The following is a 72,089-nucleotide window of genomic DNA, read 5'->3' as shown; positions in this document are numbered from 1 at the left end:
AAGACAAAATAAGAGGAGTGTAGGGAGGGAGTAAATCGTTACTCCTAGTCAGAGCTGTGTGAGTGGGTGGTGGGCACTACCCAGTGGATTTCTTCTCCAAAATCAAGGAAAGAATTTGCAAGGTTTGGGGATGCTTTGTCATCCCTCCTGCACTCCTCCACACACATTCTTCACTGACCTGGAGACTGGTCATCAGTGGTCATCTTTTGGGGATTGGAGAATGAGGTAAGGAGATGGCACAGCGAGGTGGTGAGGAGGACGGTGACCAGGTCAGGACTGCCCCCAAGTTGCAATTCTCAAGACGTACAGGAGGGGGATCCCCAGGGAATTTTGAGCCCTGGAGTTGAAGAGCTTGGGAAAGCAAGTATTTTTGGAGCAATGGCCTCCCTAGGAACCCATACAGCAGAAGGGGAAGGAGGTCCGTACAAGGCCCACAGAGGAATACACATGGTGCCTCCTGCTGGGGGACCCCAGCCAGAGTCTGCTCCTGGTGAGGGAGGCACCCCAGAGTCTGCTCCTGATGAGGGAGGCTCCCCAGCCCTCATGAAGCTCAGTGGACAGGAACAGCAGTCATGGGCACCCAAGGGGAGGACGGCAACTATACCATGGATATCCACGTGAGGGAGCATCTGTCTTGCTTTCTTTCCTCCTCTGGGGGAGTAGAGACAAGTACAGACTGGGCCCCCTCTGCCACTTGAACTTCCCATGCCACAAGTTCCACCTGTCCTGACAGGAATGGAGAGGGTCAAAATATTAAAATTGACAGAGGAACTAGAGTCTACTGTTCCCTTGACCAAAAACAACAGAAAATTTATGGAATTGAAACCAAGGTTGCTACGGAGAACAAGAGTAGTAGCAATTATTGGAAAAACAAAACCATTTTATGTTTATACCCCCAATTAGTTAATACTCCTCACTAAACCAGGGAAAGTGTTTCATTGCCTTTGCTAAATTTAAAATCGGCTCTTAGAAGAGTTACTGATGAAAAGCACTTAGAACCGTACCTGGAACATAAGACCTCAAAAAATTATGAGCTAATATAGGAAGTAGTAGCAGTAGTAATAGTAGTATGGTATTTTCATCATATAACCGGTGTCTTAGTCAGTTCAGGCTACCATAATAAAATACCATTAACTGGGCACCTAGTGAACAGTAATTTGTCACTAGTTTGGAGACTGGGAAGTCTGAGATCAAGGTGCTGGCAGATTCCATGTCTGGTGAGGACCTGTTTCCTGATTCTTACGTGGCTTCTTCTCACCATGTCCTCACATGGTGAAACAGACAAGCTAGCTCTCTTTGGGGCTTCTCTTATGAGGGATTTGTGCCAATCACCTTCTAACAGCCTTACCTCCAAACACCGTCACGTCAGTGATGAGGTTTCAACATATAAATTTTGAAGAACACAAACATTCAGCCCACAGCAACTGGATAGAATTTTCAAAACATATATAAAGGATTTCCATAGCCTCTCTTTCATTTGATCTACAAGACAACCCAGCAGAATAGGTAAAGAGGGTGTTATTATCCCCACTTGAGGATGAGGGAACTGAGGCTCCTTGAGAGTATGTGAGTTTTTTCTAAAAAATCTCACACATGTGAACCTAGAATCGAAAACTTCTGACTCCTATCCTATGTTTTTTTTTTTTTTTTTTTTTTTGCATGACCAGCTTTGTAAATCACAGAGAGAAGAAGGAGAATGAGAAGAAGGAGAATGAAAACGAAAGATTGGAGAGGGAAAGATGAAGAAAGAGAGCCATTCATTTCATTGACTATGCACCATGAGCCCCGAGTTCCTGGGATTTTCAGATATTCTTTTTTTTTTAAGAGGCTAAGACCACATACATTTCCATGTATACATGGAAACTTGTTGTATTAGTCAGTTTGGGCTGAGTTGTGTTGCAATAATATCCCCCAAATCTTCAGGGCTTAAAACAACGGCTTCTTCTTGGCTTATGTTCATGCCCTTTGAAGATCAGCTGCAGCCCTGCTTGTTCTCTTTTTAGTTAAAAAAAAAAAAAAAAAAAAAAAACAGCTTTATTGAGATACAATTCACATACCATACAATTCACCCATCTGAAGTTTACAATGTAATGGTTTTTGCTATAGTCACAGATACACGTAACAATCACCGCAGTCGAATGTAGAACATTTGCATCAGCTCAAAAAGAAACCTTTTGACCTCCCCATTTCCTCCAGCTCTAATAAACCACTGTCAGCCTTCTGTCTCAATAGATTTCCTTATTCTAGACTTTTCATAAGTGATATAATATGTAGTCTTTTGTGAGTGACTTCTTTCACTCAGCATAATGTTTTCAATGTTCATCTGTATTGATTGCAGTATATATCAGAACTTCACTTACTTGATGACAGAATAATATTCCATTGTATTGACATATCACATTTGTTTATCCATTCTTCAGTTCACATCTATTTGAACTTTTCACATTTGGACATTAATAATGGGGTTATAAACATTCATGCACAAGTTTCTATGGACATGCTTTCATTATATGTATGTGTGTGTGTATATATATATGTACGTGTGTATATACATAATCATTGGGTATATACCTAGGATGCTTTGTTATCCCTCCTGCACTCCTCCACATACGTTCTCCACTGACATGCAGACTGGTCATCAGTGGTCATCTTTTGAGGATTGGAGAATGAGGTGAGGAGATGGCACAGCGAGGTGGTGAGGAGGAAGATGACCAGTTCAGGACTGCTCCCTGCCCCCAAGCTGCAATTCTCAAGACCTACAGGAAGGGGATCCCTAGGGGATTTTGAGTCCCGGAGTTGAAGAGCTTTATTCCAGGAGTGGAACCACTGGGCTATATGGTAACTCTATGTTTAATTTTTTGTGGAACTATTAAAAGCAGTTGCACCATTTTACATCCCCACCAGCAGAATATGAGGATCTCAATTTCTTTACATTCTTGCCAATACTTGTTACTGTCTGGCTTTCTTACACTAGCCCTCCTAGTGGATGTGAAATGGTGTTTCATGACGGTTTTGATTTGCATTTCCCTGATGACAAATGATGCCAAGCACGCTTTTATTTAGCTTTCCCAACAGAAGGACATAAGCTTGCAGCGAAGCAGAACTGGGTTGGACCTTGGTTCTGCCACTTACTCCCTGTTAAGTAACTTCTATCCAATTGCTCCACACCACAAAGCCTCACTTTTCTCATCTGTAAAATGAAGATGAAAATACTTGCATCATTACATGTCATGAGACTTCAAGAAAATAATATATGCGGAGCACCTAAGTACCTTGGCAAACAGTAGAGGCTTTGTAAACAGAGGCATTATCATTTTATTATCCATTACAGATAAGAAAACTGAGGTTCAAAAAGGTTAAGAAACTTGTCAGAGATCATAAAGTAATGATGTAGTTGGGTCAGGATTGTTGCCCAGGTCTGTTTGGCTCCAAACTATAGTGTTCCTGAAACTCTACTGAGTCAGAATGCCGGGCACCTATTGGGGGTTACATTTTCCTATCCTTCACACATCTACAAGCATGTTGAATAGTGAATGAATAAAAGTAATTTGAATCTATAAATAAACAATGGTACGTATTATAATCAGTGGCACAGAGAAAAGAAAACACATCACTTTCTTTTGGCACTAACCTTAATTAAGTTCTAGGTGCATTTTTGTTTATTTGCTTCCAATATAAAAATTATCCATTTCAAATACTACTGTAAGAAAACTTTTATTAAGATATAAAATGTTTATTTTAATAAAAACATATTGTATCCCCACCCTAAATTCATCCTTTTTTAAAAACAGCACTTCAAACATTTAAATCTTTCATGTGATTTTTATTGTCTTTGTGTTTGTACTTTTTTTCAATTAGGATGTAATTTAGTTTTATGATGAAAACCACCTGGAGGCTAAGACCACATACATTTCCATGTATACATAGAAACTTGTTGTATTAGTCAGTTTGGGCTGACTTGTGTTGCAGTAATATCCCCCAAATCTTCAGGGCTTACAACAACAACGGTTTCTGTCTGGCTTGTGTTTCTGCTCTTTGAAGATCAGCTGCAGCCCTGCTCCATGTTCTCTTTATTCTAGAATCAAGACCAAAGGAACAACCGTGAGCTGTGGCACACCACCATCGTGGTAGAGGCCCATGAGAAATGTCAGAATCAGAGGATGGCACTTAAAGTTTTTATCTGGAAGCAGCAATTATCATTTTCACTCATATAACATGGACCAAATCCAGAAACATGGCTAATAAGCCTGATGTCAACGGAGCAGGAAGAATACCTTCTTACAGGGAGGGCCACCAGGCAGGCCCTAAAAGAAAAAGAGAAGCAAAGTTTTGGATAAATAGTGCAATCTATTAGAATTCTGGGTCATGAGTCTTCACTTTCCTCTATTTGTAAGCAAAATACATCTATTCTTTCCAATAGGGATGCCAGATTAAATACAGGATGCCCAGCTAAATTTAAATTCCAGATCAACAATGGGTAATTTTTTAGGATAAGTATGCCCAAAACATTGCACAGTGAGATAGACTAAAAAATTATTCATTGTTTATCTGAAATTCCATTTTAACTAGGCATCCTATATTTTAATTTACAAAATCTGGCAGCCCTACTCAAGAAAAATAACCTAAAGATTCCATTCGGTTACAGCATCAGACTTGAATTCCATGATCTCATGGAATTCTCCACATCAGGCCCAGATGTTCATTCTCTTGAGAGCAAAACCTATGGATCAAAAAGACAAGTTATCTACCCCTCATATGCCCAGTGTATCATGGTGAAACAGGATACCTGAAACAAACACTGCCATTCAGAAAGTGAGAGGAGAGGAAGAACGCAGAAGCCACTTGTCCACGGCAATCCTGAAAGGCCCTCGGGCAGAAGTTGCAGACTACCTTCCATGGAGACTGGAAATGTTCTTTGATTAGGACTTGATTCTGGACCTAGAACAGTAACACCTGATCTATTGTTCGGCATGGTGTTTGGCACTGTCCTCCGGGAGATCTTTCCTTTTCAATTGTTCTCCTAAAGCATTTTTTGTAAAGGACAATATGTCCTCTTTGGAAGCTGGCCAGGCTTCTCTGTCTTCTTCCCACAGAAAGTTGGAAATCCAAAGGTCATTTCAAGTCTCAGTTATAATCTATTTTAGCATGAGCCGGTGACTCTTTTGGCAATATAACTTTCTCACATTCTTATCTATTTGATTCCAAACAGCCTCATGTGCCAATGGCCACATCCATAATTCTTTTCTAGTTGCGACTTTCCTTCTAGACTTAATTGCAGGTAACTTAAATTTATCTGGCTCCAGTGAAAGAACTACACTTAGAATCTCTCTTCCCTAAGCTATTTTGTCCAACTGGAAGGATGTAATTGGTGCCACTGTAATCAGTTGAGAGGTTTTAATTGAGGAACAATACCTTTGACTGGTCCTTGCTACAAGGCTGAATTTTAGTCAGTCTTTGTCACTTAAGACATTTCCGGTTTTATCTTTTGTTGTTTGGAAATCAAAACCAACTACACCCTCTAGCCCTCGGAGTTCTCAAATTTCTGGACCCTTTCTACTCCGTTTGATCTCCCCAAAATGGACAATTCCTACCTAAGTTCAACTTTCATATCATTTCACTATGTGCAGCCCACAGCAATTTAGGCATGAGAGTAACATTCCGTTTCACAACTTTGCCTAAAGCCATAAGCTCATTTAGTGCATTATCTGTCTTCCTAGGGATTAAAGGTGACAGTTTTACCCAATACCTTGCCACTAGATAACATAGGTTGCCATTCTTCCATCCTTCAACAACGTTATTTTTTGCTTCGCACTCCCAAGCCTCAGAATTAATGCAACATAATTTAGGTTTCCTGCTATGGTAGCAACTCAGTGATAAGTCTTAATTGCTGTATCAATTAGCTTAGCCTATGTTGTGATGGAGTAACAACAAACACATCCAAAATCTTATAATAAGAAAGATTTACTCCTTGCATATGTCCATGTCCTTCACAGGTTGGCTGTCATTTTGTAACATGTCATCTTTTTCCAGGACTTAGACTGAAGAAGCAGACATTATCTGGGACTTGTTGGCTTGGGGCAAAGTAAAAAGTTAAAAAAAAAAAAAAAAAAGGCACATATCCCTCTATTTGGAAATGGCATATGTTCCGGCTACATTCCATTGACCAAAGCAAGTCACGTGGTCAGGATGAACTTCTTTTTTTTCTTTTTGCCTTCTATGCAGTTTATTTATTTATTTTTTAATTTTCTCATAGGTTATTGGGGTACAGGTGGTGCTTGGTTACGTGAGTAAGTTGTTTAGCAGTGATTTGGGAGATTTTGGTGCACCCATCACATAAGCAGTATACACTGCACCCTATTTGTAGTCTTTCATCCCTCGAAGATGGACTTCTGATGGGTGCAAAATATATTAGTCTCACAGGGAAGAGCAGTGGGGAGTAGACCCACAGTGAAGGACAGCAGATACTTGCACAGCAGATACTTTTGAGCAAATAATAGAATCTACCCAGTAATGTGCTGGTAAATATTTAACAACTACCTCTCTGGAGGAACAGAAGCCCTGATTTGTATATTTGTCAATTTTCCATGGTATAAATACTCTCATCGTGGCCAATTTCAAGTCACCAGTGTCACGTCACCAAATGTGAAATTAGGAAGAGATGTACAATTAGCTCTTGTGAGCCACTATGAGCTTGCCACAGCGCACCACTGAATCAACCTCAGTTTAAATCAACTATTTGCTAAACATAAGTTGACTTATGCCTGTTCCACAATATGAAGAACCCCTGCAGTCTTGCTGTGGATTATAACAAGGGAGGAGACTATTATGTGACTCAGCATAAACCTCCCTCAAGCTTAAGCTGAGGATTTGCGGTAGGGCTGAGGAGGACTAGACAACTCAAAATTAAGTCTTCATATCATTTGCTATTTCAGCATTAATTGGAAAATTCAAGTGGAGAGTAAGAATGTGAGATTGAAATAAAAATAGTATTTTGCCTCTATAAATAAGATTCAGCCCCAGGCTCCTCTTTTGCAGAAATTCTTATTAAGGACTTGGCTCTCCTCCAAGAAAAATAAGGTAGAAATCATTCAAAACCCTTTACTTCCAAATTATTCCTGATATGAGCTGCTTGATGAGTATAGCTCTCTAGTTTTGTATGTTTACAATTTTCCAATAAAAGGCTTGTTTAAAATATCCCTGAGCTAGGAAGTAGCTCTTACATACTTAAGTCTTATGCCATTTTTTTCGAAGACTATTTCTTTTTTCTTTTTTTTTTCTTTTGAGACTGAATCTCTCTGTAGCACAAGCTGGAGGGCAGTGGTGCAAACACAGCTCACCGCAGCCTCCACCTCCCAGGCTCAAGTGATTGTCCTGCCTCAGCCTCCCATGTAGTGGGAACTACAGGTGCCCACCACCATGCCCACGCATTTTTGTATTTTTTTGTAGAGACAGGGTTTTGCATTGCCCAGGCTGGTCTCAAATTCCTGGGCTTAAGCAATCCTCCTGCCTTGGCCTCCCAAAGTGCTGGGATTACAGGCGTGAGCTAGTATGCCTATCCCATGTATTCTTCAAGTACGCTGACAACATCTCTGTGGTAACACTGGGCAAGTTGCTTATGTACTCTGAATTTGTTTCTCCAGCGATAGGACGGGATAATAACATCTACCTTACAAAGCAATTATGAAGCTTAAATATCTGGCATACATAAAGTATCTAGCAAAGCAGTTGCACATGGTGGTCACTCAATAAATAATCACCAGCATTCACTAATGAGGATACTGATTAGAATTATCATGATTTTATTACTGACCCATGAAACTAGAGATTTTACGTTACTATTTAAAATAGTCCAAGACTTTATTCAATAGCCTCAGAGCATTTGGCAGGAATAATTTGGCTTTCGATTTTGAGTGCATCTGACAGGAATGACTTTTGCAGCTCCCCTGGATGCATGGATGTTATTGTAATTTAACAAAACTCACCTCTCTAGTTGCTACCGCATTTTGTCTGTTGGCCTCGAGCTTGGTTCAAATTGTCAGGCCAATGGAAAGACTGAATGCTTTGCCTCCAGGCAAAACTGTGGCCTGCAGGGGGTGGAGCCTGCATCGCATCCTCAGCGAGAATGGAAAGCTCACTCAGCATGCTGTAGTCTTTCATACGGATTCTGACATAAAACATCAGGCGGAAATTCCACTTCTGACTCTGCAGTAATTGTGGAGGAGCCAGAGGTCCATCCAAACACAGATGTCTGGCATGACGCTCCATGCCTCATGAGGTTACAGGACAGACATAGCAGAGAGATAGTGATGATCATGCATAAAGGAGAGCCCACCATCTTCAGGGGACAACTCATTCATTCTTCCTCCTTCATTGTTCCTGAGTTACTGAGAATAGTCAAGATTACTGTTTCAGACTTTTTCCAATGTCTTGACTTATAACGGAGAGAAAGATGTTGATGCTGGTAATGATAATAGTAAAAATGGTGGAAGTTTTTCCAGAGTTTCAAATGATGGAACTCTGCATCCTACTATTTTGTAGTATGTGTGAGTAGGGGTGTGTGTATGTGTATACTGATTCCTCCTGAGTAGCCCCCAATTTTTTTTTTTTTTACTAAGTATATCAGCTTCTGGAACTGCAAATAATCGTTTTCCAGCAGTGACACTCAGGCACAGGACAGCCATCAAAGACCTGGAAGCCATGTAATAGAGCTGACCTTTGAACTAGGGGAACAACCCTTGCGTGTGCAGTCAAAACTCCAAGCATAACTTCTGACTTTCCAAAAACATAACCATTAATAGTCTACTGTTAACCAGAAGCCCTACTGATAACATAGTCAATTAACACCTATTTTGTTTGTTATATATATTGTATTCTGTGTTCTTATAATAAAGTAAGCTAGAGAAAATAATGTTATTGAAAAAATCATAAGAGAAAATGTATATCCTCTTCATTAAGTAGAAGTGGATCATCATAAAGCTCTCCAACCTCATCGTCTTCATGTTGAGTAGGATGAGGAGGAGGAGAAAGAGGAGAGGTTGGTCGTACTGTGTCAGCAACGGCAGAGGCAGAAGAAAAGTCAAGCATAGCAGCCCAACGAAGTTCAAACCAGGTTGTTCAAGGGTCAACTGTAAAGACTACTAGAGGCAGAGGCTCACTTAATTGCATGTTCAGAAATTAAGAGTTTAACATTATTAGACTATGCAAAGGCATACAGAGTGATATAATGGACTTTATATCACTTTATATCATTTATCTATAATGGACTCAGAAGCAGGAGGGTGGGAGGGGGGAGCCAGGGATAAAAAAAAACTACACATTAGGTACAATGTACACTAATTGAGTGACAGGAGCACTAAAATCTCAGAATTCACCACTATATAATTCATCCATGTAGCCAAAAACCACTTGTACCCTAAAAGCTATTGAAAAAAAAGAATTTAATATTGTTAGTATAAGCAGCTCCACACATTTGGGGTGCAAATATGGTCATATTATTTACTTTTCCAATTAATTCATTGAGTAAAGCTTGCTGCTATAACAACAACAACAAACAAACCAACAAATTTTCAGTTATTTCTTGCTCATATAACAATCTAAATTAGATGTTTCTGGTTGGAGGGCAGCTTTCCTCTACAGAATGATCCAGAGCACAAAGCATAATTATACTCTCTTCTGGCCAGTGGGGTCTTGCACCCACTCTACTCAGGGTAGATTTCCCTAGGGCTCTCAGGAGACTCCTAAAGAAGCCAACTTGACTTTCTGTTACCTCTTCTGATAATGCCAGGAGGAAAAAAATTATATAAAAGCTTTATATTCACTGAGGCATCCTACTATATTGAATTGTCTGAAATGAAAGAACCAAATGTCATCTTCAGATTTTAATAGATGATTGTCTATGAAATAAAGAGGATTTAGAGGTCAGGTACGGTGGGCCATACCTGTAATACCAGCACTTTGGGAGGCTGAGACAGGCACATCACTTGAGATCAAGAGCTTGAGAACAGCCTGGCCAACATGGTGAAACCTCATCTCTACTAAAAATCCAAAATTAACCAGACATGGTGGCAGGCGCCTGTAATCCCAGCTACTCAGGAGGGTGAGACAGGAGATTGCTTGAACCCTGGAGGTGGAGGTGGCAGTGAGCCGAGATCATGCCACTACACTCCAGCCTGGGCAACAGAGCCAGGCTCCATCTCAAAAAAAAGAGGATATAGAGGACATCTTCATATTATAAAATGGCATAAACCGAAAAAATATAAACACAACCTGATAGTTTAAAGAAATCAGTTAATGGTATTTTTTTTTCTTTTTTTTTTTGAGACGGAGTCTCGCTCTGTCACTCAGGCTAGAGTGTATTGGTGTGATCTCGGCTCACTGCCAGCTCCACCTCCCGGGTTCCCACCATTCTCCTGCCTCAGCCTCCCGAGTAGCTTGGACTACAGGTGCCCGCCACCGCGCCCGGCTAATTTTTTGTATTTTTAGTAGAGACAGGATTTAACTGTCTCATTAGCCAGGATGGTCTCGATCTCCTGACCATCCCAAAGTGCTGGGATTATAGGCGTGAGCCACCGTGCCCGGCCAGTTAATGGTATTTCTAAGATTTGTAGTTGGTGCTCAATACATTTATAGAACCAGGCTTTTGAATCATGCCTGGAATTTAGCAGCTCAATTGTTATTTTTTAGAACAAATAAATGAATGGCAGTGACAGAAGTCTAACAAGCATTTTGAAATATGCACAAATCTTTAGATATAAAATTTGTATGTTAAAATAAGTTTTTGAGATAATTGGTGGATATCCCATAAATGTTTATTTCTATTATTGAAGATATCATCAGGATAATTTAGATTGCCAAAGTAGACAGAGATGTGCCATGTACTTGTCACTCAGGACTGCTACATATATTCATAGAGGTTTAGCACTGCACAGTCCCAGAGAATGCCGTTCACACAGACTCCCATGCAAATAGCTTCCCTGGGTTTGTGCAGTGCATACTGTGTACGCAGCTGCCTAATTTGAATACATCAGTCCTAACAGGCCATAAGAGTAGAAGAGCTGATTCACCTTATTCATCACCAGGACTGATTGAGCTGGTCTGGCTGAGTAGTGCGTTTTCACTTCATGTCCCCACTGCTTCCTCGTTTACCACCTCCTCCCACAAGCTTACGTTCTTGTAAAGGTACTGGCCTTCCCTGACAGAAATGCCCTCCTGTCAACGGTGTGCTTATAACATCACCTGAGCCCATGCAAACTCCAGAGGACTCTCAGTAATCCTGGAGCAGGAGATCCCCTGAAATGGGAACGGAATGTTCTTTCTCTCTTAGTAATGAGGTACTTAAACACACGCACACGGTGGCATTTTTTTAACCCAACTTTTTGAGGATTGCCTATTAAATACCAAGAGACATCTTAGCTCTCTGTTAATTAACAATGTCACTAATTCAAAAATGTTCTCATTGTTTAGTCTCCAAAAAAGCCTTAGATGGGTCCTTCAGATCCCAAACACAAATTTTAAACATCTTATCCTTATATGTTCAATATTTATATTCTAAAACATAAAATGTAAGTTCTAGGTCTCTCTCGAGTCTGGGGTGTGTTGGAAGTTGGGATAGATGGGCCTTAGATGAGGCAAAAAGACCAGTTAGGAAGGAGGTTTTGCTAAGAGTCCAGATGAGAGATACAAGGACTCACCCTAAGGTAGTGGTGACCAAGGGCATGGAGGACAGTTAATCGCTCTCACTACCATTTAAGAGGAAGACTTGGTGAGGCACAGTGGCTCATGCCTGTAATCCCAGCCCTTTTGAAGGCCAACGCGGGCGGATCACGAGGTCAGGAGATTGAGACCATCCTGGCTAACATGGTGAAACCTCGTCTCTACTAAAAATACAAAAAGTTAGCCGGGCGTGGTGGCAGGCACCTGTAGTTCCAGCTACTCGGGAGGCTGAGGCAGGAGAATGGCGTGAACCCGGGAGGCAGAGCTTGCAGCAAGCGGATATCGCGCCACTGCACTCCAGCCTGGGCAACACAGCGAGGCTCAGTCTCAAAAAAAGAAAAAAAAAAAAAAAAAAGTAAAAGAGGAAGACTTTATGGGACTTGAAGACTGACAAATAAAGATAAGGATAAACTGCAAATAACTTCAAGATCATGCTATTGGGCATTTGCTGGTGCCATAGCATGATGAGGGATAAAAGGACTAGGTATGGTGAGGACTTACACATGTTGAGAGTTAAACAGCATATCAAGAGGAGAACAATACTGGATATAAGAATACTACCAGGCTTTCAATTTTTGTGCCAAATGAGACAAAGGGACAAATAGTACAAGTTCAAAGTAAGCAAATGCTGTTTGATTTCAAAATTCCTCTTTGCATGTTTTTTCCCCTTTCCTGGGAGCAACATTACTTATATACCTTGGAGTAATCTCTCTCTTATTCTTAACACATGGAGAGCTCTCATCCTAGATCCATAGTGGCAGCTGTTGAAAACATTATGACTTCTTCCTCACTGCATTTCCTACTTCTGCTTGATGTCTTGTGCTACTGCCAAAGCCTTCTTTCATTGCACAAGTGTGACCATGTAATTTCTGGTGCATTTTAGAGTAGTCCAAAATTTATTGGAAATTCTTAACTTCCCAGAAAATCCCTGGTTTTGAGATATAAATATAAAAATAAAGTATGCCCCTAATAATTTTACAAGATAGGCAGGGAGCTCACTCAGCCATTCAACAGTTAGTTGTTGAGTGGTGTTGTTACTGAGGAAGAGGCTGGAAATTCGATGTGGAATGAGACATGGTTCCTGCCATTCAAGAGTTTTACAATCTGAAGGGAAAGGAAAATAAATCAAGCCTTAAAGGAATGGATAAGTGATCCATATGAACAGCCAACTCATACATGAATGTTAGAGAAACTTTTTGTAGGTGATAATGTGCATAAATAGTAGAACACGAAACTAGAAAGTGTCTAAAGCAAGGTGGCTGCCACATGCTGTAGAAAAGATACTAATTTATTCCAACTAAGTAGACGACCAAGTTTTTTGGAAGAGATTGCATTTAACTTGGGAGGGTCAAGTGAATAATTCCTGGGACATGGAAAACTTCAGGGCTTATTTAAGGTACTGGGTGATATCCTTTACCAAGATCAGATATAGGTTTGGGGCTACAAGAAAGGGAGACAGACACATACTTTTTAAAAAACTTAACAGCATAGCTAAAATTACATAGTACTACAACATTCAAGAAATACTGCTTGGCAGTAAGTGATTAAGACCTGTTAGAGGAATGGGCTGGAAGCCTAAGTGTGTCTGAATCCCAAGGTGCCTGCCTGCACGGCCCAGAGGTCACAGGCTCCTTGCCGGCTGGGAAAATCTTACTAGTTGGTGGATGCTGGGTAAATACTGGTTAATTGAGTTAATCTTTCTTCAACTAGTTAGAGACGTGGAGGACCTGGAGCTCCTTGCTGTTTACACTTTAACCAAAACTTTAGAAGACAGGTAGGGGCCCCAAGGGAATCCAGGAAAGCACCACCTTGTTGCTCGTTCAGATGCAAATTCAAAAGCTAAACAACCGCCCTCCAAAAGTTGCACCGAGGCTCTACAGCCCTCCTATCCAGTTCTAAACCTTTGTGGGGATGGGAGGGAGCCGGGGACTACCAAGTGATCCACAGATCCCAAGCGATGCTCTTTAAGGTGGTTTTTCTGAAATGTTTTATTACGCGTGCTTAAGGGAAGGCTTTGCAGGACAAACAGTATTGAACTTGAAGCCTGGGTCTCCACCACTACCTGACCTTGAGCGAGTCATTTAATTTTTTAATCTCTTTGAGTCCCGTGTTCCCAGTTGTAAAATATGGAGGTTATGGGCTCCATAATAATAGCCAGGCAGTTAGGCTCTATCACGTGCCAGGTGAGGCGTTTTCCGCGTTTATCTCTTTTGATTCTCATCACCACCTTGGTAGACTTTACTAATCCCATTTTACCCGAGACGTTCGGTTGAGAGGGCTTTGATGTCATGCCCAAGGTCACGCAGCCAGAGTGGCGGATCCAGATTCCACTTCAAGGCTGCCTGACCCTAACACTACGCAGCCCTAGTTTGATCGCAGGTGACCTCCTCCGAGATTTCCCTCAACTACCCGCTCGGCTTCTTCTCCTCTCCTCGCTTCACTCGCGTCCAAAGCGCCCCTTCGGTAACCGGACATGCTCAGTAGCTCAGGAATACTTATCGCTCTGCCTCGGGAAATTTTTCACGCCGCTTCGGGAGCCGAACCCGCCCCGCCCACGGCTCGTCCTCACGGGATTGGTCAAATTCCGGGAGGCAGCAAGGGGAGGGAAGGGAAGGAGGCGGAAGCCCAAATTACCTCCCAACCCCCAGCGCAATGGGCGCGCGCGCCCCGAGAGTGCGTGCGTGCGTGCGTGCGTGTGAGTGAGCACGTGAGGGCCCCAGAACGTGCACAGTGGGCGGGGACAGGAAATGGGAAGCGAGGGGCGGGGGTTGCCGTTGCCATGGCAGTGACGTCAGGCGTCGGGGAGCGAACCCGGCCCCTTCCCCACGCGCGCGCGCGCGCACACACACACAGAGACATGCACACGCGCGCGCACAGCCGCTCTCCCTCAGACACACTGGAGGGAAAGGTCAAACTAAAGGCGAGGGAGCAGAGAGACCGGAGGGAGCCGCTGCCGCCGCCGCGCGCCATGACGGACGCGGCGGAGGCTGCTTTCTCAGTGCGGACACCGCCGAACCCCAGCTCTCGCCGCGCCCCCTGCCCCCCGCCCCTCGCGCGCCCCTCACCCCAGCGCTGGCGCGTCCCCGCGCCTTCTCCCCCGGCCGCTCCAGGCGCGCGTCGGGCCCGGGGCGCGGGGCGCCGGGAGCGGGAGGGTGGGGGCCGCGGCGGGCGGGCGGCCTCCTCGCCCGACCCCCGACCCCGGGCTAGGTGAGTGCCTTGGGGCGGGAGAGGGCGTCCGGAGCGGAGAGGACACCGGGCACTCAGCCCCCCTCCTGACCCCCTTCCGGGGGCGCTGACAGGCTCTCGGGACACGGTCTCTGGGGGGTGTCGTGGGGTCACTAGTGTCGGGGGGTGCTTTTTGGGAGCCCCCGTCCCTCAGGGTCGGGCGCCCTAGTCGTCGGGGGCTCGGGGCCGGGGAGTGGGCGCTGCGGTGCGGCCCCGGAGTGCAGCTGCGGCGACTGGGCATGGGGCGGGCGGCGGGAGGCAGGTGGGCCCCTCCCCGGGGCTCGTGAAGTGCAGGGACCGGGCGAGGGGGCCGCGAGAAGCTTTCGGGATATGTTTGTCCGGCAGTTGCAAGAAACTCTGCCCTCGGGACGAGGCGCCTTGCTTTCTGCCGGGGCCAGCGAAAGTGGCGGATTTCAAAAACTCGGGTGAAGCCAGGCTGGACCGGCCCGGAGGGAGAGGGGCCGGGAGCACCCGTCTGGATGGGGACCGGAGATGAACGAATCCGCCTGTGTGTAGCACCAGGGCATGATGTGTGCACGTTGCCATGCCAGTGTTTAATGTTTGTTGCTTATGGTTATTTTAGGACTAAATGATAAAAAAGTTACTTTGGCGAGAGGGAACTGCTTGATTTGACATGAGTTCTTCCCTTGTGCATGCAGGAAATAAATTCTTGTACACACACAACTGAATTTATGTCCGGTGGACTTTACAAATAATGTACACAAAACTCCAAAGCCCCGAAGCAAGGTGATGTGTGTCTGAAGAGTTTCAGGTGTCAGGCTCCGTGTTCCGTGGGAACAAAATAGGAGGACACCGAAGTACTTGATATGCCCAAGCAGTCATCTTTTTGTAATAAGCTTTGGATCCCATCAAAGTGGAGTTTAGTTGTAACTGCCAGGGTTAAGTAATCGCATTGACCCAGTGCCACCCACCAGTTTGGAGCTTCTCTGAAAGTAATTTACGAGACAGTCTTGTGCTGATTGTGAATAACCAGTGCTTTTGCTGATTTTTTTCCTTTTTAATTTTACACTATCATAGTGTATGTGTATACTACCTGTTTACCAAACGTTAGAATGAATTATTCATAAACTCTCCACTAAATCACTAAATCAGGTACTAGCTGTGGCATGTCTTTAAAAAAAAATTTGAATGTTACCTGGAAATTACCGATATAATGGTTTCAAGCTGATAGGGATTTTTTGAGCTTAAGTCTAGCATAAACACTATCCCAAGTGGATGTGTTTTAAAATTTAAATCTCATCTAAGAAAACTTCGTAGTTTGTGAAGATGCAGGATTGTGATGATAGGTGAGGAAATGGCAGAGAGAATTTTTGGTGGAGAATAAGAGTGTGAATTTGGTGTTAACCAGCAGTCTCAGCGTATACACACTTGCTCCTTACCTAAGCATTTCTGATATGTGGGTGCTTTTTCTGTTAATTATGTATCTTTGGTTGTTTGTCATTTTCGAAAGTTTCCTCAACAGAGTACCCTCACTTTGAAATTGAGTCCTTGGGGCATGTAGCCGGGATACCAGAAGTTTTCAATGCCAGATGCAGAGAAAGATCAGTCCATTTGGGATCTTGTTATTTCTGTGCAGCTACTTTTGTGCTATGAGGTCTCTTTTACATCATGCTCCTATTGGCCATAGCTGACATATGTCTGTATACGGTCCTGTAATGGGGTACTTAATTGTTACAGCCTGAAAGTATTATTTCTTGTAATATATAAATAAATTTTTATGTTTTTCTCTCTTCTCTCTTTTTCAAGGCAACTGTAGAATTGGACAAATCAACAATTAGCATATCCCCCTTCTGTAGGTCTTATTGACCTTGGTGGCATCGTGGAGGTTATATGTTCATGGAGATAAACAGTTCTTGAACGGTTTACTCCAGGTGGTAAAAACAACATGCGAAAGTGATTTGGGCTATGCGTATCTTGGTTTTTTAAAAATCATTTTTATCGAGCTTTTATTGTGATCATGGCCAAAAATAAAATCATTCTTTGACTTTTTTTTGAACTACTATACACACATTTCTGTATTGCATTTTTAAGAATTGCTTATTTTTCAATTTTTCTAGTATTACTTGTATATTCTACCACAGGTGAATAGCTCGTTTTTGGGGTGACATTTTTAGAGCTTGCTGGATGGTCACTAGAAAGAAGGGCAGTAATGTGGTGTGAATGTTTCAGCTTATGAAAACAGCTGTGCTCTACTTTAAGAAATTTGACATTTGAAAGTTTAAGATTACAAAACAAATTAATTACTAGTTGGTTTTATTACGTGAGAATTTTACAAAAGGAATTCACTAAAAGTTGCTTTCAAGTACTTAATCCCTTTATATGGTATTCATCAAATGTGATTTGATTTGTGAATAATCAGTCAGCATACAACAATTTAGGAACAGGTTTTTGGCATATGTTAGGGTTATCGGTGTGTTCTTTGAGTTATCTCTTTACCAAAAGTGTTTGGGGACAAAGTTAAATTCAGTATTGTTCCACTTATATGCCACCTATAATGGTTTAACTGAGTGGGAATATTGTCCTCTGATTTATCCCACATCCTTTAAGGCAGGGGTGTCCAATCTTTTGGCCTCCCTGGGCCACACTGGAACAAGAAGAATTGTCTTGGGCCACACATCAAATACATTAACAATAACTAATGAGCTTAAAAAATTGCAACAAAAATCTCATAATGTTTTCAGAAAGTTTACACATTTGTGTTGGGCCTCTATCAAAGCTGTCCTGGGCCACGGTTTGGACAAGCCTGATTTAAGGAATATATTGAAGCCTAATTAAAATGCTTTTCACCATTGAGTAAAATTTTATGATCAGGTTTGTCAGGAACCTCATCCAAGGTAGTTCAGTTAGTGGAGTATCAAAAGCACCTTGTTGTCAGACACTCTCACTAGGACAGTGGTCCCACAGCAGAGGCCAACAAGCAGTTATACCCAAACTTCAGCAAAATCAAAATAAATGGATTTGGTCTAAAGTCCACGAGCAGTAAAAACCGTTACCTTGAAATTTTCTGTAGGTGCAAATTATTCTGCACAATTAAAGGCTTGTTTTTCCCAAGCTGTAATTCTGTTTGAGTCACTTGTGAAAAATGCTATTTTGGTAAAAGAACAACTATATATTCTTTCAAAGGAGTTTTTTTTCCCTTTGTGTTAATGCATTTGCGTTTATTTGGAATTGCAGGAGATGATGAATGAAGTATTTGGAAAGTTTAATTCAGAAATTATTTTGCTTTGGTCATGTAGAAAAAAAAGGAATGTGAGTTAATAGGAGAACTTATTTGTGAGTTAGTTCATACTTCATGTGGGGATGAGGAGGAAAGGAAGGAAGTAGCCGCAAACTTTATTAAGGATAACTAATCAAGTTTCGTTTGATTTATACTGTTCATGCCTGGCTTGGGTAACAATGACACCTTCACCTTTTCCTAGTTTTCAAGAAATTTTATTCTTAAAGAAGGGGTTTGAAGGATAAGAGCTAATAAGCATCAGGGCATATAAGAAGTAAAAAAAATACCTTCAGAATGCTTAATAGTATTTTGTTTTGTTTTTATACATTAGACAGAATGCAAGAAATTAATTTAATACTGAATATGGGTCAAAAGCCCAATTTTGGGATACTGGGCACAGTTTCATTCCTCTTAGCATAATTGAATATTGTAAAAATGGAAGGAACAGCTTGAATGGTGCCATTGATTTTTTTAGTGCAGGCTCTTAGTTCCTCAATTGAACAAATGAGTAAAAATGAAGATTAAACAAGAGATATTAAAGGAAGCGTTTTCCATTTTTTTAAAAAATCCCAAGGGACTGTCTCAAATGATTGCTAATTTCAGAACATAGTGAGATTAAAAAGTATATTACATTGGATTTATGATTAATGAGGACACAATTACAATTTTTAAAAAATCCATGTAAAAAAGGTAAGTGTACTACTGCAGTTTACAAATATTTATGCCAAGATATGTGAGGCTAGCGGTAATGATTAGAAATTATAATTGGAAGTTAGACTGATTTATGTTCTCAATTTCATTATTTAAGACAATGTCACTTTTAAAATGTCACTTAATTTTTCTGTTCCCAATGTTCTTTTCAATAAAATGCAATCATTATGCACCATACTTTATGTAAACTAGGGTTTCAAAATAATGTTAACTAGACTGTTTTTTTTTTTTTTTTTTTTGAGACAGAGTCTCACTCTGTCGCCCGGGCTGGAGTGCAGTGGTGCGATTTTGGCTCACTGCACCCTCCGCCTCCCAGATTCAAGTGATTCTCCTGCCTCAGCCTCCCAAGTAGCTGAGATTACAGGCAGCCACCACCACGCCTGTCTAATTTTTGTATTTTTAGTAGAGACAGGATTTCAGCATGTTGGGCAGTCTGGTCTCAAACTCCTGACCTCAGGTGATCCACCCGCCTGGGCCTTTTGCCCAAAGTGCTGGGATTACAGGTGTGAGCCACTGTGCCCAGCCAATTTACTAGACTTCTTAAGCATAAAATATTATCTAATAATATGTATATGTATGTCCACTGCATGGGATTTTTTAAAAGTTTAGATTTTGTGATCTGCAGAAATGTAGGCAACAGTTTTTAAAAATAAGAAAGGCTGAGTTCAGGTCGAGCGTGGTGGCTCATGCCTGTAATCCCAGCACTTTCGGAGGCCGAGGTGGGCAGATTGCCTGAGCTCAGGAATTCACGACCTGCTGGGCAGCATGGTGAAATCCTGTCTCTACAAAAAATACAAAACGATTAGCTGGATGTGGTGGCACATGTCTGTAGTCCCAGCTACTTTGGGGGCTAAGGTGGGAATATCGCTTGAGCCCAGGAGGTTGAGGCTGCAGTGAGCTGGGATCACGCCACTGCACTCCAGTCTGGGGTGACAGAGCAAGACCCTGTCTCCCTCCCCGGACACCCCTAAAAAAGAAAGGCTGAGTTCGGAGTTTTAATCATGGGTGACTCTAAATTGCATTTTCTTTTTCTCCCTAAAGGATTTTCTTTCACTGTTACATGTTTGTATTTTCCTGATTCCACTCATCTTAGTATTAGGTGTTGGATCATCTTACCTGTGGCGTCAATACAAAGTTCATTTGTAAAAACTGTTCCATTTATTTTCTCCCAGCTGTTTCATCTGAGAAATTGTTTGAACTTCAGTTGTCCAATGTAGTTTAATCAGTTACTCTAAATAGAAAGATTATTGCAATTTTCACAAATTAGGGGAAATATAAATTTATCTTAAGTTTATGAACATTTTTATATTCCTGTGGGGACAATTAAGCACAGTATATGTAATTTAATAACTCTCTTGGCATTTGTTCTAAGTTAAATTTATTTGCTGTATTGTTAAAATCAATGTAGTAGGTGTACAGTCTTTTAAAAACTAACCTATTTGTCTGGAATATTTTTTAAAAAGATCTAAAAAACATGCCCTTAAATAGATGGAGTGGAAATTTTACTATTAAATTGAATATATAGTTAAATGTGTGATACTGGTATTGTTTTGATTGTTTTTATTTTACATGTGAGGATTTTTTATATGTTTCTGTCTAACTACTTTTAAGTAGGTTTTAGTTTTGATTTACAAACAGAAGCTTCTCTAAAAGAAAAAAGTTGTTTTGTTCTTTGTGATTATATGCTAGTCCTCAGACTTTTGTAGCTGAAAGAAGTAGAAATGAGTGATTTATTAAGCTGTTTATCTAAAATGACTAGTTGCAGCATGTGATGTAATTTATTTTTACTATAATGTACAGAGATGTCTTTATCCCAAACAAATTTATAGCAGAATCATTTGCTATTTTTTGCAAATTTAGGGAATCTGGAATGTGCCCAGAAATGAACTGTTGATTACCACGTGTTCGATTGAGTAAATATCCATATGGAAATGGTATTTTGCTTGTAATGATGTACTGTTTCTGATTAAGGACCATCTCTTAAGCATGCCTGTAAGTAAATATACTACACATATTGGTCAAATGATGTATTGACAGCTTTAATTTGTAGCGTATGCTTCTCTCACTCCTTTCTCCTTTTAGTAATTGTCAATAGTCTTCAGCAGTATTGAGAGTGAACTTTTAATGCACGAACTTTTAATGCACGATAGAGTGCTCCAGGGTAGCTGTTTTCTAATGTTTTATCTGATGGAGTAAAGAAATAACTATCTGAGATCATTGTGTAACTCTTATTGTGTGTTAAACATTGTTTTGAACATTTCAATCTGTTAATTATAAAGCAGATGATTCTTTAAAAATTCTTAAGACTGAGTGATTGTGTTCCCCACAAATGTTAGTACTGGGAGGGAAGGGGGTAAAGGTAAAGAGAAAGATAGTAGGATTAGTTTAGATTGTATAAAGTAAGTGTAATTGTTTCGTTCTAAAACATGTTGAATTAATCATTGTATGCCTTTTCCCTGGGATTATAACCTTGATTTTTAATTCACCCTTCTCACTGTGAAGAGTCAGGAGTAGTTAATTGCAAGAGAGGCATATGTACCTCTTTAACCAGTTTTACATATATTGCTGGGAATATTAAATGGCCATAAGGAAGATAAGCAGTTTCACACTGATGATCATTTTTAGTAAGCACATTTAGATTTCCAAATTTTATAAGGTGGAAGAATAGACACCTTATTCTTAGATGAAGAAGGGCTTTTAGACAGAAGGTCATTGTTAGGAAAATTCAAGTTTACCAATCTTGGAAAAAAATTACAGTTATGCCAGTTACATTCTATATGTTTCAGCACTGCACTGTACCAGTTTTGAATATTCTGTGGCCATAAATACACTAGTATTTGTCCAACTATGAATTCTGACTTTTAGGTTAGAAAATGTGTTCATTTAAATTATAATTTTAACTTGAGTGAAAAAGCTGATAATTTTTATCTTCCTTTTTTTGTCATTAATTTTGAAGATCTCATGCTATATGATTAGTTCTGTATATGACTATTTCTGTAATTGATGAACAACTACTAGAATGAATTATTGTACTTGAGCAGTTAGAATCATGTCAGGAGAGGCATGAAGTAAGTAGAACATATTTGTGTAGAGATAGTAATTTTACTTTCTAAAGCAGTGGTTTTGAAACTTTTCTGCTGAGAGTGTGCTAGAGGAAGTAAAGCAGTTCATCCCGGTTTCAACCAGTGCTATTTTATTTTGATTAATTTTAAGCGTGGAAGTTTGCATAGTATTTTAGTTGAGCAAGGTTCTGTTGTTTAAAAATACGATAGCCTCTATTGTTACCATATTGATCTTATCACTCGCCTGCTTAAATCCTTGCTGTGTTTTTTATTGTTATTGTGACTGATAAGACTTTTCTTTTCCTACCTCCAGCTTCATTCTTTATCTCTGATCACTTTCTTTTGCTCTCTGTGTAAACCCTGCATTCTAGTTCTACTTAAATTGTTTGATGTTCCCTGAGAGGAAAATGTTATTTTGACATCTACATGCCTTTGCACATGGAACTGCCACCATTCTCACTTGAGCTAGGCAGCACGCAGTTCCCTTGGAAGCTTGGTCATCTTTCCATAAAAGCAATTATTACATTGTTTTGTAACCGTGGCCTCCCTTGAGAGCAGAGACCATCTAATTTATCTTATATTCATACTACTTGGTGTTTATTCAGTATTCAAATGTCTGTTGAATTATTGCATTTAGAATTTGAGAAGTAGTAAAATTACTTTAATAAATACTAATGTGAATAAAATATCCCAGATCTAGTTCTGTGCAAAAGAGTCTTAGTGACAGTGTCAGACATTATGCTAAATATATAAAAGGCACCCAGTTGTTGCACTTATGATGAAGTATAATAAAGCCAAAATGTTTTTAAAAATTATGTTAGATTCCGGTGGCTTAAGTGATGTCTTAGATTCAGTCATCTGGTCTTAAAGTTGATTGTGGGCCAGGCGCGGTGGCTCACGCCTGTAATCCCAGCACTTTGGGAGGCTGAGGAGGGCGAATCACAAGGTCAGAAGATCGGGACCATCCTGGCTAACACGTTGAAACCCCATCTCTACTAAAAATACAAAAAAAAAAAAAAAATTAGCCATTAGCCAGGCGTGGTAGCGGGTGCCTGTGGTCCCAGCTACTCCGGAGGCTGAGGCAGGAGAATCGCTTGAACCTGGGAGGCAGAGCTTGCAGTGAGCCGAGCTCACACCACTGCACTCCAGCCTGGGCAACACAGCAAGACTGTCTTGGGAAAAAAAAAAAAAAAGTTGATTGTGAAAGCATTTTAATAATAATTCTATACAGCCTTGGCTGCCTGTGATAATATTTCATATGTGATTAAAGCTAATAGACTTAAAGGGACCTTCAAGTGTCAAGATATATAATCCAGCAATACAAACTCTAAAGGTAGAATGGAACCTGGAGCTATCCTCCCTGAATTCCTATCACTGTCCTGTCTCTCGGTAGCTGTGTTGTCTTAGGGAAGTTGCTTAACCATTCTGTACCTCCTTTTTCTCATCTGTAAAATGAAGACAATGATAATATTACTTTATATGGCTGTGGTAAAGAGTACCCAGGAATTAATGTTTTAAAAGCACTTAAAAGAATGCCTGACATACAGAAAATACTCAATACATGTTAACTGTAATTAATTTGAAGTGGCTTCTTAAACAAATCAATATTTATTGTGCATCATTTTCATCTTTTAAAGATAATTGCTTTAATACTTGAGCATCTGATTTTTTTTAAACTTAAGATTTTTCGTTAGTTACTGTGCTTTAGACTGACAACTATTTGAGTACTTTCCAAAAGTACTATCTCTAGTGAGGTATTGTCCTATCTCCCAGTGGAATGTAGGCTGTTCCCATTGGATGGATTGATATGGGAGATTTGAGACTAGTTCTGATTTCTGAGCTTAGCATTCAGTTCCCATGACCTGCACAGGTATTGGTAGTGTCCACAACAGAGCAGGGAGAGAAATAGTACAGGATTCCAGTGGCAAGTTCTTAATCCTTAACCTGTACTGAATGAGTCCTAAACTTTCATATTCCTTAGAAGAGAACAGGTGTTCCCCTTTTTTTCCCCCACATTTTCCTTTTTTTTTTTTGGCTTGGGAGAATAGATTTTTTAAAAATCTGAATTTATATTCCAAAAAGGCATGTGTAAGTTAATTTTCCTAAGTCAATGAAGCTGCTTTTTAATCTTACTTTGTAAGATGCATACCAGCAGTAAGAGAAGTAGGTAGGGCTTTAGTAATTTGTGTCAGGAACCATGTCCTATTAAATCCTATTACATATGCACATTTCGTACACAAAGAAAAATTTAAGGGAAGAAGAGTTTTTTCCAAGTTATTTTATTAAGTACTCTTTATAAAAGTATATTTCTTGTAATAATCTCCTATCTGTCCCTCTAGCCCACCTTTACTTTCTCACACTTATGCTATCATAACAATTAAAATATATTCAAAGTTATTTGGGTAACTTAAAAAAATTTCATTATAGGAAGGAAATGTGGTTTGAAAATCAGAAATTTTTCAAATTTTAATAAATTTTAGTGTTTATTATGCCAGCTGTGAATGAGTTGAAGATGAGGGGCTGGGATATAAAGCTAAACCAGGTACTTATCTTTACTACTTATGACCTACTAGGGTGTCCAGAGTATGCAGAGAACATAAGGGAATTTGGAAGCTGGGAATGGAGACTGGAAAAGTGCTGGATTTTGAATAGTGCCAGGAAATAAAGGAAGACTTAGCAAGGGATCATTTTTCAATGCCAGTGCCATGCTGTGTAATAGTCTACCATGGGAAATTTGAATGCTTATACAATTGGTCGATACACTAATATTGTCTTGTAATTTGAACACTAACTCTTAATATTAAGAAATTTTTTCTCAACAGCTGTCGTAGGAACTTTTAAAATAGTTTGTGCTTTTCTTCTGAAAATGGTGAGTTAGGTCATATTAGGACAAATAAATTTTAGATTAAATACAATTTTGATTAAACCTGTTTTCTCTGTAAAAATCCAAGACACTGTATCTATCTTTAATGTTACCTAGTGTTAAAATTTCATTTCCCTCAACAGCATGCATTTCCAAATGTTTGTTAGACCAAACAACTTGTTTTACTTCTTACCTTGGTTCTCATTCTTTGTTGTTGTTATTTAATTAGAAAAGAGAAATACTGTTTGGGCCTTTTCATATGCCTCAAAAATGTTTGGTTATACAGAAGAGTGAGTTAGATTTATAGGACTCACACCCATTTTGATCTCCTCAAGTGCATTTCTAACCATGTTTTCATCCACTTTTCCTTGTTTTAGGTTTCTCATAGAAATAGCTTTTCATTGAGCTAAACGTATTTCCTCTCTTACTCGTTCTTGGAAATCTAAGACTATGTATGTGAAACTTCTTATTCTTGTACACAATAACTCTTAAGTATTTGAAAATGACTATTCTACTTGAGTCTTCTTTTTTGCCAAACTAAGGGAAAAAAATCTTCTTTTTTTTTTTTTCAGACCACATGCATGTGATGTGGCTTACAGACCTTTCCCCATCCATATCGCTCAACTCATGACAAAGTCTTTGTCAGTTTACCTCTGAAAATACAGTGGCCAGAACTGAACTGACTACTTCCGATGTGGTCTGACCATTGCTGAATACAGTGAAGCGATTATCTAGGATACTGTGCTTCTATTAATGTAGTCTGAAATTTGCAGTGCGTTTTTTGGCAGCCACATTACCCTTTGATCACATTGAGCTTTTATGATCAACTGAAACCGTGTCTTTTTTTCATGTGAATTGCCTTAAGTCTGATCTTTGTCTCTCTTTACTAGCCAATTGACGCTTAGGGTATTATCTATTGCATTACTATAAAACTTTAAATGAATTTATCTATCTGAAGATATCAACTAACATTTGTATAAAATAGCAGTTTTCATAGTGTTTTCACATCTATTTAATCTTCACAACAACCATCTGAGAATCAGAAAAAAATGACTTTCCACTAAGTCTAGAATTGGCACATGTAGAACTTCGTTGCAAGCTTTTTGATTCCAGATCTCATGCTCATCTCATTGTTATTCATTCACTTAATATGCGCGTGTCCATTCCTGTGTGGTAGGTACCATGTGGTACTGGTGTGTCAGGTGCGAGACACATTGCAGGCTCTGTCCTTGTGTTTATGATCTGGTGTATAAATAATTACTACCAATTACTAGGCACTTTTCATAAGGAAGGCACTGTGGTAGACTATTATTTCAAAAATATTTATTGCTTCTCTCTATCAGGATTCTTTCTGTAGTCAGATTATACTTCTCATTCTGTTGACATCAGGTTTGACCATTTGGCTTTCCTTGACCAATAAAATGTTAAGAGGAAGTGACGTGTCCCACGTTTGAGCAGGTATTTTTCATCTTGTGGTTCTGCCAGTGGCCCTTGGCCCTGTGTCATGAAACCAGCATGCCTTAGCTATGGCTGGTCCCAGAATAATGGAGCAGAGCTGAAGCTGTGATAGGTGTATAAGTGGGAGATAAATACTGTGCTGTAAGGCACCATGATTTTGGACATTTGTTACCAAAGCAGAATATAGTTCACGTAATGATACTGGCATCACTGAAGGTGCTGTATGATGATAATAAGACTTGAGCATTGTCCTAAAGGAGCTTGCAGTCTTGGTAAATGTATTGCATTTCCACAGGTTATTGGGAGCTGAGGAAAAGGAGAGTAATATTACATAAGGATCTTTGAGGTTGAGGATCTTTCCTGACCTTCATCTCATCCCTAGACTGAATCAGTCAGTATGTTTTAAACCTTGGGTTTGTGATCCACTGCTCACTGTCACAACCTCTTATTGTCCAAAATTTGATAGGCATATTTTCTATGCCCTCGTTCAAATCACCTTTTTAAAACAAACGTTAAAGAGGATGAACTTCTACAGAATTGTGGTTATGAGCTTCCTTCATAAATCTATTAATCAGCATTTAAGCTAAGAATCTACCCAGTTGAACTGTTTCTCTAGTATCCAGAAAGATATCATGATGTCCTAGATTCTATGTGAATTTTACTTGTGAGCATTTAAATTTCCTATTACCATGTCTATGTGTGCTCCTCACTCTGCATGGGATTTTAAAGAAACAAAGCCTTGACCGGAATTCCAAAAGGAATTCCCCCCCCCCGCCCTCCCCCGAGGGGATACATTTATGTATCCCCTAAGGAATACATACATGGCCAGGGTTCAGAAGGGTTTTGAAGCCTTTTAAATAATTACATGTAAAATTTTATGTAAATATACATTGTTCTGGTCCCTAGCTTTCATCAGATTATCAAAGGAAATCAAAAACTCCCCTGGAAGGTTGTAAACCCTGTTGTAGAGTGAGACTAGAAGTAGAACAAGGATCTGGAGAGCACCAGTGTTTAAGGGACAGGTGGAATAGGAGCCCAGAGAGAAGTCAGAGAAGGTATAGTTAATTAGAATATTTGAGGACCGGGAGCAAAGGTAATGTCAGAGAAGCCAGTTCCTTATTAATCAGAGCTTTTGTGGCATGTTGGGGGAAGGGGGCGTAAATTGGGCAGTTCTCATGGCATTTCACTCTGATTCCTTGGAAATTACCAAATCTGCAGATACATTTAATGTCTTGGGATAATATTTTTCTTGACCTATAAACATAAATTGAAAGTAATTATTTTTCTTTTACTGTCTCCTTCCTATCTTGGACTTTGATTTTTTTTTTTCTTTTAATCCCTATCTTTGCCAGATTAAAAGGTCATTCTTTTTTCCTCTTTTTTTCCCTTCACCCCCTTCATCTTACCCTTCCCATTCCCAGACCAATTCAAGGCAGTTGCGAGTAAAACAATTCTTTAGGTTATCTGTTAGCAATTTTGTTCCAAGTAAGTAACCTGGCTTTTGTTTTTTGTGTTGTTGTTGAGAATGTATTTAAATCTTTTTATTGTCCTTAACACTTTTGGCAAGTCTCTATTTTTATTGAAACAACTTCATTGACATATAGTTGTTATACAATAAATGACACATTGTAATGTGCAGTTTGTTAAGTTTTGACATGTGTTTATCCATGAGACCATCACCACAGTCAATATACTAAACATACACCCCCAAAAGTTTTCTGACGTCCCTTGATAACCCTCCCCGGCATTCTCTAGGCAACCATTGTCTGTTTTCTTTTACTTTACATTGGCATGCATGTCTTAAAATACAGTATGCGCTCTTTTTGTCTGGCAACTTTCACCCAGCATTATTTGGAGATTCATCCATGTTGTACCATGTACCAATTGTTACTCTTTCCTGTTGGTAAGTAGTATTCTGTTGTATGGATATACCACATTTTGTGTATCCATTCACCTTTTGATAGTCTATTTGGATTGTTGCCAGTGTTTGACTTTTAAAGTAAAGCTTCTATGAATATGTATGTACATGTCTTTGTATGGACATATACTTTTCATTTCTCTGGGCATATACCTAGGGGTAGAATGGCTGAATCATGTGGTAGCTATATGTTCTATACCTACTTAGTTTCTTCTTAAACTGCCAATGGTTTTCCAAAGTGGCCGTACCATTTTACATTCCCACCAGCGTTATGCTAACAATTGGTGTGGTCAGTCTTTTTAATTATTGCCATTCTAATTAGTGAGTAGTGGTGGTTTTAATTTGGCATTTCTCTAATGACTACTAGTGGTTAGCATGCTTACATATGTTTATTTGCTATCCCTTTCTCTTTTGTGAAGCATCTGTTCAAGTCTCTTACCCATTAAAAATATCTGGTTGGTTGTTTTCTTACTGTGTTCTGAGGGTTCTTATGTATAAATCCTTTATCAGATGTATGATTTGCAAATATTTTTCCAGACTGTGGTTTGTCTCTTCATTCTCTTAGCAGTGTCTTTTGACGGGCAAAGGTTTTAATTTTGATATCTAATTTATCAGTTTGTTCTTTTATGGGTTATACTTTTGGTACTGTATCTAAAAGGCTTTTTGTGTAATACAGGGTCAACAAAGGTTTTCTCCTGTGCTTTCTCTCTGTAGTTTTAGGTTTTCTATGTAAATATAGTGATCCGTTTTGAGTTAACTTTTGAGTATAGAAAACTTTTCTGTCTGGATGTTCTTAAAACACCATTTATTGAAAATTTATCCTTTTTCTATTGAATTCCCTTTTCCCCTTGTGAATAATCAGTTGATTTTATATATGTAATTCTATTTTGGACTCAATTTTGTTCCATTGAGGTATTTGTTGATCTTGACACCAGTGCTACACTGCGTTGATTATTCAGTGTTGAAATCACTGTTTTCCAGTTTTCTTCAAAGTTATTTTTGCTAGTCTAGGTATTTTACATTTCCTTATGAATTTTAGAATAAGTGTCATGTTTTTTAAAAAGCTTGCTTGACATTTTGATTGGAATTGCAGTGAATCTGTAGGTCAATTTGGAAAGAATTGACATTTTAAAATTATTGAGTCTTCTGACCCATGAACATGGTATAGCACTCGGTTTAGGGCTTTATTTATTTCTCTCAGTAATACTTGGTAGTTTATAGGATGCAAGTCTTTTATATTTTGGTCTCGTATATGCCTCTGTAAGTTGGGTTCTCCAGAGAAACGGAATCAATAAGGGTGCGTTTTGTGTGTGTGTGTGTGTGTAGAGAGAGAGAGAGAGAGATTGATTTTAAGAAATTGGCTCATGTGATTGTGGTGGCTGGCAAGTCCAAAATTTATAAAATTGGCAGGCAGGATTTCTCTTACAGTCTTGAGATAGAATTCCTTCTTCCCTGGGTAACCTGTTTTTGCTCTGAAGGCCTCATTTGATTGGATGAGGCCCACCCATGTTATGGAGGAGAGCTCTTTTACTTAATGTCAACTGATTGTTATCATTAATCACATCTATAGAATAGCAATATCTAGAGTGGTGTTTGATCAACTGGGCAGCATAGCCTAGCCAAGTTGACACATTAAATTAGCTATTAATATCATTGCAGTCCTTGAATATTTCATGTTTTAAAATGCTATTGTTAATGATATACTTTTTTTGTTTGTTTGTTTTGTTTTTGAGATGGAGTCTTACTCTGTCGCCCAGGCTGGAGTGTAGTGGCGTAATCTCAGCTCACTCTACCTCCACCTCCTGGTTTCAAGCCATTCTCCTGCCTTAGTCTTATGAGTAGCTGTATAGGCATGTGCTACCATGCCCAATTTTTTGTGATAGAGACTGGGTCCCACCTTATGCCCAGGCTGGTCTCGAACTCCTGACCTCCTCATCCGCCTACCTTGGCCTCTCAGTGTTGGGATTACAGGTGTTAGCCACTGCACCCAGCCAGTGGTATGCATTTTTAAGCTCAGTTTCTGATTGATGCTAGTTCACTACTACTTTTTAAAAAATACTTCAACCGCCTTTTCATTATTCTTAAACACGTGACTAGCAGCCTTTTCATCTGAAATTAGGATTACCCTCTATTTTTTAGGCATATCCTTTAAAAATATAAATTTTTTAAAGAAAAGTCCTAATGTTGTTACTTAATCTTTCACTTTTTTTTTTCTTTTTGCTGGAATCATCTGACAGAAGTGGCAAGTTCATTTTAACAGTCTTGTCTTATTTTGTTTGGACCATGTTCTGGTTATTTTTTTCATCACATGATTGTAACAGTCCTTAAATATTTTAGAGATTAAAATTCTAGGTCAGTTTAGAGCATAAATGGCAAAATAGACATGTTACAAAAAAAAGAGATATAGGAAATTTGGGAGAGAAGATAAAGTTCATATTTTAGGTATCATCTTTATGCTAGTCTCTTTCTTTGATCAAGTCATTTAATTTCTTTGAGTTCTAGTTCCTCATCTGTAAAGTGGAGTAATATCCACTTCCTGTGGAATTGTCATGAAGTTAAATGAGATGCTTTGTGTAAAGAGCCTGGAATAGTGCTGCTAAATAGATGCAGCTCCCATTACTTTTTATTTATTTATTTATTCAGTAAATATTTGACACTCACTGTGTGCCAGACACTGTTCCAGACACTGGAATTACAGGAGTGAAAAGGTAGGCAACATTCCTGTTCTTACAGAGCCTCTATTTTGGCTGTTCTGACAGAAGAGGAAGATGATAAGGAAAGGAATAAACTAAACAATTTCAGATTGTAATAAGAAGTGTAAAGAAAATCAAAGAGTATGTGGTAATAAAGAATTGCTGTGGTGAGAGCACACTTCAGACTGAGTAGTCAGGGAAGACCTCTTTAAAAAGGTGACACTTGAGTAGAAATGCTCTTAAGATTTTGGAGAAACTAGGCATGTGAAGACCTGAGTGAGAAGTTTCCTAGCAGAGAGAAGAGATAGTGCAAAGCCTCTAAAGTGGGAAAAATGTGACAAATTGAGAGAATTGAATGAAGCCTAGAGGTGCTGCAAGTAGTGGAGAAGTCAGAGAGGACCAGCTAATGTAGGGTCTTACAAGCAACAGTAAGAAGACTGGATTTCATTCTAAGTGCAGAGAGAAGCCGCTGCAGGGTTTTAAAACAGAGGTGGTGGCCGGGCGCGGTGGCTCAAGCCTGTAATCCCAGCACTTTGGGAGGCCGAGACGGGCGGATCACGAGGTCAGGAGATCGAGACCATCCTGGCTAATACGGTGAAACCCTGTCTCTACTTTAAAAAATACAAAAAACTAGCCGGGCGACGAGGCGGGCGCCTGTAGTCCCAGCTACTCGGGAGGCTGAGGCAGGAGAATGGCGTAAACCCGGGAGGCGGAGCTTGCAGTGAGCTGAGATCCGGCCACTGCACTCCAGCCTGGGTGGCAGAGCAAGACTCCGTCTCAAACAAACAAACAAACAAACAAAAAAAAACAGAGGTGGTGTGATCATGAGATGGAAATGTTGCTATGGACTTTCGGAAATAAGAACTTAGCTTTGAAACATTAGCAAACTAAATACTAGCAACTTGGATTTCCAGTTGCCCAAGAAACATGAGGGTAAACAACTTATTTTCCCTGATACAAAAATCCCAGCAAGTCTTTAGCAAAGGCAAGTCTAGGTTATCTAGAGCAAATACCATTTTATATCTTTTTAATTTTACTAAGACTTGTTATGTACTTACAGATGTTACAAATGTTTTCAAAAATAGTGCCTTGTGGATTGTTTTCCTTTTATGAGTCCATGTGGCAATTGACTAGCATAGCAGTAACGAGTACAACTCTGGTTTCAGATACGAGCATGATGATTGATCATGTAGAAGCATTAAGTTAATAGTGACAAGTATCTATTGCCAGAATATATTTCATTATAGGACTATGAAATTATTTAGCTGAATGGACCTTAAGAGTTGGTCCTTTTTCCTTTATAGAAGAGGAAACTTAGATTCAAAGGGGTTAGGTGATTCACATTATTTCAACATTTAAAAAATAAACCTGGATTTTACTATTCTAGTTGTAGGATAAGAGGTTCTTGAGGCAAAATGTGGAATAAGAGAAGATAGTGACATCTGTTTGCTTTGTATCTGCTGCCTTCTCTGTTGCTCATTTATTTTACATCTATGCTGTTTCACACTTACCCTTGGACTTAGGATATTGGTATGTGTCGAACAGTTGCTCCCTTAGTGTGGAAACAGACAAGTACACAGTTGCTACACAAGGTGCAGGCATCATATGATAAATGCAAGCTTAGTGTGTTGCAGAGGACGTGATGGGCGTGTCTGTTAAGTGTTCCTGTTTAGAGTCTCTTTACCCATAGAATTGAATGTCCTTGGCTCCTCATTTCAATTTAATATATATTATATTGCCTTGGCTGTTTGGCCTTCCTTGCACTTGTTTGCCTCCCAGCCATAAGCCAATTGGAAGGCCATGATACATCAGGTCTAGTGGGTTAATCTGTGTCTGACCAGTAAGACCTACCTATCTTGACAGTCACCATGATGACAGCATATCTTACTTTAAATAGAAACCTGGTTAGAGACTAATATAAGAATAGTTGGTCTTGAATAGATGTATTCCTTCTCTTAAGCGATGTAGGTTTTATTAATTCTTGTATTTTGAAAAATCCTGAAAGGAAATTGAGAAACAGCTATTTTGTTAATTTTGGCTCCTTTACTGTATTTTATTTTGAAGTGTAGCCATTCCTAAGAACACTAGCACAGGAGTTCATTGTTGATTTTATAACATATTCTGAATCTTAAAACAAGGTACCAAAAATACATTCCTAGAACAAGTAGATAAAGTAGCACTGCTATAATTAGGGGAAAATGGTAGTTTTCTTGTAAGCTCTTTCTCTTTCAAGAGCTTAGAATTTTCTGTAAAAACCAAATATTATCCTTTGGGCACGTGTGTTTTATTCTTTCTCTTGATTCTGTGTTATAAAGTTTGATTAAAAAGGAAAGATACTTTTTGTCTTCCAGACAAAGAATGTTCATATTTGTAATTTTTGTGTATGACTTGTTACCATACCTCTGAGCCTCCCTTTGTTTAAAGAGTAATTATATATATGTATGTATTTTTTAGTCTACAAAGGAGTATCTTTGACGTGTGTATAAAATCAAAATGGCGTACGTTTTTGAGAATATTCAGTGATTCCTGAAGACTGTATTATAGTTGCATAAAGAATTAGATGGCAGGCCGGGCATGGTGACTCAAGCCTCTAATCCCAGCACTTTGGGAGGTGGCTGAGGCAGGTGGATCAACTGAGGTCAGCAGTTGGAGACCAGCCTGGCCAACGTGGTAAAACCCTGTCTCTACTAAAAATACAAAAAAATTAGCTGGGCATGGTGGTACGCACCTGTAATCCTAGCTACTTGGGAGGCTGAGGCAGGAGAATCACTTGAACCGGGAAGCGGAGGTTGCAGTGAGCTGAGATTGCACTCCAGCCTGGGCAATAAGAGTGAAACCCTGTCTCAAAAAAAAAAGAATTAGATGACAATAGTTTTAGCAATCTAATGTGGTAGGTGATCTGGCATTATTTATCTCTTTGGTCACATGAGGATAAGGCTGCCCATGTCCATTAACCATCTCCTGGGCCTTTGGAAGAAGGGAGCCAGAATCTTAGAAATTTGAACTGAGAAAATTGGACACAAGTTAGCAGCCTAAAATATAAAACCGATATAAAAATACAAAACAGATTGTGTATGAATTATTGTTTTCTCATCTTTATTTTGTGCAGATAAAGAAACTGAACTATGCAAGTATTTTCTATGAAAGGGTGAATAAACTATCCAAAGTGAGTGATTTTAGCCTGTGTAGAAAACATCTCCAGCTGTATTAAATATAAAGCTGTCAGCTCTTTGAATGTCTCCTTGCAATAATTAATCATCCTTCTCAGTTAACAGCACAGACAGTACAGCATAGGTAAGAGAGTAGGCTCTGGAGCCAGTCTACCAGGTGCTCTTGTGATTCTGGGTACATGGCTTTCTGTCTCTCATTTCTCATTTACAAAAAGAGGATAGATAACACTAGTACCTACCTAATAGTGTTGTTATGGAGATTAAATTAGTTAATTTATATAAAGCACTTAGAACATTTCCTCAGACATAGTAAGCACCGTATAAGTATTTACTATTTGTTGCTGTGTAGTATCTATACTACGATTGATTGATTGATTGAGACAGTCTTGCTCTGTTGCCCAGGCTGGAGTACAGTGGCACAATCTTGGCTCACTGCAACCTGTGCCTCCAGGGGTTCAAATGATTCTCCTGCCTCAGTCACCTGAGTATCTAGGATTACAGGTATACGTCACCACGCCCAATTAACTTTTGTATTTTTAGTAGAGACAGGGTTTCACCATATTGGCCAGGCTGGTCTCAAACTCCTGGACTCGAGTGATTTGCCCACATTGGCCTCCCAAAGTGCTGGGATTACAGGCATGAACCACTGCGCCTGGCTCTATAATACATTTTAAGTGGCTGGTTTTATTAGTTAAGGTCTCACAGAGAATTTGGCATTTAAACTGGTCCTTGAAGGATGAATAGGATTTGTAAAAGTGAAACAAAGAATTGAAAATGGTGAAAAGCTCTGTGAATTAAGTTGTTAAGAAGTAAAGAATCTTTCTTTCCATTGATTGCATACTAGCTGTGTGCCTGCCTCTGAGCTTAGCATTTGATGACCATTACATTATCTTATGCAGTCCTCATAATAACCCTCCAATATAGGTATTTTATTTTATTTTATTGATACAGAGTCTTGCTCTTGTCGCCCAGGCTGGAGTGCAGTGGTGCGATCTTGGCTCACTGCAACCTCTGCCTCCCAGGTTCAAGCGATTCTCCTGTGTCAGCTTCTCGAGTAGCTGGGATTACAGGTGCCTGCCATGATGCCCGGCTAATTTTTGTATTTTTAGTAGAGACAGGGTTTCACCATGTTGGCCAGGCTGGTCTCAAACTCCTAACCTCAGGTGATCCGCCCGCCTCAGCCTCCCAAAGTGCTAGGATTACAGGCGAGATAGGTATTTTAAGTTGTCATTTAACAGATGGCAAAGTAGCCACAGAAAAGTAAAGCCACTTTTTCAAACTCACAAAGTCAAATGTTTGGCCTAGTTCTGTCAGACTGTAAAGCCTATGCTTTTAATTGTTATCTAATACTGCTTTCCTATCAGTAGACTATCAGAAGATCATTCCTAAAGATATTTAAATGAATGAGTGCTCTAGGGTTGGAGTTCAAAACATTAATAGAACATTACTGTTGAGGATGCATTTGATCACTTTGCTGCTGTGAGAGACTGGATGCTGTGTTTGCTGGTCATTTCAAAAGCTGAAACAGACCTGCCTGTCCTTGCCAACCAAATACATTGTTTCTTCTATGATTCTGTCATCTTGAAAGTACTTGTTTTTTTCTGACCTGGGAATAATGGTATTGTGGTTATTGGCGTTTTTGTTATCTTTCTTACTAGAAATTATGCAGATATCCCCAATTATATTTGGATGCACACCTTAGATTCCAAATTTTGTTGCCTGGAATTGACTGAGTACCTTTTGAGTTCCCTGCATCAGAGAGGTGTTTACAGTTGTGCTTCCCAGTCTTCAGCATTTATGGTTTCATGTTTGTCAAATTTGTTTGAAATATAAAAAGGATAATCTTAATTCTGTTACTGATCATTCCTTCATTCTCTAGCTACTTGTCACATCATCTTTCTTTTGAAACTTTTAGGGAATTAATTAATAATTGCATACTCATTCTTTTTCCATTCACATATCTCACTGGCTTTATTCAGAATTAAATTTTTTTTGTCCCTGTGTACTACTTCCTTCTATTAATTAACTGATGGTTGTTTTTCCTCCTCTGTGTTTTTGATGCTTTTTTTCTTTTTTCTTTTACTGTTTAAAACTGTTTCTGAAGATGTAGCTAGTGACTCAGGTGCTAGCTAGTGTTAGTGATTTCCCCCTCCTATGTTAGTTAATACCATGTCAAGTACAACTGAAGAACTCTGTTGTACTCACAGATTATGCCCCTCATGGTCAGCAGACTATTCAGATACAGACTTTCAGAGGGAAGGTTTTCAAAAAAGTGTGGCTGCAAATCTATAAATGCTTTTAACGTCTGCACATTGCATTACTGTTTCAAATGTTTTTATACTCACATAATTATTTAATATTCACAACTATTCTGTGAGAGCTTTATTCTTTTATGTTATAGGGTTTTCTTATTTTACAGATTGGGAAACTGGTGTGGAGCAGTTAAATGACTTACTCAAGATTACATAGCTAGTTATAAGTGGAAGGACAAGGATTTAAAGGAACAGGTGTGGCCTCTTCCAGGAAACAGTATAAATAGTCAGACTTTATGAAGGATAAATTGGTAGGAGAGTCATTTATCTCTCTTGTCTGTAAAGAGGATTCTTTTTCTCAAATAGAGCGTGAAGTAGGTTATTTACTAGAAAAGCTTGAAAATGCATTTCAGAAAATTAAAACTGCTTTGAAATTAGGTTCATAATAAGAATTGTTTCGGAGCCTGGCATCCGTTGGACGTTGTACACATATTCTCTGTGTCAGTAAGGTTTACAGTTAAGGTCTCTTCAATCCTTATTTTCTGAAATCTCTTTTTGCTTATATATTGAGACTGAAGTTAGCAATTTTCCTCCAGGTATGAACTTTGAAAATTAAATATACTTATTGAAAAGTAGGTTGCATTTATATAGTGCTACCCTCCAGGATTCTTGGAAATTTAAATGTATTATTGTATAAATGAATCGTGGAATGCACTCTAGAATCTATAGCGGTTATCCGTTTTGTTTTGGGTGCAGTTCATGGTGTTTACTTAAGTCTCTAAAGCAGAGTTTAGGATCTCTGCATTTCAGTTACCTGAGTGCTGTGGGGCTACATACCCAGATTCTCTTGTTTTAAGTGGTCTTAACACTCAGCTCCGTGTGTCGGTGGTGACAAATTTTACTATATTTATAACCTAGGTCTTTCAGTGGGCACTGTTTCAAGAATCTAAGAAGGTGCTGGCTACTATTCAACTCACTGTCACTTTCAGTTATGGTCAGAGAATTTTGAAAACAAAAATTCTGAATGCCCTATAGTTTGATAAAAAGTAGTTGATCCTTATGTTCAAAGCACTCTCCCACTTCACCTCTCCTCTAGGTCTGAAGCGTTCCTATGCAGACTGTTTACTGACATGATAAATGAAATTATCCATTTGTGCATCCTAGGATTGTAGTGTTACCATTGCCCTCCACTCAAAATGCAATATGCATTTAGTCCATAATAGCTTCACTCCATTTTAAGTGAATAGTTGTTTCAACTTTAATCTGTAATCGCAATTAAGGTAAATTATTCTTGTTTGCCTAGGACTGTCCTGGTTTTAAAACTCAAAATCTCTTGTCCAAGGAACCCTCTCACTCCTGGGCAAACCAGAAGAATTTCTTAAAATACTATTTAGGACAATTGGTCACCCTAACAACAAGGCTGTGTTGTTGATGAGGCTTTAGGCATGTTATTGAGCTATAGACTAAGCCCAGATCAGTGGTTCTGAAGATTCTGCATGGGTCAGGATTACCTGCAGTACTTGTTAAATAGACTGCTGGCTCCCACCCCCCTATTTGGATCGTGTAGGTCTGGGGTGGGGGTCTGAGAATTACTTTAGTAACAGTTGCCTAAGCCATGCTGACACCGCTGGTTTGGGGAGTGCATTGAGAACCACTGGCCTAGATCAGGCCGTGTACTGTGTGAGTATATGATGATGCTTGGTTCAGAATTACGGAGAAGGGGAGCTGTGTTTCTCTGCTTACAGGCCTAAGCACCAACAACACCAAAGAGTATTTGTGTGTCTGAACTGTGCTCATACAGAACAAGAAGAGACATGCTACTGTTGGAGATGACAGAAGTAGGGGAAGGGTTAAAAACAGTCTAGCTGTCAAATCCTTCATGCTATGGATATATTTTAATTGCTTATAGTATCTTAGGCAAACTTTGACTTGACAATTAATTTGAGTCTTATAGTCATAGCATCTGAAATGGATACTTCAGAAAGGAAATATTCATTATTATAGCAGAACTGATTATAGCTGGGTTTAGCAGGGATAATGGTACCCATCTTGCCTACTTCTCAGTTATCACTGTAAAAATCTAGTTACATAAAAAGTGTGAGCATTCTGTATAAATAAGATGTCATGGTGATGATTAAAGTGTACATTGTTATTGGGCAGTATGTTTCATAGTGCTTTCATCTTCATGTTTCATTTGGTTGTTTTCAGGTGTCTTCAGAATTCAGGAAAGTAGGTGGGACTGCAGACGTTACCCTTCCCTGCGACTCTTGCCAAGATCTTACAGACTTCAGTGTGCCGGGCTTAGATGTCTTCAGAGGTAGTTACCAGGTACTTGGTTGTTCTTGGATAGTGGGCCTGCCTGATCAGGATTTGGTATGTTTTCCCACTGAATTAAAATTGTTTTGCCTAAGCCTCATTTTGTGTGTCAAGAAAATAAAGGCAAAAGAGTAAGTGCTGTGCTCATAATCCACAGCTAGCTGGCAGTCAGCAGCCCGTGAGGCTCTGAGTCTCTGGTCTCCTAGTCTCAACCTTCTAGGCAGTGAGCATTGTTAGTCACAGAACAGGCCCGCCTTGAACTCCTTGTCTTGCTCATCTTTGTTTCTCCCAGGGCCTAGCGTTCACATACACACATATACTACATACGTTTATGCATGTGTGCGTGTGCATGTCAGGGAAACCAGAATTTGTTCTCAGCTCCTTACTCATGTGAGCTTAGCCAAATCGTTTCTCCAATCTGTACCTTCTTCTTCATCTGTAAACTGGAAGTATCATCTGCTCTGCCAGTAACCTTAAAAGTAGTTACTGCATAAGGATGAGAAAGTGTATAAAAACACTTTGAAGCTTTTGTTACAAAGGGCAGTTCGTAATAATGAGTAAATGATAAATAAACCTTATAGAATAGGAAACATTTTCATCTTTCTGTCCTAAACACCTTTCTGTTTTATAAATTTTTCAGTATTATCTTTTTCTTTTTTGTCTCTGCTGTTTATATAACTTTGGATATATAGAGAATGGTAATTATTATTGAATGGATTGAAAACAAGAATAGAGTCTCTTTGGGAGTATCTGTGTGTTGTTTTTTTTTTTTCCTTGTAATTGGGGGCATTTTCTGCTCCATGGTCAGTTTCCAGTGGTTTGTGAGTTCTTGCCTTCTGCCAAGTGTTTTCTCCCTGTCACCACCCTGCTACTACTACTCTTTGTATTTACCTTCCCAGCTGCCCTGCCTTATTTCAGAGTTCAGAATCAAATTGTAGCCAACCATTTCTGAGAGCCTTCCTAGACACCACTGAATTTCAACTAATTAATACATTTAAGGAATACAAAATCTAGGCCAGTTCAGAATTTGACTTCATTTAAGGGGTTTGTTTTTTTTTTTCCAGAATATTTATCTTAAGTTACAAAACACTATTTCCTGTTAATTGTTTTCTTATGTATTCTGGTAAAATTTTATAAACCCAGTAAAACTCTCCCATAACAATACTCTTGGGGGATAATGGCTTGTATTCATTGTGGATTGTCACATAGGAAGAGATGTGTTTAGGTATCTAACTTGTTTTCAGCATTGTACTTGAGACATCTGTGGTAGGATAGAATCTGTGATAAATGTGGCATGGCATACGTCATACATGGATATTCATAAACTGCCTCTGATAGATTGATTGACAAACATTTCCAGTTACTAAACCAGTAGCACTGTTCCAGTCAGTAGCTCAGTAATACCCATTTTTTTGTCTGTACAGCAGATTGTGTGTATACATGTGTGTCTTGCCCGTTTTTATAAAAATGTGTTAAAAGTAGAATGCTAATGCTGATAGAGAATTGACCCTTAAATATGTGATGTTTTTGACAAAGATGAAAATCATAAAGCATGCCAAAAATGGTAAACCTTTAGCTTCAGCTATCCCCTCATTATACTTTACCTTCTTACTGTGTATTATTACGAAGATTGTGTCTAGAAGATACTTTATAATGATAGAAGGTATTTTATAATAGGGTTTCTTATCACATATACTTAATATTCAACTTCTGTACTTTTAATTTTCATGTTTCCTCAAGAATATATTATACAAAGTCATAGTATTTGACAAAATTCCTTCATAAGTCTGAGGAAAATATTCTATGTATTGTTTGTGTTAGTTAAATACAGTGGCTCTGATCAAAATGTCTTTTGATCAGTCTTTAAAAAAATTAAACTGAGAACAGGAAGGTAAATTAAAGGAGAGAATTGGAGACTTGTGGTAACTGGTTTATTGCAATTTAATGTGCACCATCCTCATTAGTCAAGTATCATGTGCCTACCTAGGCATGAAATAGCTATTTTTTTCCTAATTTAAATCTGGAAAGTTTCAATTGTAGTACAGTTTGAATAGTTGTTGTTGTAAATAGCCACTGGACTTTTGAAAAAAGCATTTGTCTTCAAAAACAGTGAAGGTCATCTTGTATCCATACAGACCACATGTACTTTCCTCATTATTTCCAGCATTATTTATATAATGGGTAGAGTTATTTACAACATTAAACAAAAAGTATTTCAGAGAGCAACCATTAAATATTATTGCAGGGTAAATATCAGCAACTGAAATCCTTTTCTCATAGTTTCTCAAAAAACTTGGTATTAGGAAATTAGTAGCCTCTCAGTATTTGTATATTGGTTTTTTCAGTAGTTATTATATAGTGTGTGTGCATATACATGCTCATGTATGTATGTATGTTCATTTCTTATAAGTCACTGTGACTTGATCATGGACTTTAATTGTTTTAATAGTTTGTTTTTTCTTATAAATCACTGTGACTTGATCGTGGACTTTAATTGTTTTAATAGTTTGTTTTTTCCCAAAAGAAAGTTACTTTACGTATTTTATTTTTATTTTTATTTTTTTGAGACAGGGTCTCACTCTGTCGCCCATGCTGCAGTGCAGTGGCATCATCTCAGCTCACTGCAGCCTCCACCTCCTAGGCTCAGGGATCCTCTTACCTCAGCCTCCCAAATAGCTGGGACCACAGGTGTGCACCACCACACCCAGCTAATATTTTGTTTTTTGTTGTTTTTTTTTTTTTTTGAGACGGAGTCTCGCTCTGTCGCCCAGGCTGGAGTGCAGTGGCGGGATCTCAGCTCACTGCAAGCCCCGCCTCCTGGGTTTATGCCATTCTCTCACCTCAGCCTCCCGAGTAGCTGGGACTACAGGCGCCCGCCACCACGCCCGGCTAATTTTTTGTATTTTTTTAGTAGAGACGGGGTTTCACCGTGTTAGCCAGGATGATCTCGATCTCCTGACCTCGTGATCCGCCCGTCTCGGCCTCCCGGAGTGCTGGGATTACAGGCTTGAGCCACCGTGCCCGGCGTGTATTTTTTTATAGATAGGATTTCTCCACATTGCCCAAGACTGGTCTTGAACTCCTGGACTCAAGCGATCCACCCGTCCACCTGCCTTGGCCTTCCAAAGTGCTGTGATTTATAGGCATGAGCCACCATGCCTGGCAATTTTACATATTTTAAATTAAAGCAAATCTTGGTTTTTGGTGGAGTGCAGATTTACTTATATTTCACTTAGTCTTCTTCCTTTCTTTCAGAAAAGTACTGTGGAAACAAAAAGGTTTTAGTATATTGCTTTATAAACAAATTCAAGATCATGCGTTTCTTTTATTACCCTCTTTGCTTTGCTCATTTCCATGAACTGTACATCCCTAACCTAAATCACCTGGGGATAGGGGAAGAAAGTGTTAGATTCTTAACTCAGTTTAGATCCTCTGCCAGGAAAGCCCACTGTATTCATTGTCAACTAAATTAACGCTTTTTTAAATAAAAGGAGTCATTTTTAACAATAATGTCAGGGCAACAGGCATCCATGAGATGTATGGTCACTCTGATCTTTAGGGTTATCATTCTAATGTGTTTATTATTTTGAAACTCTAGGGAGAAGAAAACTTATTTTTGCATATGTTAGAAAAATGTATCCTCATGTAAGATATCAGGATAATATGTTTAATGTTTCATACTTACCAAGATAAATTTGTAATGCATATTTTCTTTTTAAATTAGATTATTTAGGAGAAATTGCACTTGGTGAACCACTTACTCTTTAATTTAATTATTAGCATTAACTGTATCATTTTTGTTTCAAGATGTCACAGCTATTGTTCAGCACTAGAAATTATATAAATTATTCGCCGAAGATGATGACTGGCAACATTTATGTCTGTTCCTTCTCTTAAATTTCTTGTTCAGAAAGTCTGTTGTTGTAAACATCCCCGACTGGAAGCTGTAAGACATAGCTAAGCTTTCAGTCAGATGTTTGCTGCTACCGGCTATTCACAGACATCCTCTTGATACAATTCTGTGCTGGAATGGAGTTGAGGAGGCTATAAAATGTGTGGGAAAACCTCAGAAATCTTTAGCTGCATTCTTTTACTGCACGGATGGTGCACGTATTATGATAGTAGAATGTAGGGTGCTCTCCTAATAACAGGATATGCCGTCTCGAGCTTCCCAGACTTAGCGTGCTGCTGTTGGGCCTTAGAGAATTTAGTTAAATAAAATGTTTCCCCTCCTATTCCTATTTCTGCCCTGTCAATGAAATTTTAATCTTTATAACCTTTCCAAGTAGGCTGGAGTTTAACTTCCCAACAGTTCAGGAGACTGATTTTCTCCATTATAAATTCTGTAGAAGTTCTGGAGAATAATTTCATCACTACCACCCAGCAGTATGCAATCCAGAAATTTCAGCTTTCCCTATGCTTAAGAGATGTGTGTGCAACATTTTTCTCCCTCTTCTTAGCCCCCAACTTCCTGTTCCCCTCACCCTGAGTGATGTAACAGCTCCTAATCAACTCTCCTCTAAGAAAAACTGTAAGATGTCAAACCACTAAGCCTGTTTACATTTGCTAATTGATAATGCATGTCTTTTATATTAATATTTTTCCTAAGTATTTTCAGATTGTTGCTTTCAGATTTATTGCTTCCTCCTTAAAATGTAGCTGCCCTGGAAGCAGCTGTATTGTATCTATTTTTTGTGTTTCCTCACAGATCTGAATAATTCAGGGCTTTTCTCACAGATGACACTCAGTGTGGACTTACTGATAATGTATAATTTTATAACAGCTATTTTCTGAGTTTAAAAAAATTGTTTTTTTATTAGTCTTTTAGACACTGGAAAACATTTCTACTTATTGACATTTTTCTTTTCAACAAAGCATTGGTTTTTTAAAATCATTTATTAGTGTTAAACTGCTAAACATACTAAGTTAGGTTTAGTACATGATTAAACCAAAAGATAAAGGTCTTGCCAATCTAATTTTTTTACATGCTTATCTTCTTTGATTAGATTATAAGCTTTCTGAGGTCAGAGACATTAAATCTTGATAATTCTATTTTTTCCTGTTATAAACAGCAAGTAAAGCACCTTGCATGTATAGTACTTTGGTAATGATTTTATATTATCTTATTGCAGCAATGTCTACTGTTTCCTTTTATCTTTTATCCAGATCAGCAAATGACAGTTTTGGTTATAATGTAATTACCCCAGATGTATTTGTGCTACAACATTTATTTTTTAAATGCTGCTTTGTTAGAGTAGTAGTTTACAAGGCTTATTTGAGGATGGGAATTAGTTGCTTCAGACTCAGGTGGCTTTCCAACTTGTAAATACAATTTTCAGGCTTGATGATTAGCATGCATCAAGCATCCTTTCCTATGATCTCTAAATAAAGCAGATTTATTGCATATTCTGTGGCCCTCTGTTTTAGCACACTGGAAACCTTAGACTCAAAAAGCAGTGAATGGATAGTTATTACTGAGAACTCAAAAGTCTTCCCTGCCAAAGGTAGAATGTAATGTGTTCTCTGGTAATATGATTACTTTGACCAGGTGACACTGTTTATTCCTTATGAAAAATTTTGATATACAGCTTTAAAATTTAGTAAGATGGATGCATAATTTATACAGTGAAATTTGAAAGGTTTTTCAAAATGATAAGGCCAAACCTAAGCTAAACAAGGGGGTAGGCATTCTTTATAATAAAGCTGTTATACTCTGCCCAGCTAGGCCAGTTATCCCTAGATGCTACAGGATTAATGGGGCAATCTGTGTTATGTAACATTTGTTCTATATTATTCTGCTCTAATGAGGTGAATCAAAGACCATGTCACCTTTAATTCTGGATGCCCTTGCTTCAGTGTGGAATAATACATAAGTGTAAGCCTTTTTTAGTAGTTTTCAGATGGCTTATGTTTTTATATTGAAGAACCACTAACTTCCCGTTGGCCTATAAGGTTAGCAATTGATTATTTATAGCAAATGGATTGAAATGTTAGATCATCAGTATTTGTCAATAAACCTGTAATAATGTATTTCCCTGGCCCTTAACTTAGTATTGAAGAAAAAAAATATGGTATTCATTGATAGGGCTTAGAAAGCACAGAAATTATTTATTATTTAAGATTTGTTCAACCAATTGATATTTGGGGTAAAACATTTTTAGTTACTGAACACCATTCTGCAAATGACAGTATTTTATCCTGAGTATATGGTCTGAAATCACTTAGGGACAACTTTTTAAAGCAAATAACTAACTACTATGGGGGGACCTGCCCCCGATAATTAACGTGGGTTCTTTTCTATTTCCCTAAGCGTCAGCTGGTGTGATAAATAAAGGAAAAGAGTACAAGAGATAGACATTTTAAAGCTGTGTATCCGGGGGAGACATCATATGTCAGCAGGTTCCGTGATGCCCCCAAGCCTTAGAACCAGCAGGTTTTTAGTAGCGATTTTCAAAAGGGGAGGGAGTGCATGAATAGGGTGTGGGTCACAGAGATCACATGCTTCACAAGATAATAAAATATCACAAAGCAAATGGAGGCAGTGCATTTCACCACAGGATAGGGTGAAATTAAAATTGCTAATGAAGTTTCAGGCAAGCATTGTCATGGATAACATCTTATCAGGAGACAGCGTTTGAGAGCAGACAGGCTATTTGACCAAAATTTATTAGGCAGGATTTTCCTCATCCTAATAAGCCTGGGAGCGCTACCGGAGACCGGGTCTTACTTCATCCCTTCAGCTTCAACCATAAAAGACAGCAGCCCCCAAGGGGGCCATTTAGAGGCCTAACCTCAGGGGTGCATTCTGTTTCTCAGGGATATTCCTTGCTGAGAAAAAGAAATCAGCGATATTTCTCCTATTTGCTTTTGAAAGAAGAGAAATATGGCTGTGTTCCGCCCAGCTCACTGGCAGTCACAGTTTAAGGTTATCTCTTGTTTCCTGAACCTTCCTGTTATCCTGTTCTTTTTTCAAGGTGCCCAGATTTCAAAGTGTTCAAACACACATGGTCTACAAACAATTTGCGCAGTTAACGCAATCATCACAGGGTCTTCAGCTTACGAAGATGACGGGATTAAGAGACTAAAGTAAAGACAGGCATAGGAAATCACAGGGGTATTGATTGGGGAAGTGATAAGTGTCCATGAAATCTTCACAGTTTATGTTCAGAGACTGCAGTAAAGACAGACATAAGAAATTATGAAAGTATTAATTTGGGGAACTAATAAATGTCCATGAAATCTTCACAATTTATGTTCTTCTGCCGTGACTTCAGCCAGTCCCTCCGTTTGGGGTCCCTGACTTCTCGCAACATCAAAATTGGGTCTTCCAATTTATTTCAAATTAGATGCTTTTGTACAAATATTCTTGGTTGGAAAATAGTCATGTAAATACACTGTTGGACATGTTCTCATTGATCTCCACGCCTCAGTTCCTTCTACATGAGTCATGGGTTTGGGGTTACCCAGAAGTGGACTGTGAACCTGTAAATCCCAGCGTGCATGTGGTATTGCATAGAGCATGTTCTGTGATTCCCTTCTACTCTTGTTACAGCTTTATTCATTGGATCAATGTGCATGATTTGCTGTGTGCACTCAGGTAATGTTTTCTGTTTCTTTTTTGTTTTTTAGTTTGAATATCAGTTTGGGCTTAGTTACTTTTTAAAATTATGCTGTTTCAGGTAGTCTCTGCCACACTTTGCCTGGCCTGGTTAATTGTGGGTGGACCCACGCTACATGTTTTGACATTGCCTTTTTCTCATCTATACCATATTACAAACTTCCTAGTAATTTGACATTCACTGCTGTCTTTGCTTTAGCTTTCCAACAGATTTGGTGAAACAGTCCATTGCTTTTCATTATCAGCTTGCATCAGAATTACTCGAGGGCTTATTGATTAAAACACAGATTGCTGGGCCCTGCAAAAAATGTTTCTGATTCAGTAGGTCTGGGGTGGAACTTGAGAATGTGCTTTTTTACAATTCTCAACTACTGCTGATGCTTCTCCTCTAGGCCCATGCTTTCACAATCATGGAGCTCATCTTACATTCTTTTCCTGGTAGATATTATGCCCAATTAATACATGAAGTAAAACAGAAAAATCCTTAACTTAAAAACATGTAGTAATCCAGCAGTTTGATTATAAAAAGGTTTGTTGAAAATGTGAGACCATTTTTTCTCCCAGAGAAAAGGTATATTAATTGTCTAGCTGGGAGGGGCCTATTTGAATATGTTTTCAGAGAAAAGCAGAAGAAAAAAATATGGTTGTAATAGAAGTAGTTGAAACAGAAAAGCAGTATGGTTATAGAGTGGGGTGGTGGGGAGGTATATGTGTATTTAATCTTGAGAACCGAGGCTTCTGGAAAAGAGCCCGAAGGAGACAAGAGACCAGGTTGCGACTGGCAAGGTTCCTGAAAGTCCTGGGTTGCCTATGAAATGCCAAAGATTTTAAAGCTTGCTGGCAGTGGTTATTATATGTAATTTTACTTCCAAATTTGAAGATTTCTTCTTCTTTGATGCAAGTGTATTGGTAGGACCACTGGTAATAGTTAGTAGAGATAATTGTGGGAATATATTTTTAATCAGAAAGAATGCAAAAAGATGGGGAGACATTTCTTTGAGACACCTTAATTACACTGGGAACAGTAGAAGGTGGAAAGAGATCAGAGTGTGGGAAAGATGTGCTTGAGATGGAATTATCTGAATTCTGAATGTGGGGGAGAAGATGAGGGAGAGGTTTGAGGGGGAGGAGAGATGACTAAGCTCCTCACAGTGTTTCATTAACTGTCTTTTACCTAAAGGAGGAATCTTCTTAATGAAGATTGCTTGATGCATCATACTGGTCAAGTAAGCTCTTATAAATGCAAGTTTGATTGTTTTGAAGGGAAGGATATAGGAAGGCTGGACAATCAGCTACATTTAGATATGGAACGCTACAGGATGTCTGCATTTACTGTTGTAAATTCCTTTGGTAAAAAGATCACTTCTTTGTGACTAGTCTGGGCAATATAGTGAGACCTTGTCTCTAACAAAATTTTTTGTAGTAAGAAAAATTAGCCAGGCATAGTAGTGTGCCTGTAGTGTGCCCCCCACCACCACCCTGGACACCCCCGCTTCCAAAGAAACAAACACCCAGCTCACTTCTGCCTTTTCCTTGGATACTACACTTTCTCTCAGCATATCTTTCTGGTTGAGTCTTGCCTCATTTATGTGAGTGCTGTGCCTGTTCTTTTTTTCAACAGAGTCTTACTTAAAGGACCATACAAACTTAGTAAAGAGTTTAAGTCCAGCTTTAAACCGAGTTTCAGTTCATGTAAACATCCTACACTCAGCTGTAATACATGGATTGGCTGGGAGGTGGATGTTTACTTCAGCTGACTTGGAATATCAACCAATTAACAAAGATTTGGCAAGAATAGTATACAGAGGCTTGAATTTTTAATGTAATTAATGTAACTAAAGGTTTGTTGGAAATGTGAGACCGTTTTGTTCTCCCAGAGAAAAAGTGTGTTAATTGTCTAGCTGGCAGGGATCTACTTGAATATGTTTGCAGACAAAAGCAGAAGAAACCATGGTTGCAGTAGGAGTAGTTAAAACAGAAAAGCAGTATGCTTATAGAGGAAACATTACCCTAAATTTATTAAAAATTATTAAAATTCCTTTAAATTTGTTACTCAATTTAAATTTTTATTGTATCTTTTCAATTTTGCTATAGCACTAACATGACATAAGGCCCTGAGTATTGGGACAAAAGAATACCCTTTGGTAGTTGGGGTCAGATTTGTAGTATTGCAGTGTGCTTCAGCAGGCATGGGCTTTGACATCAGACATTTGTTGCCATCTGGTCTCCACAAGTGAATTTGCTACAGGATTTGGAGGAGGGAAAGGCACTGTTTCCGTACCTCGGTGGTTTTCTCATCTGCAAAGTAGGTATGGTGGTTGCATGGATTGACTTATATGATGAATATAAAGTGGTTCATTAGTACAGTACCTGTCACATTAAGTACTCAATAAATGCTAGCTATTATTAATGCTGTCTGTTAGGTGTTCAGTAAATCGTTGGCTATAATGCTTAAAGCAGACATAACTTGTTTTTATTTTAGCAATAAAGATGATGCCAACTTTTTGGTTTAATGGAAATGCTTTGAATCTTTGATATTATTGTAATATAGTGGCAAAGAATTTTGAAGCCCAGCTTCTGGGGCTCATATCCTGATTCTGCCAGTTACTTAGCTGTGTTACTTTGGGGGAAGTTATTAATCTCTCTGTGCCTCAGTTTCCTCAGTCTACTAAATTGGAATTATAATAGCACCTACCTGATAGGATTGTTGAGACTAAATGAGGTAACAATTTAAAAATAAGCAAATACCTGATAATTAGTTCTATGTATGTATTGTTTGGTCTAAATGTTATTTCCATTTTCATGCCTTTACTTAAAATACTGAAAATTAATTTTTTATAGCTTTGTTTTTCAGTTCCATGAAATCAGCCTGTGTTTTCTTTTTTTGGTGATGCATCCACATTCTGTATAGGTAAAAAGCAAAACAAACAAGTATAAAACAAAAATTACGTAAGAAGTACACACATCCTAGCAGCTTGGCAAGTGTCTGTATGCTCTTGCCTGTGCCTAAATCCAGAATTAGAATTCATGTTTGGTGCTCCTATGAAAGATGTCTAAATGTTATGAGAAATACATGATTAAATAAAAATGTGAAATGAAAGCATGGAGACTTGTTGAAGGTTAGTGCTGTTTTTCTAATTATATATTTTATTTGTTTAATGAATACTTTGTTATTTTCTTTGTCATTACAAGAGAGCTGTTGTATTCTGTACTTAGGTGCAAAGCATACTACGTTTTAGCGAACTCCACATGTTAATTTGAAACTTGCCAAATGTTTACATTATTTTATCATTTATAGTACTTCAAGAAACATATTGCAATGCATTACAAAGCATATAACCTAAAGGTAGTTTTATTAAGTGTTTTTCTCCCAAATTAAGCATATTTGGGAATTGCCTATCAATTTGTTTTTGAACCTCAGTGCATAAAATATAGAATTTTTCTTTCATATGCTCAGATGTGAAAAATACTCCGCATATGCATGTGATTTAGGCTAAAAAATAGCCTGTAGGTTAAATTCCTAATTCTAGTGTTTAATTCATTGCCTTTTTTCTTCTTGTTTAATGGCCATATGTTTATATCTTTATATTACGTACCTTCCTGATTATATAATAAGGTCTTTGATCACGTGAGCTATCAGATTTGCCTCACTTTGTCACTTAGAATAAGCTATACATGAAATTATAGTTGTACTTAAGTGAAAATTTGAGTGTTTTTCTCGTTTGAATTAATACAGTGAAACATTCTACTTAACAGCTGTCTCCCACCCTTACAGGAAGGTACATGCCTTAATTTTTTGAAACACTGTATATGTATTAGAATTGTTACAGAATTTTAGTAAACATATTCTAATCACATATTTTCTGATTAATGTGTGCTTTTCAATTTTAGATGTTATGAAATCTGGATATATGTTAAAATGCCTCCGTTTTACCCCCTTGTTTACCATATTGACATTTGTTATTAATAGATAATGGAAAATTGGATGTCTTTGATAATTTTGGGATATGTTCTGAAATTATACTTGAACTTTTTTCTGTGAATTTTGAAGATTTGATATCTTAGTATTTGGTGAGCATTTGGCATGAATTATTTAGCTTCACCCTGTTTCATGATTTCTTTCTCTTCTCATCGATTTCCAGTAGGAAAATGTTATGGTTCTAAATGTCTCCTGTGGACTTTAGTAATTGAAAAAATTCAGTTAAGATGGGGGGAATCTGTAATATGTAATAGAGTTTATTTTTTAATTATGTTCAAGTTTTTTTAATGATTTTTTTTTTTTTAGTAAATGTCAAAGTGCTACTCAGTGCAAAATATTATGCAATATTATAATCAACTAACCTCTTCACTGATAATGACTTCATATTGAGAGGTTTTTTAAATCTAGAAATATTCTTGTTTTAAAATCCATATTAAAATGTAAAGGTATTTTTATTTTTTAATTATTCACAAAGCTACTAGTACATTATAAAAACTGACAACAATTTCACATTTAGAATTTTTATATGTACATAAATTAGGATTATTTTTTAATATTAGCCTTAACTTTCTTTAACTGTTATGGAAAAGAACCAGTCCCAAGGGTATTTTTACTATTTAATACATGTTATTCCTGTGATTCAAAATCTTAGCAGTAGAACCTGTTGAGTTACTTAACTTTCTGTCTTGGGACTATCCAGGTGCAGTTATAACTGGTTTCAAAATTGCGACCTTTTCCTTGCTTGTTTCAGAATCGTTCCCTAAAATATGTTCAGTATTTTTTCTTTTGTCGAAAAATATTTAAAAACAGGATTTGTGGGTTGTTCTGTTTTTTAAAATTAGTTTGAGAAACTTCCTTTGCCACTTGTTTTCTGTACAAATGTTGTAAGAGCTCAAATTCCCTGGGGGTAGGGAGGACCTTTATAAGGTTTTTTTGGTTGAAAGGTCTAAAAGGCACTTAAAGGTATACAGTTACCTTTATTTAGATAACCCAGTCATTTTGACATTATGATAAGCTTTCCCCACTTTATAGGTTATCTGAAAATACAGTACAACTATAGTTTCACGTATAGCTTGTTTATACTTAATATAACTTAAAATTATTTTCCTATGTGTAGTCAATAGCACATAGAAAACTCCTGTTTGTAGTCAATAGCACTGTAAGTATTCACCAAAATACTGAGTTATTTTTCAAGTAAAGGTATGAGTATGAATGAGAAACAGTTTGTGGATTGGGTATCGTCAGTCCTTCATTTTCAGATAACTTTCTAAATGTTTGGTCATTCAATCTGTAATCTTAAACTTTTTTAATGTTATAAATTCTTCAAATCAATATTAAATGCAGTGACCAGACTATGTCTTCAAAACTGATACAATGTCATGATTAGATGTGCAGACGAGTATGTTACATAGGTGATAAATGAACCTTTAACATATAGAAATTATTATCAGATTAAGCTAAAACATTAAGCAAAGTTAATACATGCTTGCATCCATATATATATTTATTTATTAATGATTTGTAGAGAATCTTTGTGCTTCATAGTCACTAAACCTAAAGTAGAAGCAGTTGTCAAGAATGTCTGACTGCTATTCATCTTCATGGCCAAAGTAAATTTCACATATTTTTTTCATAATGGTTTTCTTTAGTCTCTTTATTAACCCGTCATCATGACAAGCCTGTCAGGTGACACATGTGAAAAGCAGATGTCCTTTCTCATTCCTGGTGCTTCCTGAGGAGGCAGTTCAATGCAGGGGAAGGAACATTATTAGATAAAGGATAAAAAGCAGAAGTGCTTTCTCCTCTCACATTCCATTCAACACTTCTCTCACCAAATGTGTGTGGGGATTTCTCTCCAATAACAACCAGCAGTTCTTTACTGCAGATTCTCCAGTGGATACCAGCCAGGTGTCCTCTAATTCGGTTCAATTTTGGCGTTATCTACCAGGAGATAGTGTCAGATCCTGCAAGTGGAGGGCTCAGTCCTACAAGACTACCCCTTCCTTCAGATGTCAGTCACAAGCAGTTAGCAGTTTGTGATTCTGACCAACTGCGTAGAGATCCCCCTCCTCAAGTGTGATTAATTTGCTAGAGCAGCTCACAGAGTTCAGGGAAACACTTTATTTACATTTACCCGTTTATTATAAAGGATATTATGAAGGATACAGATGAACTGCCAGAAAGACAAGGAGCATAAGCAAGCTACTGAGAAGGATCACAGAGCTTCTGTGCCTTCTCCAGGTGCACTGCCCTCTGGGAATAGTCAGTTCCTGTGTTCAGCTATCTTGAAGCTCATTCGAACCCTGTCCTGAGTTTCTGTGGAGGCTTCATTATGTTAGGGTTCAGAAATCAGTATCCCAAAATATGGGGCTTTGACCCGAAGCAGCCTCAAGGCTTCTTGACCTTCTCCAACTCTCCTCACCCAAATCCTGTCTCTCCCAAAGCATAAGATGAGGCTGTTCCCCAAAGTTCCCTTATTTACTTAGAAAATGAACATCAAAGAGGAACACAATTGCCTAAGATTCCGTCCCTGAAATTTCATTAACCAGAGATTAAAACTTATATCACAGAGAAAGAGACTGAAAATTAAACACCGCACTTGGAGCCCAGATGACCTGTCCCAATCTGTTCTCCAGTCCCATTTAGTTCCCAAAGGGAATCATTTACAAACCAGTGTCTGATCTTCAGGCCCATTTATTTACAGCTCCACCTCTTTCCCCAATGAAAAGGATACTTACGTGTCAGCCATCTATCAGCCCTTTCTTTGAGTTTTCACATTTTGTATGACTCCTGTGCACACATATGCATGTAATAACTTTGTTATACTTGTTAATTTTTTTTCATTATAGGGTTATCCACCATGGTTATACATGATAGGGAGGAAAGAGATTACTCCATTTCTGCCCCTGCAGCCTGTAGGCATGATTGATTACATCATTGGTCGCCGGAGATTCACTCAGTCTTCAAGCCCTGTCCTGTCCCTGGAGGTTGGAGGGTGGCACTAAAAGCTCCAACCATCTCATCCTGCTTTGATCTTTCCGGTGACCAGCCCCCACCCTGAAACTATGTACAGGTCCCCAGCAACATTCATTCCATTAGCATACAAATAGCATTCTTACGATTTCAGAGATTCCAGGGGCTTTAGGAAATGGAGATGAAGAGCAAATATATATTTCACAATATCACAAATATACCCTTGGGAATTAGACCTCTGATCTAATCTGAGCTCCCTCACTTGCCATTTTTGTGACCTTGAACAAGTTGTTCATCTTTTCTGGATAGTTCTCTGTGAAAAAAAAATTAAAGTAAAAAAAATGGAAGCTATCAGGTTGTTATGAGGACTAGATAAGAGAACTATATGAAGGACCGTGCACAGCGCTAGCAACAAAGTTGTTTAGTAAGTACTATTTCAATTTATTTTGCTCCCAAGCTCACGTGAGCTCCCTCAGTGTCTACCACCAAATCATGTGATGTGTATCCTAGTCAAATCTTTTTTTTTTTTTTTTGAGACGGAGTCTGGCTCTGCCGCCCAGGCTGGAGTGCAGTGGCCGGATCTCAGCTCACTGCAAGCCCCGCCTCCTGGGTTTACGCCATTCTCCTGCCTCAGCCTCCCAAGTAGCTGGGACTACAGGCGCCCGCCACCTCGCCCGGCTAGTTTTTTTGTAGTTTTTAGTAGAAACGGGGTTTCACCGTATTAGCCAGGATGGTCTTGATCTCCTGACCTCGTGATCCGCCCGTCTCGGCCTCCCAAAATGCTGGGATTACAGGCTTGAGCCACCGCGCCCGGCCCCTAGTCAGATCTTCAAAGTTCGTCCACCTTGAATCTTTAAGTTATTTAACGTGTATTTTTAAACCTGCATTGTAAGAATGTTAGGGTTTTTATTTTGATCCTGTGGCAGTTAAACTTTCTTATGCAAGCATTCAAATGTTTAGCTTCAAACTGAACAGATAAATAGTCTGAATTATTTCATTATGTATAAAAAAATGATTAAGCCTGCCTCAGGCAGCTCAGACAAAGCAGGTAAAAGACTATCAAGGAGTAACATTAGAAAACACTAATCAAAGTGCCTAAAAAGCCTTATGTGGTCCAGGTTACACAGGGATGTTGGAACAATAAAACAAAACATTATAAGGTATGAAGCATTAGAGATAGGTAGAACAGAACAGATTATATTAGAGAAGTCTCTTCTAAAATTGTGTTGGCTAGCCTGTGATTTCAACTTCTACCTTGTATGTATGTCCATGTGTAGCAGGTTGAACATGCAAGAAGCAGTGTTCATAAAAGGTGGCAAACTTGTTTTATTTGTTTCTCAGTATTTTCAGATCATTGCTTATAAAACACTGATATTTACAGTAAATATCTTATTTTAAATATTAGCTAACCCTATTAAGTGGTGTGTCCTTGTGCTGCAGTCATTTAATTACCTCATTCTTCAGTAAGTTGGCATGTGATTTGAGATAGCTCTAAGTGCTAATGGATTGTTTGAAGGAGTTAAAGGCAAAACCAGGAAGAGAAAACTATTTTTAGGAAAAAGTGATCATACAACACACAGGTCTTAAATAGAAGAAATGAGATATCTCTATCTTTACTGTGTAACCTTTAGCTAATTCCTTACACATTCTTACCTCATATTTTTTGTATGTAAATGAGAATGTTATAGTCTTGTAAATTCCTTTTCCTCTGTGACTACATTCAGTTATTTTATTGTGTGTGTGTGCATGTCAGTAGAGCACGGTATTTAGTAGAATGAGTTCTTGGTTAAACCACCTGGCATTTGCAAAATGGGGCCACCTATCTCTTAAATTGTAATGAGGATTTGATTAGGTAATCTAGGTAAATCACTTAGCACAAGAGTCTCCAACCCCCAGACTCTTGACTGCTACTGGTCTGTGGCCTGTTAGGGACTAGGCTGCACGGCAGGAGGTAAGCAGGGAGCAAGCTAGCACTAGGGCCTGAGCTCCGCCTCCTGTCAGATCAGTGGCAGCATTAGATACCCACAGGAGCACGAACCCTGTTGTGAACTGTGCGTGTGAGGGATCTAGGTTTCGTGCTCCTTATGAGAATCTAATTATTGCCTGATGAGCTGAGGTGGAACAGTTCCTTCCCAAAACCATCTCACGAAACCCATCCCTGGTGCCAAAATGGTTGGGGACCTCTGGCGTATCACACTATCTGGCACATACCAAGCACTCAGAAAATATCCCATTTCTCAAAACTCAGTTCTAGTGCCAAGTCTTAGTAGTATGTTGATCTTGGAACTCCAAGGTAGTTGGTCCTCTCTTTGTGCCATAAATGTGCCTTGTACTCAGTAGTGCTAAATTGCTATCACTAGTGCTAAATGTACTAATTCATCTGTGTGTCTACTTCCCTTCTTAGATTGTGAGCCCCTTGAGGACAGAGATGGGTTTACTAATATTTATAAATTCATTGACATGATAAATATTTGCTGAAGGAATAAAATTGTATCTTATTTTTAAGTGCAGTCCCCTCCATCTCTGAGTGGAAGGTAGTCCGGGAGCAAAGGTGACTGGTAGAAGTCTTCTGAACAATCTGGCCACATTCTCAACCCACCCCACCCCTGCTTTTTTAAACAGCTATTTAATTGCCATTGTAATCCTAAGGATTGGATCAATTTTTCACTTCCCTTCTTCACACTTTTTTCCTTTTACTAAGAAAATAAAGTAAAGTGACTGCCAAATGGAGAAAACTGTCCACTAAATATGAATTAAGTGCTATGATCAGAAATTGTGTAAAAGCAACATAATGGCACTATAAAAGGTATTATCTTGGAATCAAAAACCTTGGGTTTATATTATAGCCCTGCTACTGTCTAGTCATATGACAGTGATCAAGCTATATTACCTCTTTGGCTTGACAAAATAGGGATCATCTCTGTTTCTGGCTTGTCATGATTGATGTGAAATATTCATACAGACTACCACTGTGCCTGGTAAGTAGAAGACCTCAAATCTTTCTTGGAGTTACAGTTACTACTGTATCGTTTAAATTTGAGAAAAACCAACTTTTAAAAATCACATATATACAGTTGTTTACTGCTAGAAATTTTATTTAAATTAGTTGATACTCTTGATTAGGTAATGAAAAACAATGGTTTTATCTCCATTATGTTAATGCGATAGGGAAGAGTAACAGAGTTCAAATGGCAAAGGCATACCTGACAATTAAGATGCATAGTTAAAGGGTAATACTTCGGAACACAAGAAGACAAGTCTCTACTTGATACTACTCTCCACAGTTAAGTCATTGATACTTTGTGCCATGCAGTGAAGACAACTGTCTAGGTATTCACTGTATTTTTCCTTATAAAAGTAGAAGGTTAGAGAAAATTATTCTCAATACAATTGATACAAATAAAGTAAAATTGATTATTAGGTACCTTTTAATTAGGCAGTAAGGGCATATGAAGCTTCATTACCTATGAGAATTTTGTCAAAATTATTTGCCAGTTACCATGTTTTAAAACAACTTCTCAAAATTCCCCACTTCTAATTTCTCCTTTCTATTCTACCAGTTTTACTCCATACCTTTTTGCTAAATAAACATTTTCTTCCAACTCTCAGTTTTGTGTTTTTTTCATTTGATCTGCTCTTCAAAATGTATCACCTAATGATTGAATTAGGCTATGGTGTAACAGAGAACTCTAAGACAGTAGCTTAAACCAGATTTTTGGTTTTTTTAACCCCTAAGTCTTGCTGCCTTTTTCACAAAGACAAGGCTTTTTCAGAAACTCTCAGCTTATGTCTCATTTGCCACAGCTACATCACATGGCTATCTTTTAGCTGTAAGAGATGCTGAGAAACTTTTTTTTTTTGCTGGGCATGTTGTCACTCTGAGCAAAATCAAAGTTTTATTTGGATCCTTCTACTTACAATTCACCTTTTATGGCAATTTAAGTAGTCATTTGCCATAGATAGGAGGATTTCCCGGAAGGGTGAAGAACTTCTATATAGGTTGCTTTTTCTGACTAACATAAATTATCCTACCACCACCATCCCATAATTTTAAACTTATAGAGATGTCATAGAAAACAACAAATATACACACAGCTAACCACAAAAGAAAAAGGAAATCCCAGCTGCCAGAAATGAAGAAAAAACAAAGCCAGAATAGTAAACTCAGCAGCTGAAGGTACACTGACGTAGGGGTATAATAGTGTTGGCTGTGGGTCTCACCAATGGACCCTGAGACTTCAACAGCAAGAGATACGGCCTGACTATATAGGGAAGCTGGGACTGAGACCTGTGCACAAAGCCAAGACCCTAGAAGGTGCTCCAGCCTCAGGAAGGAGGATGAGCAGAATTCTACACAATAACCCGGGGAAGCTACAAAGTTGTCTGAACTCTAGGGTGGAGAAAGAGGAAGTTTTCTGTGAGAAAGCTGAAGTTTACATTTCAGTTTTGCTCTCAGAATTTCCTTGCTTAGCTTAAAAATGTCAGGCACATTAAGGTACTGACCTTAATAAAGCAATGAATAAGATGTACAGAAGTATGTGTTCTCTTGGGGTCTCTTAAAATCATTAGGGGAAAGAATTGGCATATATTCAAACACATTTGAAGAAATTACGCCTTTTTTGGAGATGGAGTCTTGCTCTGTTGCATGGCATGATCATGGCACACTGAAGCCTCAATTTCCTGGGCTCAAGTGATCCTCCCACCTAAGCCTCCTGAGTAGCTGGGACCACAGGTATGTACCACCATGCCCAGCTAGTTTTTAAAATTTTTGTAGAGATGGAGTCTCACTGTGTTGCCCAAGTTGATCTCGAACTCCTGGGCTCAAGTGATCCTCCCATCTTGGCCTCCCAAAGTGTTAGGATTACAGGCATGAGCCACCATGCCTGGCCTGAAGGAAATTTCAAAACAGAAGGAATAAGCTAGAATACAGCACAGAAGAGGTAGAAAAATGAAAGTAATTCATGGAAGATCCAATATATGAATATATTTTAGGAGTTTAAGGAGAAAAGGTGTGAGGCAGTTGTGAACTGACTTAAGAATGTGGTAGTATACAATTCTTGGTAGATAAATGGTACGCACTGAAGTTTTTGAGGCGAGGGCAACAGGTAGCTTCCTTCTTTCACACATACTCCTGCCACCAAATTACCCCCTAACAGCTACGTTATAATGAAAACAGTTTCATGCCAACTTCTGTTACAAATACCTATATTAACTGAGCAAGAAAACTGATCTTTACAGCATGTTCTGCAGGCTAAAGGAAATTGCTCTCAGCCCATTGAGGTGCTCTAACCACCATCTTGCCTGAAAGGTTCCTTTACGAAGCAGGATTCTATTACCTTAACAAAAGGTGTGTTCATGGCTGGACAAGAGCCTTTTAGGGGGTTAGACTAGGACATCATCCCAAAATATAAGGGCTACAGGCCATGCTGGATTCTTACGGCCTCTTCTTGCAATGGTGGTATGTGTTACTCTGCTATTAATCTGAAAACCTTTAATCTCACCATTGGAGGCCCATTTAAAAAAGTATTTTAGTTAGCAGTTCACTAATAAAAATTTCTACCATTTAGTATGAAAATTAAAACACTATGTTGATCAAGAAGCAGTCAACAATACCTAAAATAGCTTCCACTAGAGTATGCATTCTCTGATTAGAACACTAGTCCATCCTCTTAGTGGACTGTTCTATCAGAATGGTAGCAAGACTTAAGCAATGACTTTACATAAGTTACGTGTCCCACGCTGTGTATACTAGAGTATTTCTGTGTAAATTACAGACAACAGCTATACTGGAAGCAATAAATGACTAAAATTTCCAGAGTTGACCAAAGACATATCAGGAATGATACTTGCTTCCAGAAAAAGAACCAATGTAACATTGGCTTAAACTGTTGTGCTTTTGCTTTTCTTTCAGATGTAGCCTGTCCAGGTGTCAAGTACTATAACTCCACAAGATCAGTAGGGCTCCAGGCTTTTTCTTTTCTTTATGATCCATTCTACCATGTAGCATCTGTCTTCAAGATCAAAAAATAGTGGCTGTAGTGCTCACATTCCAGATAAGGAAGAATGGGCAAGAAACAAAAGATCCACTCCAAATGTGATGGCAAAATTAAGACTTTTGAGTGAAAAATGGAAATTTGTCTTCAGTACATACACACTGAAAGATGTGTTGAAGAGAGTTCTTCAGGCAGAAGCAAAGTGATTCCAAGGGAAATCCCGGAATGCAGGAATAAATGAAGAGCAATGGAAATGGTAAATATGTGGGTAAATTTGAAGGAATATTGGCTGTATTAAATTCTGTGGTTTAAAATATCTGTGGAATTAAACTGCACCTACAATAACAAGAGACAGGAGAAGTTTGTACTTAAGTTTGTCCTCAGGTTCTAGCATTAGATAGGTAAATGGTAAGATTACTTTTTTTAGATTATGAAGACAAGGGTGCATGTTATAATCTCTTAAGCACTAAATGGCTAATAGAATGTATACCTAACAATTTAATGGAGACAAAAGCGTTTAAAAGAAGGCAGGAATAGAAAAGGGACATAAAACAGATGGGTCAGATTTAAAGTTGCAAAATATAAACCCAAACACTTTAAATGAGTCATTAGTTGAATTAAGTTTAAAAATTTATCAGGCTGAAAATTCCCTACTACATATTGCTTACAAGAGGCATACTTTAAATACAAGGCCACACAAAAAGGTTGAATGTAAATGGCATGGGGAGAAAAATACAATAAGCAAACCAAATAAAAACAGTTTGTGGTGTTATCAGGCAATGAGATTTAAGGCAAAAAGCATTACTAGAGATAAAGAGGGGCATTTTATAATGATGAAGGAATTAATTCACCCAAAACACATACAGATTTAGATCTGTATGTGTTGAAAACAGATTTGAAATGCATAAAGCAAGAATGACATATGAGAGGAGTAATGGGTAAGTGTCTAACCATTGCTGGAAGCTTATGCAACTTTTTCCATAGCTGATAGAATATCCAGACCCTCCCCCCAAAAAATCAGATGCAGAGGATCTGAACTTTTCATATGTGAATACTTGATTTAAAAAACATAATTCACATTTTCTTCAAGTAAATAATTTATCAAAATTTACCCTATGTTGAGTCGTAAAGCAAACCAATAATCTCAAAAGATCAAAAGCATTCATCTTACATTCTCTAACATAGTGGAATTAAACTAGAAAACAGCAAAAGAGATGATTGGAGAAACCCTCAACTACTTTGAAATTATGTAATAGATTTCTTGATAGTCCCTGGGTCAAAGAATAAAACAAATTTCAAAATATTTTCAAGTGAATAATATGACATAGCAAAACATGTGAGTTGCAGCTGAAGCAGTGCATGGAGGAAAATTTATAGACTTACATGCATACATTAGAAAAGAAGCAAGGCTGAAAATCAATTACCTAAACTATTTTCAAGAAGCTAGAAAAAGAAGAGCAAGGAAATAATAAAAAACAAAAAGTCAATGAAATAACACACAATAGAGAAAGCCAATATGTTGGTTCTTTGAAGTCTAAAAACAATAATAACCTCTATTGTTTAACATATTTGAGATATTAGCCAATAACGTAAGGCCTGAAGTAAAAAGATACAATGTTTAGAAAGAAGAAAATAATACCATTTATAGACAACTGGTTGTGTGCATAGAAATTTCAAAAGACTCAACAAACAAAATAACTTATCAAGGTCACTGAATACAAACTATACAGAAATTGTATTTCTATATATCAGAAACAGAAATTGATAAAATGATACCATTTACACTAGCGTAAAATAAATGCAAAAAATTTTTAATCATTTAAGAAATTTTTAAAATTCTAAATGTATGGATATACCACGTTCATTACTTGGAAGTCAATTTTGTAAATTAAGCTGTAACTTCAATATATGATATTATCAAAGTCTCAATAGTATGTTGGAGAAATTAACAAACTGAAGAAATGCAAAGGACCAAGAATATCCAAGATAAACTTGAGCAACAAAACTGAAAAATGTTCACCAACAGACATAAGACCTGTGATGATAAAAGTATACTTGTAATTAACACTCATGTTGGCTGGCATAAGGATAGGCAAATAGACCAAAGTAACAGACTAGATAGAATTCTGTCTACATGGTGATCCACACATTTAGGTCATCTGTGACTTTTGAGAAAGAGAAACTATTGTAATGGTACAGTCAATTAGATAGCTGTATTGGGGAAAAAAGCAGACCCCTTCTTTGACACCATATATACAGAAAAATCAGTTTCATATGGAATATGGTTTAAATGTGGAAGGAAATAATGAAACAGGAGAGTGTCTTCATGCTTTGGGATAGGCAACTATTTAAAGGACATAAAGCATAAAGGAACATTTTAAACTGATTTGTGATGATAGAATCAGGTAGAGGTTATCACTCCCCTGGCAAAATTGGTCAATAAGAAAAGACTGCTGGGAAAATTGGCTAGCCATAAGTAGAAAGCTGAAACTGGATCCTTTCCTTACCCCTTATACGAAAATTAATTCAAGATGGATTAGAGACTTAAATGTTAGACCTAATACCATAAAAACCCTAGAAGAAAATCTAGGTAGTACCATTCAGGACATAGGCATGGGCAAGGACTTCATGTCTAAAACACCAAAAGCAACGGCAGCAAAAGCAAAAATTGACACATGGGATCTAATTAAACTAAAGAGCTTTTGCACAGCTAAAGAAACTACCATCAGAGTGAACAGGCAGCCTACAGAATGGGAAAAAATTTTTGCAACCTACTCATCTGACAAAGGGCTAATATCCAGAATCTACAAAGAACTCAAACAAATTTACAAGAAAAAAACAAACAACCCCATCAAAAAGTGGGGAAAGGATATGAACAGACATTTCTCAAAAGAAGACATCCATACAGCCAACAGACACATGAAAAAATGCTCGTCATCACTCGCCATCAGAGAAATGCAAATCAAAACTACAATGAGATACCATCTCACACCAGTTAGAATGGCAATCATTAAGAAGTCAGGAAACAACAGGTGTTGGAGAGGATGTGGAGAAATAGGAACACTTTTACACTGTTGGTGGGATTGTAAACTAGTTCAACCATTATGGAAAACAGTATGGCGATTCCTCAAGGATCTAGAACTAGATGTACCATATGACCCAGCCATCCCACTACTGGGTATATACCCAAAGGATTATAAATTACTCTACTACAAAGACACATGCACACGTATGTTTATTGCGGCACTATTCACAATAGCAAAGACTTGGAATCAACCCAAATGTCCATCTGTGACAGACTGGATTAAGAAAATGTGGCACATATACACCATGGAATACTATGCAGCCATCAAAAAGGATGAGTTTGCATCCTTTGTAGGGACATGGATGCAGCTGGAAACCATCATTCTTAGCAAACTATCACAAGAAGAGAAAAGCAAACACCGCATGTTCTCACTCATAGGTGGGAACTGAACAATGAGATCACTTGGACTCGGGAAGGGGAACATCACACACTGGGGCCTATCATGGGGAGGGGGGAGGAGGGAGGGATTGCATTGGGGAGTTATACATGATATAAACGTCATGCACATGTACCCTAGAACTTAAAGTATAATAAAAAAAAAAAAAATAAAAATAAAAGACAACTTAGCCAGACACAGTGGCTCATGCCTGTAATCTTATAGCCCTGGGAGGCTGAGGTGTGAGGATAGCTTAAGGCCAGGAGTTCAAGACTAGCCTGGGCAACATAGCGAGACCTTGTCTCTACAAAAATTTTAAAAATTAACTGGGTGCGGTGGCATGCACTTGTAGTCCCAATTACTTGGCAGGCTGGGGCAGGAGGATCGTCTGAGCCCAGGAGTTTGAGGCTGCAGTGAGCTATAATTGTGTCACTGCACTCCAGCCTTTGCAACAGAGCAAGACCCTGCCTGTCTAAAATTAAAAAGAAAAAAGAAGACAACTTGATATCAGGAAAGAAATAAGGCATGAAAACGGATAAAATTATTTGATTTAGAAAGTGATTGTGAATTTATGTGAATAAATTTGAAATTGTAGATATTTTTTGATGAGTGTTGCCAAATATGTATTATTAAATAAGTCTAAATCTGTTTTTTAAAATCTACTCTGAACACACAAGCTCTGGATGGGTTATTGAAATACATTCATTGTGACCAAGTAAGGACTATTTCCATATGGGAGAATGATTTAACATTGGAAAATCTTTTCACATAGTATATACTGTGTTAATAGATTAAAGAGAAAAGGCATGTTACTATCTCAGTGAATGCAGGGGATTGGAGGGGGAGAACCAGCAAAATGCAAGTTATATTCACTTAGGATTTTAAAAATAAAACATCCTCTTAATAGATGAATAAATGTATTAGTACGATAAATGATAGCTTACCAAAACCCATAGTTATTGTTACAAGTTAATGGTATAATTTTAGAGATGTTCCTTAATGTCAGCAATAGTACAGAAATGGGCTATTGTATTATTACATCTGTTCCATGTTACACTGGAGATCTTGGCCAGTGCAGTGAGACTAGAAGAAGAAATAATAGGCATAAGGATTGCAAAGAGAGAATCAGTTATTATTAATGGGCAAGATCATTGTTTATTTGAAAGTCCAAGGAAAACTACAAAGTAGCGTAACTAATGTGAGAGTTGAGAGATTTTGGATATAAGAGCAATCTGCAAGAATTAGTAGTGTTCTTTTCCACTTCAAACAGTATGTTTGAAAGTGTATTATTTGAAAGAATTTCATTCACAATTAAAACTAAGGGGACCTAATAATACGTCCAATAAAAATATGCAAGATTTTGTAAAAGGAGGCTAAAATGAATGGAGCAATTGTCTATGTTAGAGAATGGGAAAAATCAGTACACTAAAGTATCAGTTCTCTCCAAATCTATAAATTCAGCGAAGTTCCAATCAAATTCTCAACAAAACTTTTTATGGAATTTAATCAACCTAACCTAAATGTGGAAAGACAAAGCTGAGAATTTTTTTTTTTTTAAAGGGAAAATAAGTTTAGGGGAGTACCTATCATAAAAGACAGCAGGACTTATAAAACTATAATGATAACAGCCCTTGTGATGCCAGGATAAACATGTAAATCTATGGTACAGAAACAGATGCATGAGAACTTGATACATGACAGAGTGGAGAAATTAGTAACTTTTCAATAAATGACATTAGGACAATTGCATGTCTATATGTGAAAAAATTATATACCCTTCTCGTACCATATTTTTAAAAACCGGTAGATTAAAGACCTAAATGTGGCAAAGGGGGGAATACCATTTTAAATATTTTAGAAGGAAATACAGGAAAACTTGAACCAGTGTAAGGAATGTAACTCAAAGTGGGAACCATGAAGAAAAAGAGTCACACATCTGACTATATTAAAACTAGAAACTTAAGTATGACAAAAGACACTGAATATTAGAAGGCCAGCCACAGACTTGCAAGGTACTTACCTTGCAATTATCTACCAGTAACTGACAAAGGAAGTGTTCAAGTTACATAAAGGACTACTTAAGTGAGGAATAAATGAGCAATATATGAGAGAGAACCAAAAGGGCAATTAACAGAAAAATGTTTTAGCTCACTAGTAGTCAAGGAAATGCCAGTCAGCACAGTTAGATACCGTTTCACATCCAGTCAGGTAATATCAGGGATTGGCAAACATATTGAGAGAACAATTTATACTTTAGTAAAGTTGAAATTACACATTGCTTAGCAGTAAAAAACAGTCTTTTTACATGACTAAAGTTTTGCATCATATTTAGGTATAGAAATTGTCAGAACACTTAAAACTTGTAGGCATTTGTTGCAGGGAGACAGAAGACTGAATTGCTTTTTTCAAAAACTGGAAATCACATTGATGTATTGTAAAACAGAACCTTAGCTTTAGAGAGGGATAAAAAATTACAGTATTTTGTTAAATTTATCTACTTTTAAAGATATTAACAAATGCAGTTTGTGAACTACCAGTCTCCTATATTGGTGACAATTAAGGGTTTTTTTTCATAATGTCAACATTCATACAGAGGTTACAGTTCAGATTAGGAGAACATATGTGTAATAAAACATTTTGACCAAAGAGTTCCTTTCTCTTTATATGAAATAGCAGAAAAGCAACAGCAGTTTATTGCTTATGACAGAATACATATGATACTCAAATTGAGTATTTCTTGAGACCTTTGTTTAAATCTATTAGCATCTAATACAAAATTTTTATATTTAGTTCACTAGATTGTAAATTCAGTTTTCTTACTAAGACTGAAATTTCTTAATAATTTTGGGATTCTAGTGATTAGCATTAGAGACTGATTTGCTTTTAAAGAGAATTACATATTTTATATATTTCCAATTTTGCATACTTCCGAAAGAACATACCTTTGCCATCGTTAACATATGGTGTATGTATACAGTGAAAATGTACAAGGATGTTCCTTACAGCAGTTGTTGAAATAGCAGGAAGAAAAAGGTAACTTAAAAAACACTTAGCACTACATTCTCCAGTCAGATCTGCTCCCTGGCCCATGAACTAAGAACGTTTTTGACGTGTGTATGAAAGGAGTGACTTAATAGATCTGGTGTGTTGAAACCCTGCACCTTTCAAAGAAAGGTCTAGCCCTCTACTTGCTCCTGGGAGATCATGGTACTAAGCCCTTGGAATATCCTGCCTGACACAAGGCCTTTGTTTACCTGGGGCCTTGGATCACACCAGATAATTGATGCTACAGATTTATGGTGAGGGCATTGCACCTTGCAGTATCAATTTAATCTCTGGGGGAGGTGGAAACTGAATAGCATCTGCCATTTCTATTCTCCATGCCTATGTGACTAACACCCAATAAAAACCTTGGACATCAAGTCTCAGCTTCTGTGGTTGATAATATTTCATAAACGACCCACATTCATTCAGAGAGGATTAAGTGCTGTGCATGCATCTCCTGTCAGATGGGACAACTGGAAGCCTGCCCTTGCTCTCTTCTGAACTCTTTCCTATCTGCCTTTTAAAACTGTACTGATTTTAAACTGTACTTTTGCTCTAATAAACTGTAATTGTCAACGTAACCACTTTTCTGAGTTCTGTGAGTCATTGAACTGGACAGTGGTCATGGGGACCCTGCCATAACTGTTTAAATAGCTATTTTTTAAAAACAATATTTGAGAGAGACTGTATGTTCTGTAAATCCTAAAATATTTGCTATTTGGTCACTTACAGCAACAGTCTCCAACCTTTTTGGCACCAGGGAAAACAATTTTTTCCATGAACGGGGTAAGGGGGAGGTTTCAGGATGAAACTGTTCCACCTCAGATCATCAGGCATTAGATTCTCGTAAAGAATGTGCAACCTAAATCCCTTGCATGTGCAGTTCACAGAGACCACTGCTGATCTGACAAGAGGTAGAGCTCAGGCAGTAATGCTCCCTTGGCCATCAGTCACCTGCTGTGCTGCTTGGTTCCCAGCAGGCGTGGACTGGCACTGGTCCTCGGCCCAGGGGTTGGGGACCCTTGGCTTACAGAATACTTCTGCCAACCCCTGCAGAAATACAACGAAAAAAAACTTTGTTTCATACATTGAAAACAGCTAAAATGGACGAATATTGCTATGAATAAATCTCAAACTGTTTTAACTGGAGAAAAATGTAACAAGGTTGATACAGTGTATTATTTATGTAACTTAAAACTGACGAAAAATGTATATGCATTAAGAAAATCAGTTTGTTTTCAACATATATATGTTGAAACTTGGTGTGTGTGTGTGTATATATATGTATGTATGTATGCATGTGTTTGATCATAACAATAGTTTGAGGATGTCCACAAACTTAAAGCTTGGGGTAGGGGGTGGAAATGGAATGGAAGAAAAAACGTACTTGTCTTATTTTTGTTTCTTAAAAAGAGATGCTGGGTGTATTTGTCCATTTTCATGCTGCTGATAAAGACACCCGAGACTGGGTAATTTATAAAGAAAAAGAGGTTTAATGGACTCATAGTTCCATGTGGCTGGGGAGACCTCATAATCACAGCGGAAGGCAAAAGGCACATCTTGCATGGCAGCAGACCAGGGAATGAAAATCAAGCAAAGGGGGTTTCCCTTATAAAACCATCAGATCTCGTGAGATTTACTCACATGAGAACAGGATGGGGGAAATCACCCCTGTGATTCAGTTATCTGCCACTGGGTTCATATCACAGGGAAAAAACAGACCTTGTAAAACAAATGAAAAAGTGGTTATTTTAATTAATATTTTCATGTATTTCCTTAAATCAACTTAGCTTAGAATTATAGAAAGTCAGAAACAGGCCTTGGTAGGTGAATTGCCCACGTCATGGTGAATTCTTAAAGAATTTAGTGTCCACTGATACCTGGAAGACTTTAAGGGTATTACATTTTAAGTGCTATTAGGATCTTAAAGACGGCGTTCTATAGGAAATAGTTTAGTGCTGGCAGATTTATTTTGAATGGTGGAAACTTGAAATTTGATCCTTGAAAGAGAGGAATAAAGATACAAGGACTGTACCGTACATTTTAGAGACATCAAGTTCTCTTAATTTTGTGACTCTACGTTAAGAACATTGAGAGATTACACGAGTAAGAAGAAAGAGAAACTTTCTGAGAACTCACAGCTACCTCTTTTAAAAATAATAAAGCATTGCCTTTGCAGGGGTTAGTTTTCTTTAGGCTTGGGGCAAGACATTAAATCCACCCCTGGTTTACAATGGAGGCAATATACAGTTGACCTTTGAACAGCATTGGAGTTAGGGGTACCGATCCTAACCCCCATCCTGCCACCCCCTGAAAATCTGAGTGTTAACTTTTGACTGCTCTCAAACTTAACTACTACTATTAACTGGAAGCCTTACTGATAACAAATAGTCTATTAATGCATATTTGGTATGCCGTATGTATTATATACTGTATTCTTTAAGCTAGGGAAAAGAATGTTACCAAGAAAATTGTAAGGAAGAGAGAATATATTTACACGTCATTATGTGGAAGTGGATCATCATAAAGGTCTTAATCCTCATGTTCACGTTAAGTAGGCTGAGGAGGAGGAGGAGGGGGTTGATCTAGCTGTTTCAGATGAAGTAGAGGTGGAAGAGGTAGGAAAGGAGGCAGGAGAAGCAAGGCACAGTAGGTGTAACTTTTATTTTTCAAAATCCACATATAAGTAGCCCTGTGCATTTCAAACCTCTGGCGTTCAAGCATGCACTGTAACCAACTGATACTTTCTTAAAAATAAAAAAATCTTGGTTATTTGTAGCAGCCACAAAAAACAGATCACCCCAAGTTTAGTGTCCACTGATATCCTGAAGACTTTAAGGGTATTACATTTTACATGCTATTAGGATCTTGAGTAATCATCAAATAAGAAAATGGGCATTAAAATGCTTTGTAAGCTATAAGTTAAGGTAAAAGTGGTATTCCTGATGTTAACCACTCTAAACTGAACTTAGATTTCTAGTATATACCAGCTTGGGTGACATACTGAGACCTGGTCTCTACAAAACAATTTAAAAATTAGGCATGGTGGCACATCCCAGTAATCCCAGTTACTCTGGAGGCTGAGGTGGGAAGATTGCTTGAGCATGGGAGATTGAGACTGCAGTGAGCCACAGTCATGCCACTGCACTCTAGCCTGGGCAACAGAGCAAGACCCTGTCTCAAAAATAAATAATAAAAAGGTTTCTAGTATATAAAGTTTAATGATACTTTCCCTACCTGCATTCCAAGAGTTACTAGAAAAATCAAATGAGACAACGTCCAAAAAAAAAAAAACCCCACAAAACCTCACCTTTAAAAATGATAAAATACGATGCAAATTCGTCTTATAAAAAGTATTACTAGTACCCTGACTGTGATGACACTCATGCGGGTAGTTATAATTGCGAAGGGAAAAAAACATTACTCACTTTGTTTTCCTGAAACAGGAGGTGAGCTATGAATAAGGAAAAACAACTAATAATCGTGTAGGTCTTTCCTTGTAGCTTATGCCAGGTTAATTAAGGGATGAGAGGAGAATAAGACATGGGTCCTGCATTTTTTTTTCAATTCAGCATTTATTGAGCATCTACTATCTGTCAGGTGGAGGAAAGCTAAATACTTAAATATATTAACTATTGTCCTCATTTGCCTACTATTGTCCTCATTTGCCTGAAAAAGGATTATCCTTGTTTCTCATGTGAAAATCGAGATTCAGAGAAGTTACGTAGCTTAAAACCTAATAGGTCCTGAACTAGCATTTGAACCCATATTTCTGGCTTCTAAACATGTGTTTCACAGAACCAACGATAAAAAAACTAGTATCCAAGTGTTAAAGAGAAACAATTATTGTAGGAGACAAGGAAAGAATACATTCATGTGGACAAGGAGCAGGTAGGGGAGGCTTCCTGCAACAGGTGGAACTTGAAAGACGCCTGAGGATAGGAATTTGGTAGGTATAGGAAAATAGGCATTGCTAGCAAGGAAGAGTGATAGCTAGAGTTACCGTTTACTGAGTTACCTGCCAAAGTGAACCAGTGTGTGTGTCTTGGAAGGTGAGAACATTCACACTGGTTGCCTCTGGCAACCATTTGGTCCCAGGACAAGAAATAGGGGCGGGTGAATGGGAGAGTCATTAAGACAGCATGGAGAATTGAAGAAACCTGAAAATAATGGAAGATTCTAGTCATTTTCGGAACTCAAGAACAGGCCTAAGGTCTGGGTGAAGTCTGTAACATTACATACGTAATTTTGTAAACACACCGCATCAGATAACTACTTAAAGATGTTTTGGACGGCAGCTGATTTTTTAAAACTCATTTCAGAGTGCTAGGTATTGGAGGGAGGGAGATGGGGGTTGGAGAAACAGTGGAGGTAGAATTCAGTGGACCCGGATTCTATACCTTTTCCCTTAAGGCAATTCCTGATTATATGTATTTATAAGAATGTATTGAGCCTCAGTCACCACATTTATCCTACCTTCAGGGTTGTGGGTATAAAATGATCAATATAAAAATACTTGGAAGATATAAAGATTGATGTAGATGACAGGTTTTATGTTCAAGCAGCGTTGACGTTGCTACTGTAAAAGTATAATAGCAAGTTTCTCGTAACATGCTGTTATATGGTTTTAAAGCCTTTTTTCTAGTGTTGCAAGGTTTTTAAGATAGATACTTTTATACTTTTCGTCTTTTGGCAATGACTTTTAAGGAGAACTGAATCATTCTTGTAGCCAGACTTTGCAAATGAAGAAAAGAAGCCAAGGGAACCTCACTTTGGATATAAGACACTCAAAAGCATGAATGTTGCAACTGCCCAGTTGTCGTGTTTTTAATAACACATTTAAAAAGTATAGACGGTGAATTCCCACTAAGTGTGTATTCTTTGCTGTTTACCAGGGTCAGGAGGGTACATGAGCTGCCAAATAAGTACGTTTCAGCATCTTCGGCACGTCTGTCCCACACTGTGGTTACCTGTTTGGCAGTTTTGCAACATTTTAACTCATAATCCACCAACCAGTTTTATGGGGTTTTCTTTTGTGTAGTTTGTATTGTTAAAACAGTATGCAGTTTCTTCATGATCTAAATTGTTAATTATATTATTTTTTCAAACTCGTTCTCCTCCTTCTGTTGAGACTCACTGTCCTATGGGGAATGAGGCAAAAAAAAGACACTTTCTCTGTCACTCAATCTGTTGAACATCGATTTGAGAATTAGGTTCAGATTCCCTGGCTTAAGCACAGACATTTAATTATCTAAGCCAGTAGTTTTCAAATATTTTTTATAGTGGAACCTACTCTTTAAAAAGAAATCATTCACCAAAGCCCAACGTGTAAAGCACATGAATGTGAACCCACCTGCTAAGCTGATTCCCTGGTTATCCCTTTTAGCACCTGAGGCACACAATTCCAAGACCACTGACTTAAGCCCACCTTCGTTGTTATCCTCATCTCTGGCCAGCAGCCTGAACAGACTCTCCAATACAGCCATTTTAAACCACGTTTAGTTCCCCACGATGTCCTGTTTTGTAATCCTGTGCCTTCATATATCCGGTTCTTCCATTGTGAATGCTTTGTCATTCTCCTGCCATTTTGGCCTTTAGTTGTCCTTGATAGAATCTTTTCCTAGAAGTCTGCCCTGATACCCTTGTCTGTGCTTCCTTTGCATTCATTTCATTCTGGTGTCATAGACTGTACTACACTCTAATAGGTCATTCATTTGTCGGACTCTCCCACACTGCACTAGTGTTCTTTTTGGGACATGTTCTTATTTGATACTCTGCCTCCAGTGCCAGGCCATGGTTGGTAATCAGGTATGTCTGATGAATGGATCAACTGACAGGGAGATGGATGGATGAAGGAATTTGCCAGCAGACCAAGTGAGTGAAGTGTTCCAGTGCCTTGAACTGAGAAAGAAAATAGAAGGAACTGAAAAGAGAGAATTCATATGGCCGGCTGGATTGGGATTTGTCTGTGGGATAAGAGTAGACCTGATACACTTCCCAGAATGCAGTCGTCACTGAGTTAGCCCTAGGGAACAGTCCAGCATGAGTCATATGCCTTCTCTCCATATCTGGTGCCATATATTTATAGCTAATGCTGGTGGGTTTTCTCTTGTTAAACAGCAAAAGAAAAATGATTGCATGAAGGCCAAACAAAAGACTAATGGAAGTGGTTTTAATAATTAATTTTTAAAAGGCTTACAAATGACAATTCAGCTGGGAAGTTATAGAAACATTTTAGCTGAAATTTCAGCTACAGGATGCATCTCTTTGGATTGTTCTTCTGAGGTTAAATGGGGGTAATTTGAAAGCTGGCAGGAAGAAGGCCAGTGATACTTGTTTGTCTACATTTTTTTCTTTTAAACAGTGAAATAGCTCCTTGGAAAGAAGAGTGTTTTGCATTTG

At 38.3% G+C, this 72,089-nt stretch overlaps 1 protein-coding gene across 1 annotated transcript; it reads left to right on the top strand.

Annotated features, from left to right (window-relative positions):
- The first annotated feature begins 14,364 nt into the window (after positions 1-14,364).
- On the top strand, positions 14,365-41,059 carry LOC117079085 (cyclin-dependent kinase inhibitor 1C-like). The gene is made up of 3 exons (XM_033202700.1): positions 14,365-14,407; positions 14,604-14,919; positions 38,511-41,059. The coding sequence occupies exons 1-3, from the start codon at positions 14,365-14,367 to the stop codon at positions 38,533-38,535; spliced, it is 384 nt and encodes a 127-aa protein (XP_033058591.1). The 3' UTR covers positions 38,536-41,059.
- The last annotated feature ends 31,030 nt before the right edge of the window (positions 41,060-72,089 follow it).

Source organism: Trachypithecus francoisi, unplaced genomic scaffold (assembly GCF_009764315.1).
Source record: "Trachypithecus francoisi isolate TF-2019V2 unplaced genomic scaffold, Tfra_2.0 Lachesis_group7, whole genome shotgun sequence".
Taxonomy (NCBI): domain Eukaryota; kingdom Metazoa; phylum Chordata; class Mammalia; order Primates; family Cercopithecidae; genus Trachypithecus; species Trachypithecus francoisi.
This window is presented reverse-complemented; position numbering and strand designations above follow the sequence as displayed.

What these genes read in the sequence shown, in the direction of transcription:
- LOC117079085 (XM_033202700.1), top strand. Translation starts at nt 14,365, where the DNA reads ATGGGCGCGCGCGCCCCGAGAGTGCGTGCGTGCGTGCGTGCGT. An exon ending in GCGTGCGTGCGTGCGTGCGT is followed by an intron (nt 14,408 to 14,603) that starts GTGAGTGAGCAC and finishes GCTCTCCCTCAG; the next exon opens with ACACACTGGAGGGAAAGGTC. An exon ending in GACCCCCGACCCCGGGCTAG is followed by an intron (nt 14,920 to 38,510) that starts GTGAGTGCCTTG and finishes GGTTGTTTTCAG; the next exon opens with GTGTCTTCAGAATTCAGGAA.